Here is a 72,089-nt window from a genome sequence, read left to right as displayed (position 1 = left end):
ATACATATCTTTTGAATTTTTTTATCTACAATATTAATATATTCATATATTTCTTATTATCAACAATTCAATTAGAAAGATGATTAATTAGTGCATGCTTTTTAAACTTCTTTCTTCAATGAATAATTCCACAATTTAAATATTAGCATTAACATTAAAATTTAGATTTAATTGATTAATTGGAGCAATTACATTTTCTTTTAAAGAAAAATAGAATATTATATATTATACTTTATAAAGTACAATTTCTTTTGGTACCGAACACGGACTAATTATTATAATTATATTAGAATAATATAGAAAATTAAATTAAATCACAAATTTTAAAAAAAAAATGAATATTAGAAGAAGATAACTTGGTATAAATTATCTATTAAAAAATTACACACATATATATAAATAAAATAATTTTACGATAGAAACGTTGGTTTTGTTTCTATAATATAGTGACATTTTTTAACTCTTGATATAGATGACTTTTGGATGTACAAAATATGTTCTAATGTGTATGAAATTAATTATTTATAATATTAATGTTTGAAAATTCTGACACCGAAAACACAAAAAATTGAAAACTTCAAATATAAAAATATTAAAAAAATTAATGTTTATTTAATCATTGCATTGATATCCAATAGGAGCCATTAATAGTGGGTTTTCCATTGGGAAATTTAAGTTTCTATGCTTCAAATTACAGTCCAAAATTTTACTATTTTTATCAATTATTCAAGGTCGGCCCTAGGTTAAGACGGGCTAAGCCCGTGCCTAAAGCTCACTCATTTTAGGGACTCAAATAAAAAAAAATTTAAAATTTATATATCTTTTTAATAATTTTTAAAAATACCATTTATCTTTATAGTAAGGATTTAATTTTTATTTTTACCTATTGCCTATTTCAACTCAGGGCCGGCCATGTAATTATTCTAACTTACCAATCCTCTCTCTCTTTAATCCTCCTGTTTCTGTTATTGTCGAACCACCACCCCACCGATTCGCACACTCAAATCACAACACAACCAAATTTTGCTTGTAGGAGAAAACGTTATTACATGAAAAAAAAATTACTAATTTTAAATTTGACAAAAGCATGAAATATTCAACAAATGAGTTTTTATTATATACCTTCTTGTCATAAATCAATTGGTGAAAGCTGTTTTTTTTTGGGGGGGAGCTGCTAGTATAAGTGCTATTCCTCTTGCCTCAAATAATTTAAAGAAATGAAATGAGTGAACAACAATTAAAAAAAAATATCACATACAAACAGTAAATTCAAATATAATCAAAATATATTGATGTAAATAAAAATGAAAAGCAATATCAGATTAAATAAACAACAAAAAAAAAAATTGAAGGTAAAAGAAGTTAAGGAAGAGAGTGATATATATTATACATCAGAAAAAAAAAAGTTAAGGTGATGCAAACTTGATTAATGGTGGTGTAGTGTTCACTTGAAAATGACGTTCATTAGGAAAATGAGTGCGATGATTACCAAAAGCATCAAGTGTGAGATATGGTATATATATACACAAAAACAATATTCAGCCTATGTGAGAGTTTGAGAGACTCCTAAAATAAGGTTGAGACCATAGGTTAATTACTTCCTAATGTGCAAATTAACTATATATTAAACAACCATTTTAATATACGTTTAATATATATATATTACTTTTCCCTATATATGATTAATTATATATTAAAGTATTTATTAACGTTCCCTATGTATATGGGCTGTCAAAAATTAGTGAAAATGAATGCTGCTATTATTTATTTTATTACTACAACGTTTTCTTTTTCATTTTCTTAAAGACTTACCTCTATGAATTATTAATTTATTACGTTGGCTCTTTATCTCTAAACAAAAAATTAGGAAAATAGGAAAAGGTTAGTGATTAATGGTTAATATTTTATTTTAAATGATAAAATATTAGATGTGCAAAATATTAATATAAAATGAGTTATTATATGGAGAAGCATAAAAATTAATAAAGTACATTTTTTAACAATGAAACAAAATTATTAAAACTCACAAAATAGAACAAATAAAATTCTAAATAGTTAGACTTCCAAGGTTTAACAATAGGATTATATCACAAAATAACAAATTAATAAGGACAATAAAAATAGAAAAAATGACAAATCAGTTTAAATAAGGATAATAAACTCATAATAAATATTTATTTATTAATAAGAATAATAAATACTATTGTAACTTATTGTAACTTATTTTGATATCAATAACTTTTTTATCGAATAACTATAATCAAATCAGTTAATTTTTTTTTTATAAATAGAATTATTAAATTAAAAAAATAAACGTGAGTGAAAATTTTGAAAAATAGAGAAAATAGATAAGGTAGGAAGAGCAAAGATTAAACCGACACCTCGTTTGCCCTAACAATAACATTATAGATATATATAGATATAGACTAGGTACCATACCCGCTTTTCGCTCGGTTATTCTTTAAAATGTTGTTAAAATATAATACAAAAAAATTATTCATACAATTAAAATAATAATTTAAAATATTGTAATTACATGAGAACAACTCTGAATTCTCAAAAAAAAAAACTCCTTAAAGTAATTTCTATTTTTATTTTTAAAGAAAAATACTTGTTTTGATGTGAAAGAATAACTCTAAACATTAAAACATAACATACTCAAATACAATTATTCTCGATAAATAAGTAAATAGTCAAAATTAAGAAAGAGTTAAATCTTGATAATCTTTATTTATTCTTTCGACATTCACATTAGCTATACTTTGTTGTTAGTCTTTTCTTCGCTGATGAAGTGCATTCCCCCGCAAAGCATCATCTCTACATCGTAGTCATCCAAAAAAAAAAAAATATAATACCATCACCGAATCTCTTTTGATGTAAAGCTATTGTTTAACCCTCTATATTGCATTATCTTGTAACATATCTTTTGTGGTCCATTTTGCCACAAACTTATTTATCCTTATTAATTAACCAAAAAAAAAAAAAATACACACACACATACATTAAACAAATTATAAATCAAACAAAGATGATCAAAATAAATTCAAATAATCAAATCAAAATGAACCCAAATTCATATCACATTCAAAATATAAAAATATAATAAAAAAGGTTTTATCATATTCAAATCCTTGACTATTATCATTTTTTTCACAATAAATAATATGTCTTATATATATTGATGATTTCAAAATTCACTATTTCTTTGAGAAAAAAGCAATAAATGATCAAATATTTCTATTTATGTATAATGTATAATTAAAATAGATAAATACTTATAAATATCTAGTTAATAAACATTTTATAAAAAATAATAAAAATAGAAGAAAGTTACTTAATATAAGGTATTTTTTATATGTAACAAAACTTATTTATTTGAGAATATGATCAAACTTATAACGTTCAAGCTATTTTTTTTATATATAAAATATTAAATATTTTTTTCTCTAACTATTTGTTCAAAAAATATCATTAGGATTGGTAAGTCTTTCTTTCAAAAAAAAAAAGTACGTGTAAAAATATATGAATACATATAATGAGAAATAAGAAAAATTATAGTAAGTTTGTTCTTTTATTTTGTAATAGAAAACATGAAAAAGGAGTACAATATATGAGAGAGAAATTAAATGACTTGTATTAATTTTTTTATTTTTTATTATTGTTATTATTGTTATTTTTATTTTTTTGCAATCATAGCAACCATAATGAACTTTTCCATTTGTAGACATTACTTTTTTTTTTTGTTGAATTTTTATTTTGTGATAATCTTGTAAAATATCATTTAAAAACAACACCAATAGATTAAATAAATAAATAAAGACAATGTTTTCAACTACAATTGATACATATACTACTTAAATATTTTTTAATAACTTGTACTGTAAGAGAAAGAAAAATGTTCCATAAAATAAATAATAGCTAAATTATATATTCATATCTACAATAAATATAAAAAAGTGATTTTTTAACGCCAAAATTTATATGAATATAGAGAATAGTATTAGCAACCTATGGTGGTAGTCTTTTGGACTTTCAAATGAGCAATTACTAATATTAGTAATATTGATTATGGTTATACTATTGTATTATATAGCTTAAATTTTACATATGTCATAAATATGAGAAGGTGGAAGTGTTGGGTTTTATACTCTAAATAAAACTCATTTCAATATAATCAGATTTACTTATTAATAAAGATCAGATGTATCATTTAATGTTGCATGGTTCACATGATTTATTTCATGATTATTTACATAATGTATGAATTCTATTTAAGTCCAGGACATATGAATTTATTAATGATTATAGTGTTGTCAGCACAGTGGAATATAACCTTAATTATATGTCCAAAAATTTATTCCCTAATTTGTCAGAACACTGGATTTAGACTGACATGATACTCAGCGATAGGTATTCTTACACCTCGGATAAGTGTTATGTCCTTTCCAAGGCATTGGCAAAGTTTACCAGCATCGGATGTATGGAGTATACATCGGAAGGGACCGATATTGAACTTTGATTAGATTTGTTAAAATTTACCGTAATATCTATTCAATTCAATATCACATGTTGATCCTAGATCAAATGATCTTAATCCTGATATGTTTAGATTCGATCTCAAGAGTATTATACATGTTCTTTGATTTGTTAGTTAAGCCTACTTTTGGGTCAGGGTGATACGTACATTTTGGGAACATGATAGTATAATTGAGTGGGAGCGCTAACATAAATATGGAATCTATAGCTTCTATAGGAATTTAGAAGTGAAACGATGATATCCTTCGAGCTTGGCTAAACAAAGATAAATGGTGGAGATCTCATTTCACTTCACTGAAATATCATTTATACGGAGCTAAGTGTTTTAAGGATAAAATACATTGAAGGTGTAACGGTAACTGTTGGATTTTGTGCCCTAAATAAAACCCTTTACAAACTGATTAGTTATCAATATAAGAAATTTGAAGCGATTTATGTTTGCATGAATTTTACATGCTAATGGTTTAATATGTTTATTACATTTACACACAAAATCAGTTAAGTCCAGATCATATGTTTATTCACAATTACAGTACCGTCAACACAGTGGAATGTGATTGTGATCATATGAATCAAAAGACAAAGTCCCTGTTTCATCAGTATTTTGGATTTACACTAATGTGATAATCAGCGATGATGTGTACTTATACTTGGAGTAAGTGTTATGTTCTTTGCAGGACATTGGTAAAGTGTACTAGTTTCGAATGTATGGAGTATACATTGGCCTGGACTGATATTGTAACTTAGTTAAGATATTATAAACTTACCGTTATATCTTTCCAAGTCAATATCAGTAGTTGATCTTAAGATTAAAAGAATCTAAATCCTGATATGCTTAGGCTCAACTCGGGAGTGCTATTCATGTTCTTTGATTTATTAGTTAAGCCTACTTTTGGGTCAGGGTGATACGTATATTTTGGGAACATGATAGTATGATTGAGTGGGAGTGCTGAACATAAATATGGAATCTATAGTTTCTACTGGTGTATAGAAGTCAAGTGATGATTCCCTTCGAGCTTAGCTAAATAGAAGTAAATGGAGGAGCTCTTGTTTAAGTGACTAATTCTTAGATCACTAAACATCATTTACAGGTAGCTAAGTGTTTTAAGGGGCAAAATACATTGAGGGGTGAGAACGGTAAAATTATCCCATCTTGATGTAAATCATCTATATAGAGGATCTTTGATCACAATAAGATTATAACAATGGTTAAATGAGATAGCATATCTATATCGTGGAACATATAATATGCTCTATATAAGTCTGAGAGTGCAATTCTAAGTTCTAAGAGTGGATTCAACGAAGAATTAATAAGTAGGAATTTACTTAGTAAATTCGGTTCACTTATTGGAAGCTCAGCATATAGATCCATGGTCCCCATTCAAGTTGAGACTATACTCCTTGTAAGACTCAATAATTGATTTGTGATTAGTCAATTATAATTCTAAAGTTAAACTATGTCTTGTTGGAAATTATTTTACGAGGATCTTAGATCTACTCACAAGTATGTTGATTAACACCCTAAATATGAACTTTCTAAAACGATGAAATAAACACATATAAAGTTTAGTAAACCTTACATTGGGTGCAGCGGAATAATATGACTCCTTCCGTTCAGATATCTAGCCCTTGAATCCTTTCTATAGCAGAGCATTATCAATATTTGAACCTGGATCTCTTTCTCTGATTCTTTAGTGCTGGAAGTCTTTCTTCACGATCTTCCTCACTATGGTTGAGGTATCACTTGCTGTGTGTGGGCACTATTCTCACACTAAGAATTTCAAAATTCAAGAGGGAAGAGAAAGAAGAAGTGGCGGCTAAAGATAGGGAGAGAGAAAGGCTTGGGTTTTTTTCTGAATCAGAAGTGTAATTTTCCTGAAGCCTTCAATATCTATTTATAGCATTCCACTAGGGTTAGTTTTGAATTATTTGGCATTAAAATAATGAAAATATCAGTTTAAATTCCCTACAAAAGTGGCCGGCCATGCATAGTGGATTTGGGCCTCACTTTTTGAAATTTTGCAGTTTTATCTTTTCTGCATCTGATTTTCTCAAAAACGCTAATTTTCTAATTCAACCATTTAAATGCCAATTCTAACTATTTAATAACTATAAATAATTATTAAATAATATTGTCATTTATCATATTTATTAATTGAACCATACAAAGTATCATAACTAACAAATATGCCCCTAAAACTCTTTCTTCACAATTTCGCCCGTACTTAGTGAAAAATTCACAAATAGACATAGTCTAATTTGAAAATTATAATTGATTAATCAAAACCAATTACATGAGTCTTACAAGCAATATTATTTCAACTAGTGCGGGGACCATGGGTCTATATAACCGAGCTTCCAATAAGCAGATCAAGAATTTATTACTAAAATTCACTAACTTATTAATTCTTCGTTGAATCCACGCATAGAACTTAGAATTGCACTCTCAGTATATAGAATGCTCTATATGTTCCACCATATAGACACATCATTAGTTATCCATTGTTATAATCCTAATTTGATCAATGATCCTCTATATGAATGATCTACACTGTAAAGGGATTAGAATACCGTTACACCCTACAATGTATTTAATCCTTAAAACACTTAACCCCGTATAAATGATATTTCAGCTTATGTGAAATGAGATCTCCACCATTTATTTTCGTTTGGTCAAGCTCGAAGGAGATCATCCTTTACTTACTATTCTCCAGATAGAAGCTATAGATTCTATGTTTATGTTAGCGCTCCCAGTCAATTGCACTACCGTATTCCCAAAATGTACGTATTACCCTGAACTAAAAGTAGGCTTAACTAAAAAATCAAAGAACACGAATAGCCTCCTGAGATTGAGCCTAATCATAACAGGATTAAGATCATTTGATCTAAGATCAACTAGGCGATATTGACTTGAATAGACATTACGGTAAGTTTAATAAATCTAAGTCAAAGTTCAATATCGGTCCCTTCCGATGCATACTCCATGCATCCAACCTGAGCTTTACTTTAACCAATGTTCAGGAAAGAACATAGCACTTCTCCAAATGCAAGTAAACACTGTTGTAGATTAGCATATCAGTTAACCCTATGTCTGATAAATCAAGGAATCTTTATTCACATAGTCATGTTAACTTTCCAATGTGTTAACAACACAATAAACAGGATCAAGTATGTGAAAAGGGTTTCAGATGAATTCATACATTATGTACATATAATCATGAAATAAATCATGTGAACCATGCAACATTAAATGTTATTTATGATCCATATTAATAAGTAAATCTGATTATATTGAAATGAGTATTATTTAGGGAATAAAACCCAACAAACTCCCACTTGCACTAATATAAAACAAAAAGTACATTTCAAATAATCTCAACACCTTGATATACAAATCAAGTGTAGTAGTAGTAAACTCCTCGTAATAGGATCTGCAAGGTTGAATTAAACACAACGTTTTCTCCACCATCACTCTTCCTTTAATCACAAAATCATTGATAATGTGAAATTCCTCTCTATATGTCTACTCTCTTGGGATATTGGATTCTATACTTTTGGTAACTACTTTTGGTTAATAGGGAAATAACACTAGTAGTCTAGGCAATTTGGAATGGTGCCAAAAATTTATAGAACTTTCCTTAGATTGAATAAGTACCTTTCCTGTAACTTTAACATTCTGTCCCTTCCTGGTAGACCTAGAGACTTCAGATAGGTTTTTACACTTCTCCAAAATCACTATTCCACCCCCAGAGTAACCACCATCTTATCAGAAAGATTTTCTAGCACAAAGGCAAATTTCGAAATCTGATGTTGTGTAGTCTAAGAGTTTTAAAAACACTCTTATAGACTAACATATAGTTCCTCTTCTTAATCTTAGGATTTACTTGATTGTCTTCCAATGTTCTTCTCCTGGATTAATCTTATACCTACTCATTACTCCCACTCAACAGCAGGTGTCTGGTCTAAGGCATACAAAAGCATATCTAAGACCTCTCACTATTGATATAAGAAATTCTCTCATGGCTTTATCTTTTCTGGAATATTTGAGACTTTTCCTTAGATAAATAAAATCTATGCCTAAGAAGTTGTGAAGCTTCTATAGATTCCCATTAGAAAGAAAATGCTTCAGCATCTTACTAAAGTAAGTTGCTTGCATTAGAGTAAGTAATTACTAGGTATACCATAAGCCATAGGTTTAGATAAACTCAAACCTATAATACTAGGAACAGGAAGTTTTGTTAAGTCCATTGAATAGGCTTATAAACGAAAATTTCCTTTTTTGTCCTTGTAATAGAAAACTTTAGGTTATTCCATGTGAATGGATTAAACCATAGTTCTTTTGGCTTTCTTCTTAGTTTCTTATCTTGACAATCCATTACTTGTTTAAACTCACAATGGATTTTAATCACTAGTGTCTCCCAAGAAGGTGAGTTTCTAGAAACTCTCCCACTACGACAAGGTACCGTGAATTATGTCTAAGAAAACTCAATGGTATTAACCTCTTTGGTTGTGACAAGACAACAGAGGCAATGGGATCATCATATGTCATATAAGATGATAGAACACTTTTGGAATCAAGAAAAAATATCTCCTTTATTTGCTACTTTATTTTCAGACTTAGTTATTTTCTTAGAAAAGTAGTATTTGTTTGAACATACATTTTCTTATCTATTGACTATGGGATGGTCCACCCCTAATCACTTAGAATAGCTAACAAACCATGGTTAACTGTTCTAGCTTTTCTTAAGATTTTGATTAGGTCATCCATGAATCTAGTAATGATTTACTTTAAGTATACAACCATTACATCATTCTGAAATTGTATTACTATAGAAGGATTTAGGCAACGACTAGTAACTAATTATCAATATGCAAATCGAAATTTCTGGGGAGGTAAGTTTGGATATAATTCAAAATCAATTTAATGATCTTTGAACTGCATATCTACTAACTATTTCTCCACCCCTATCAGTTCACAAGATCTTTAACCACTTACGTTAATGGTTTTAACCATTGCTAGAAATTAATGAAATTTTTCAAACATTTCAAATTTCTTGGTAAAAGGTATTATCTAGAGTGATCGTTTTAAGAATACAACGGAAAACTCATATCCACCCCTGAATGTACATCCATCTGCGAATGAGATGAACTACTTTCAGTGGATATAGGCATATTAACTCTTTGCAGAGATTGATCTTGTCAAATCAACTATGATCAAGATACAAATGCCATAGATTAAAAAAAATGTGGTAGTGTCTTTGATGACTTAGGTTTAGTTACATCAAAGAATTCTTAGAATAGTGCAAGTGGATCCTGGTCACAGAATACCTAACTCATATTCCATACAGTTTGAATCCATTAATAGAAGATGGATATTAAACCCTTGTGAAGGTGTAACTGTATTGCATCCTGGAATTAGAAATATAAGAAAATTTCTGTTTGGAATCTAAAATTAAAGTCAAAGACTTAAATTTATACCAAATATAATGAGTAATTCTATCTTGGACCACCACTACTAATTTAACTCTAAGTCTGATTTGCCCATACAAGTAGGAGATTTCTAAGATTGAGGATTTATATCAATTGGGAATAGAATTTCGGGATTATAATCATATGCGTTGATAACTCTAAGATTTAGAGTTATTTTCATATCTTTAAGCTTGAATTTAATGTGAATTGTAGAGCAATTAATGTCTATACTATGTAATTGTGTTTAGTTTGTTGTGTCTTTGTAATAAATGGAAGTGTGTGTGTTAGTAAGTGTTAGATGGACTTATGTTGTTGTTTTTATGTGTTTTAAGCAGAAAAAATACAAGAATAGGTATTTGGAAATGTTTGGGACAAGGAGAAAAAGGAGCAAGAAAATGATTATTGCTGACTGGCATTGCTATAGCAATCATCGCGTAGCAATTTGTCAGCCCAGTAAGTTTATTTTGGCAGATAGTCCAGCTGGCTTTAATGAAAAGAAAAACGAGCTGAGGTGGCGGAATTTGGCTATTGACTCAACAAACATGTGGAAAATGAAGGACAAGTGGGTGATGATTGGGATTTCCAATTAGGGTAAACTTTGGTACCCTAATTGGGGGGCAAAAAGGAAAAGTGGAGGTAATAAAAAAGGAGGCTGGCTGCACTTGAATGGGAGTACGAAAAATCACAGAAAAAAGTTTCTAAGTACAGAGAAAGAAGAGAGTACAAAGAAAGAAGAAGAAGATTGAGAAGAAGGAGAAGAAGGCAACTATCAAAGAAAGGATTTGAGCTCACCACTCATCTCTCTTGCTCTCCACTTCGTTTTGTATCATTTTCTTCTCTTTAAGTTTCTCTTTAACTCCATGAACAATATATTTTCTGGTTTTGAGTTTTTAATTTCAGCTATGAACTAAAATCTTTGAGATTTGGGTGGTTATAAACCCTTGTATGGACTAGTGTTTTGATTTTGCAATGATGAAGTAATCTTGTCTTAGTTCAATTAGATGTGATGAAATGTTGATTGAATGTTAATTTTTGGCCATTTTTAACATTTACCAAGCTAGATCTTACTTGGAAAAGCAAGACCTAGTTGAACCCCTCTAATTGATGCATGATGTTTACCTTTTCTTTTAGGTATTAATTAGTAGTGAAATAGGAATATTTTGCTACCATGCATAACTAAAGATTTGATACTTTATTAGGCTATTTGTGATCTAAACTGATGTAGGAATGCATTGTGAGATTGTGAATGGTTTATTGCAAGTTTTGGAAAAAGCTTGCTGGTTTTTTTTGAAATCTGTTAACTTTGCCAGGATTGCTGAGTCATTGCTGGGTCATTGCTGTATCAACTGGGACATACAAGTGGAAATTAATCACCCAAGTCTATTTTCCTAATCTGAAATTACCACCATTTTAATCACTTTTAGTTTCTTATTCTTAGTTTATTTAGTTTAAAAAATTAGTTCTCAAGTTTAGATTCAAGGCTATAAATTTTTCTTATGAATTGATTTGTGATTTTATTTTATTTTTATTTGAAATTCTCGGAATTGCTCTTAGTTGATTTAGCATTATTTAGTAAAAAGTCCCTGTGGAGACGAACTTTGATTTACTTATCATTGTATTACTTGTTTGTGATTGTGTACACTTGCGCAATTATAAATCAATATATTTTCACAACAAGTTTTTGGCGCCGTTGCCGGGGACTTTAAGTTCTAAATTTTGTTTTATCAACTAATTGACATTCTAAGAATTTTTGTGCTTTTAATCTTGCTGGTTTGTCTTTGAAATCTCAGGTATCTATAGTGTATGAACCAACAAGAGGACTTTGAACTTGCTCCTATTGACCCCGAGATTGAACGCACATTCCGAAGAAGAAGAAGGGTTCAAAAGGCTAAGGGCCGAGACATCATGGCTGAAAATTTTGATGATGATGGGGTGGCTCCACAAATTGTTAATCCCATCATATTGGCAGATGATCGAGCAAGGGTACGAAAATCACAGCAGAAAATATCTAAGTACAGAGAAAAAAAAAAGAGTACAAAGAAGAGAAGAAGAAGATTGAGAAGAAGGAGAAGAAGGCAACTACCAAAGAAAGGATTTGAGCTCATCACTCATTTCTCTTGCTCTCCTCTTCATTTTGTATCATTTTCTTCTCTCTAATTTTCTCTTTAACTCCATGAACAATTTATTTTCTGGTTTGCTGTTTTTAATTTCAGCAATGAACTAAATTCTTTGAGATTTGGGTGGTTATGAACCCTTGTATGGACTAATGTTTTGATTTTGCAATGATGAAGTAATCTTGTCTTAGTTCAATTAGTTGTGATGAAATGTTGATTGAATGTTAATTTTTGGCCATTTTTAACATTTACCAAGCTAGATCTTACTTGGAAAAGCAAGACCTAGTTGAACCCCTCTAATTGATGCATGATGTTTACCTTTTCTTTTAGGTATTAATTAGTAGTGAAATAGGAATATTTTGCTACCATGCATAACTAAAGATTTGATACTTTATTAGGCTATTTGTGATCTAAACTGATGTAGGAATGCATTGTGAGATTGTGAATGGTTTATTGCAAGTTTTGGAAAAAGCTTGCTGGTTTTTTTTGAAATCTGTTAACTTTGCCAGGATTGCTGAGTCATTGCTGGGTCATGATATGATATGATATATAGACCATTCATCCAATGATATGTTATTAAGCTAATTCGAAATGAATAAGCTAAGAGGAATTAGGATAATTTTATTTATAAATAAGAATCCAACGATGCTTCGATTAGCGAGAGTCAAAGTAATCTTATTTATATATATAATCTTCTTGTTTATATCGTAAAAATACTAGTCTAAGGTGTCATCAATTGATGAACAGCTAGATGTCGCATATACAATATTTATCTTTCGAGATCTAACACTATTATGTATGTCTAATGGTGAAAATCCACTAGGGATTTATCTCATTAGATAAACAAACATGTTAGACCAACAATGAAGATTCGAAATTAAACTACAACTTAATAACAGAAAATAAGATGGCTCAATATAAATTCATACACAATTCATAAATTATTAAACATATAGCAAGTAGGAATGACAAGTGAAAATACTAAAACATACAATCCTAAATAATTTCCAAGGTTTCCAACAAACTGATACAGTGTCCCGGTAGGCGAGAGTCAAAGTATCATTCATTGAATAGAGTTGTCAGCTCATCTAAATTAGAAACCATTCTAGCAACCTTTTATTCGATCAAAATAAGAATCCAACGTTGTCCCGGTAGGCGAGAGTCAAGGTTATTCTCACTTTATGAGCTTCCAACATTGTTTCATGTTTTATAAGTTTATCTCTAAGTAGTCATCGTAGGGGAGAGTCTAATAGAGACGAAAACTTAAAAAACACTTATCAAATGAGATCTTACGGTATTAAATGCATTCAACGAATAACCATCCATAGGGGGATGAAGTCTAGCGTCTCGAGGTTATATTGAAAACATTTAACTATTGTAAGACCAACAATGGAGATCGAATGTCCTAATAATAATAAAGCTCATTATTTAAAAAGAGTTGTATTTTCATTGATACTTATTTTAATCTATTTATTTTAAATATATATTTATTTAATTAAAATTTCCAATTTAGAATGAAAAATTCTAAATATTAATTTGAATTTAATATTTATAAATTTTACTTAGATGGATATGAAAATAACATGAATTATTTCCATCTTAGTAATAATTTCCAATAAATATTTAAAAAAATATTCAATTTAAGTCGTTACAAAATTAATTTAAATTAATTTACAACTTAAATTTAATTTTTTATAAATATATATTGCATTTCGAAAAATTAAAGTATTTAAGAATACAATTTTTGAAAATGCATGTTAAAATAAAAAATAAATCCTGAAAAAATTATTCTAATTTAATGTTGGCCCAAAATTTATGAATAAAATTAATTTACAACAAAAATATAATTTTCCTATTGAATTAAATATATAAGAAAATTTTTAAATATTTAAGTATGATGATGAAAATCAACTTAAATATTAATTTTCTATTTTATTAAATACACTAGAAAAATACTTCAAGCAAAAATATCACCTATCTAGATTTTCCTTTGACTAATTAATTCAATTTCTATTAATATATTTTAATTCATTTATTTTAAATTAATCAATTAATGAAAAAATCATTGATTTAAGTTGGTCCAAAACTAAAATAAATAATTTACAACTTTAATCTATTTTTCAAATCAAATTCGAAATTTCAGCATTTAAGAAATGCAATTTCGAAATTTGATTAATAAAATAAAGAAAAAATATATTTTGAAAATTATTTAAATTTAGTTGAAAAATTAAATTTCAACTAAAAATAATTTTCTATTTAATTAAGTGTCATGAAAAAGAAATATTTAAGTATCATGATGAAAATCAACTTAGATATTTAATTTTCAAATTAATTAAATGTATTACATTCGAGAAATAAATAATTAAGTGTAGAGAAGGCTTAATTATTAATCTCTAGTTTAATACTAGGAAAAATATACTTAAAACAAATTGTACCAAAATTAATTATTTGAATAATTAATTTCACAATGTATAATATTTTCCTATTTAATATTAGAATTAATAAGTAGTCTAAAAATAACTATCTAGAAAATATCATATTTAACTAAGTATCTTTTCTACAAAATTTGAAAAAAATATCTAATTTAGGTTGTATTAGAAAAAATCTAGAACCTAAATATATTTCAAATTTAAATTTAATTAAATATATAAAATTAAGTTGTAACCACTTAATTTGAAAATATTCCATTTTAAGTTAATATTCGAAAAGATATTAACTTAAAAAATATCTAAAATATTCCATTTTAAGTTAATATTCGAAAAGATATTAACTTATAAAATATCTAAAAAATCTTAATAACCAATGCCTAAAATTCCTCAACTTAATTTTGAAAATTTAAATCCAAAAGATATTCAGATTCAAGCTGGTTAGTTATAGATAACTAAATGTCAACTTAAATAGGAATATTTAATGAAAAATTTAAATTAAGCTTCAGAAAGAATCTTGATGGTTATAATTCAATATTTAATTAAATACAAGAAAATACATATAGTTTAGCTTAGAATAAAAAATTCTTGAAACTATAATTTTCTTAAATTAATTTCAAAATAAATGAAATTAATTATGTTGCTAATCAATTTTATTAGGTTAAACTAGTTTAATTAACCTAGTACAGTTTCACAATTGGGGTGGTTCATGTGAGGGGGTGCTGGGTTCAGTATGTCGTACCCACTACTATGGCTCCCAACTCTCACACAAGGCCCAAAAGAGAGGAATTTAACCTTAAAATGAATAACTGTTATGAATTGAATAGGCCCAAAAACTAAATGGGCTAAATAAAATCTATCAAGAACTATGACATTTTATTTAGCAACAACAACCTATATGCATCTATAATGAAATTAAACACATAGGCTCACACAGGCACACTTTGGATGGGTCCTATCATGTTGCTAGGTCATACACAGATGAAAGAAGATTGTAAATATACCTGGTACAAATTATTTACTTGACCAAGGGAGCCATCAGATCATTAGATCTGGCAAAAAATTAACCATGACTATTTGCAATCAAGCAATAATAGGTTTTAAAAACTTACAAACATGCTAAAACACATACTCCTGCAACAAGATTAGTTGGATAGTTGGATGTAGGATTTATTTAATTTTAAATAAATAATTTCGAAAAAATAATTAATTAAATAAATAAAAATTTATTTTCGAAAATTTAAAAAAAAAATTGAAAAATTTCGAAATTAGAAAATTTAAAATATTTAAAATTAAACCTACAATTTTGAAAAATTAGGTTTCAACCAACCTAAATATCATTTCAAAATTTGCTAACTACTTTTAAAAATTTAATTTATTTTATAAATAAAAATTAAATAAATAATTAAATAAAAAATTAAAAAAAGATAAATGAATATCTTTTCAGATTTTAAATGTAATTTAAATAAATAAAATAACAAAATTTAAAAGTTAGCAAACTATCTTACATCTATTTAAAATTACATGATTATAGTTATCTTATTTTAAATTTAAATAAGGTCAAAATATTTAAAAAAAGATTTAATTTAAAATTTTAAAATCTGACCTTAAATTTAAAAATAAGATAGATAATTAAGCAAAAAAGATAGATACTTACTATTTTTAAATTCAAATTACACTAATATCATGAATTAAATTTTAAAAAAATATTAATAAATTTAATTATGATAATTAGAATTGAATTAGGAATAGTAAATGTATAAATATAGAACTACACAACAAGTCGGAAGTTAATTCCATGAAAAAGCATGAAAAAACGAAGAAAAACGAAAAAATTGCAAGTTGTACGGATGGGATGCTGTGCATACCCGTCCGCGCGCGTTCATGGGTGATTTGGGCGTGCAAACTCGACGCTGGTGGGATTTGCATGAAATCCGCGCGCGCATGAAGGTGGCTGCTCAACCCCGATTTTTTCGAAACTTCAAAAAATCATAACTAATTCAAATTAAATCCAAATTGAGTTTTGTAAAAAAGTAACTTGCTTAATTTTTTCCATACTATCCAATAAAAAAAATTCCAGAAACAGATATTCAATTATTTTTCACAAACATTCACAAACATCAATCAATCATCAAATAACACTCTATACAACATGATACCATCCAAAACATCAAATAATCGTTTTAAACTCCAAATTTCTTGTAATCAAATCAATTACCATGGCTCTGAGGCCAGTTGTTGGAAATTATTTTACCAGGATCTTAGATCTACTCACAAGTATGTTGATTAACACCCAAAATATAAACTTTCTAAAACGATAAAATAAACACATATAAAGTTTAGTAAACCTTACAATGGGTGCAGCAGAATAATATGACTCCTTCCGTTCAGATATCTAGCCCTTGAATCCTTTCTGTAGTAGAGCATTATCAATATCTGAACCTGGATCTCTTTCTCTGAATCTTTAGTGCTGAAAGTCTTTCTTCACGATCTTCCTCACTATGGTTGAGGTATCACTTGCTGTGTGTGGGCACTATTCTCACACTAAGAATTTCGAAATTCAAGAGGGAAGAGAAAGAAGAAGTGGCGGCTAAAGATAGGGAGAGAGAAAGGCTCAGGTTTTTTTGTGAATCAGAAGTGTAATTTTCCTGAAGCCTTCACTATCTATTTATAGCATTCCACTAGGGTTAGGTTTGAATTATTTGGCATTAAAATAATGAAAATATCAGTTTAAATTCCCTACAAAAGTGGCCGGCCCTATACAAGTGGATTTGGGCCTCACTTTTTGCAATTTTGCAGTTTTATCTTTTCTGCATCTGATTTTCTCAAAAACGCCAATGTTCTAATTCAACCATTTAAATGCCAATTCTAACTATTTAATAACTATAAATAATTATTAAATAATATTGTCATTTGTCATATTTATTAATTGAACCATACAAAGTATCATAATTAGCAAATATGCCCCTAAAACTCTTTCTTTACAATTTCGCCCTTACTTAGTGAAAAATTCACAAATAGACATAGTCTAACTTGAGAATTATAATTGATAAATCAAAACCAATTATATGAGTCTTACAAGCAATATTATCTCAACTAGTGCGGGGACCATGGGTCTATATAACCGAGCTTCCAATAAGCAGATCAAGAATTTATTACTAAAATTCACTAACTTATTAATTCTTCGTTAAACCCACGCATAGAACTTAGAATTGCACTCTCAGTATATAGAATGCTCTATATGTTCCACCATATAGACACATCATTAGTTATCCATTGTTATAATCCTAATTTGATCAATGATCCTCTACATGAATGATCTACACTGTAAAGGGATAAGATTACCGTTACACCCTACAATGTATTTAATCCTTAAAACACTTAACCCCGTATAAATGATATTTCAGCTTATATGAAATGAGATCTCCACCATTTATTTTCGTTTTGTCAAGCTCGAAGGAGATCATCCTTTACTTACTATTCGCCAGATAGAGGCTATAGATTCCATGTTTCTGTTAGCGCTCTCACTCAATTGGACTACCATGTTCCCAAAATGTACGTATCACCCTGACCTAAAAGTAGGCTTAACTAACAAATCAAAGAACACGAATAGCCTCTTGAGATTGAGCCTAATCATAACAAGATTAAGATCATTTGATCTAGGATCAACTAGGCGATATTGACTTGAATAGATATTACGGTAAGTTTAATAAATCTAAGTCAAAGTTCAATATCGGTCCCTTCCGATGCATACTCCATGCATCCAACTTGAGCTTTACTTTAACCAATGCTCTGGAAAGAACATAGCACTTCTCCAAATGCAAGTAAACTCTGTTTTAGATTATCATATCAGTAAAACCCTATGTCTGATAAATCTAGGAAACTTTATTCACATGGTCATGTTTACTTTCCAATGTATTGACAGCACAATAAACAGGATCAAGTATGTGAAAAGGGTTTCAGATGAGTTTTATTTAGGGCATAAAACCCAACTAACTCCCACTTGCACTAATATAAAACAAAATGTGCATTTCAAATAATCTCAACACCTTGTTATACAAATCAAGTGTAGTAGTAGTAAACTCCTTGTAATAGGATCTGAAAGGTTGAATTAACCAAAACCTTTCCTCCACTACTACTCTTCCTTAATCACAAAATTATTGATAATGTGAAATTCCTTTCTATATGTCTACTCTCTTGGATACTGGATTCTATACCTTTGGCAACTACTTCTTGGTTATTCAGGAAGTAACACTAGTAGTTTAGGCAATTTGGAATGGTGCCAAAGATGTATAGAACTTTCCTTAGACTGAATAAGTACCTTTCCTGCAACTTTAACATTTAGTCCCTTCCTCGTAGACCTAGAGACTTCAGATAGGTTTTTACACTTCTCCAAAATCACTATTCCACCCCCAGAGTAATCACCATCTTATCAGAAAGATTTTCTAGCACAAAGGCAAATTTCGAAACCTGATGAGGTGTAGTCTAAGAGTTTTAAACACACCCTTATAGACTAACATATAGTTCCTTTTCTTAATCTTAAGATTTACTTGATTGTCTTCCAATGTTCTTCTCCTGGATTAATCTGATACCTACTCATTACTCCCACTCAACAGCAGGTGTCTGGTCTAAGGCATACAAAAGCATATCTTAGACCTCTAACTGTTGATTTAAGAAATTCTTTCTTGGCTCTATCTTTTCTAGAATAGTTGAGACTTTTCCTTAGATAAATAATATCTATGTCTAAGAAGTTGTAAAGCTTCTATAGATTGCCATTAGAAAGAGAATGCTTCAGCATCTTACTAAAGTAAATTGCTTGCATTAGAGTAAGTAATTACCAGGTATACCATAAGCCATAGGTTTAGATAAACTCAAACCTATAATACTAGGAACAGGAAGTTTTGTTAAGTCCATTGAATAGACTTATAAACGAAAATTTCCTTTTATGTCCTTGTAATAGAAAACTTTAGGTTATTCCATGTGAATGGATTAAACCATAGTTCTATTGGCTTTTCTTCTTACTTTCTTATTTTGACAATCCATTACTTGTTTAAACTCACAATGGATTTTAATCACTAGTGTCTCCCAAGTCATAAGAAGGTGAGTTCCTAGAAACTCTCCCACTACGACAAGGTACCGTGAATTATGTCTAAGAAAACTAAATGGTATTTAACCTCTTTGGTTGTGACAAGACAACAGAGGCAGTGGGATCATCATATGTCAAATAAGATGATAGAACACTTTTGGAATCAAGAAATAAATTTCTCCTTTATTTGCTACTTTATTTTTCAGACTGAGTCATTATCTTAGAAAAGTAGTATTTGTTTGAACAAACACTTTCTTATCTATTGACTATGGGATGGTCCACCCCTAGTCACTTAGAATAGCTAACAAACCATGGTTAACAGTTCTAGCTTTTCTTAAGATTTTGATTAGGTCATCCATGAATCTAGTAATGATTTACATTAAGCACCTAACCATTACATCATTCTGAAATTGTATTACCATAGCAGGATTTAGGCCACGACTAGTAACTAATCATCAATATGCAACTCGAAATTTTTGGGGAGGTAAGTTTGGAAATAATTCAAAAATCAATTTAATGATCTTTGAACTACATATCAACTAACTATTTCTCAACCCCTATCAGTTCACAAGATCTTTAACCACTTACCTTAATGGTTTTAACCATTGTTAGAAATTAATGAATTTTTTCAAACATTTCAAATTTCTTGCTAAAAGGTATAATCTAGAGTTATCGTTTTAAGAATACAACGAAAAACTCATATCCACCCCTGAATGTACATCCATCTGCGAATGAGATGAACTACTTTCAGTGGATATAGGCATATTAACTCTTTGCAGAGATTGATCTTGTCAAATCCACTATGAACAAGATACAAAATGCCATAGATAAAAAAATATGGTAGTGTCTTTTGATGACTTAGGTTTAGTTACATCAAAGAATTAAATTAAATTGAAAATTTAAATATTTAAGTTGATTTTCATCATGATACTTAAATATTATTATTTACATGTTATTTAATTAAAATTGAAAATTATTTTAAGTTTTGAAATCTTATTTCATATAACTTAAATTTGAATAATTTTCAAAATATATTTTATTTTATTTTATTAATCTTTTTCAACAATTTCGAGATTGCATTTCTTAAATGTAGAAATTTCGAATTTTATTTGAAAAATAGATTAAAGTTGTAAATTATTTATTTTAATTTTGGACCAACTTAAATAAATGATTTTTTCATTTAATGATTAATTAAAATAAATGAAGTAAAATATATTTAATTAGAAAATAAATTAATTAGTCAATGAAAATCTAGATAAATATTATCTGTTTTTGCTTGAAGTATTTTTCTAGTGTATTTAATTAAATAGAAAATTAATATTTAAGTTGATTTTCATCATGACACTTAAATATTTTAAATTTTTCTTATATATTTAATTAAATAGGAAAATTATATTTTTTGTTGTAAATTAATTTTATTAATTAATTTTGGGCCAACATTAAATTAGAATAATTTTTCCAGAATTTATTTTTATTTTATTTTTTGCGAAAATAGTATTCTTAAATACTTCAATTTTTCGAAATGCAATTTATATTTATAGAAAATTAAATTTGAGTTGTAAATTAATTTAAATTAATTTTGTAACAACTTAAATTGAATATTTTTCTAAATATTTATTGGAAATTATTACTAAGATTGAAATAATTCATGTTATTTTCATATCCATCTAAGTAAAATTTATAAATATTAAATTAAAATTTATATTTAGAATTTTTCATTCTGAATTGGAAATTTTAATTAAATAAATATATATATTTAAAATAAATAGATTAAAATAAATATTAGAAGAAAATACACTTTAAATAATGAGCTTTATTATTAGGACATTCGATCTCCATTGTTGGTTTTACATAGCTTTCTTTTTAGTGAGTAATCCTCCCTAATGGAGGAACGTTCATTAGCAAGTTAGCACCGTTTAATCTCGAAAGATAAGTAGCTTTGTAAGTGTTTTATATCGTATGGATCACCCTAATGGTGGCGACTGTATTTGACTTACAAAATATGAAACAATGGTGGAAGCTCATAAGATAGAATAGCCTTGACTCTCGCCTAAACGGGACAACGCTGGATTCCAATCTTGATCGAATAAAAGGTTGCTAGAATGTTTAACATTTTAGATGAGCTGACAACTCTATTCAATGGATGGCAGCTTTGACTCTCGCCTAAATGGGACACTGATATCAGTTTGTTGAAGACCATGAAAATTATTTAGGATTGTATGTTTTAGTATTTTCACTTGTCATTCCTACTTGCTATATGTTTAATAATTTCTGTTTTGTGTATGAATTTATATTGAACCATGTTATTTTCTGTTATTAAATTGTAGTTTAATTTCGAATCTTCATTGTTGGTCTAACTTGGTTTGTTTTTCTAATGAGATAAATTCCTAATGGATTTTCACCATTAGACAAACATAATAGTGTTAGATCTCGAAACATAAATATTGTATATGCAACATCTAGCTGTTCATCAATTGATGACACCTTATACTAGTATTTTTACAATATGAAACAAGAAGATTGTATAAATAAGATTACTTTGACTCTCGCTAATCGAAGCATCGTTGGATTCTTATTTATAAACGAAATTATCCTAATTTCTCTTAGCTTATTCATTTCGAATTAGCTAATAACATATCATTAAATGAATGGTCTATATATCATTTCATGTCATTCTATTTTCTCTTAAGAAATTAAATGACGCATATGATTTTAATCCCGAAATTCTATTCCAAAATGATATAAGTCCTCAATCTTAGAAATCTCCTACTTGTATGGGTAAATCTGACTTAGAGTTAAAATTAGTAGTGCTTGTCCAAGAAAGAATTACGCATTATGTTTGGTATAAATTTAAGTATTTGACTTTAATTTTAGATTCCAAACAGAAATTTTCTTATATTTCTAATTCCAGGATACAATACAGTTACACTTTCACAAGTGTTTAATAACCATTTTCTATCAATGGATTCAAACTATATGGAATATGAGTTTAGTATTCTATGACCAAGATCCACTTGGACTATTCTAAGAACTTTTTAATGTAACTATACCTAAGTCATAAAAAGACTACAACCATATTTTTTTTAATTTATGGCATTTGTATCTTGTTCATAGTGGTTTTGACAAGATCATTCTCTGCAAAGAGTTAATATGCCTATATCCACTGAAAGTAAGTTCATCTCATTTGCAGATAGATGTACATTCAGCGGTGGATATGAGTTTTTCGTTGTATTCTTAAAATGATCACTATAGATTATACCTTATGCAAAGAAATTTGAAATTTTTAAAAAATTTCATGAATTTCTAGCAATGGTGAAAACCATTAAGGTAAGTGGTTAAAGATCTTGCGAACTGATAGGGGTGGAGAAATAGTTAGTAGATATGCAGTTCAAAGATCATTTAATTTGATCTTTGAATTATATCCAAACTTACCTCCCCAAAAATTTCGATTTGCATATTGATGATTAGTTACTAGTGGTTGCCTAAATCCTTCTATGGTAATACAATTTCAGAATGATGCAATGGTTGTATACTTAGTGTAAATCATTACTAGATTCATGTATGACCTAATCAAAATCTTAAGAAAAGCTAAAACTATTAACCATGGTTTGTTAGCTATTCTAAGTGATTAGGGGTGGACCATCCCATAGTCATTAGATAAGAAAGTCTTTGTTCAAACAAATACAACTTTTCTAAGAAAAATGACTAAGTCTGAAAATAAAGTAGAAAATAAAGGAGATATTTAATTCTTGATTCCAAAAGTGTTCTATCATCTTATTTGACATATGATGATCCCACTGCCTCTGTTGTCTTGTCACAACCAAAGAGGTTAATACCATTTAGTTTTCTTAGACATAATTCACGGTACCTTGTTGTAGTGGGAGAGTTTCTAGGAACTTACCTTCTCATGACTTGGGAGACACTAGTGGTTAATATCCATTGTGAGTTTAAACAAGTAATGGATTGTCAAGATAAGAAACTAAGAAGAAAGCCAATAGAACTATGGTTTAATCCATTTACATGGAATAACCTAAAGTTTTCTATTACAAGGACATAAAAAGAAATTTTCGTTTATAAGTCCATTCAATGGACTTAACAAAATTTCCTGTTCCTAGTGTTATAGGTTTAAGTTAATCCAAACCTATGGATTGTGGTATACCTGGTAATTACTTACTCTAATGCAAGCAACTTAATTTAGTAGGATGCTGAAGCATTTTTCTTTCTAACGGCAATCTATAGAAGCTTCACAACTTCTTAGACATAGATTTTATTTATCTAAGGAAAAGTCTCAACTATTGCAGAAAAGATAAAGTCATGAAAGAATTTCTTAAATCAACAGTGAGAGGTCTTAGATATGCTTTTGTATGCCTTAGACCAGACACCTGCTGTTGAGTGGGAGTAATGAGTACGTATCAGATTAATCCAGGAGAAGAACATTGGAAGACAATCAAGTAAATCTTAAGATTAAGAAGAGGAACTATATGTTAGTCTATAAGGGTGTGTTTAAAACTCTTAGACTACACCATATCAGATTTTAAAATTTGCCTTTGTGCTAGTAAATATTTCTGATAAGATGGTGGTTACTCTGGGGGTGGAATAGTGATTTTGGAGAAGTGTAAAAACCTATCTGAAGTCTCTAGGTCTACCAGAAAGGGACTGAATGTTAAAGCTCCGGGAAAGGTACTTATTCAGTCTAAGGAAAGTTCTATACATCTTTGGCACCATTCCAAATTGCCTTAAACTACTAGTTTTAATTTCTTGATTAACCAAAAGTAGTTGCCAAAGGTATAGAGTCCAGTATCCCAAGAGAGTAGACATATAGAGAGGAATTTCACATTATCAATGATTTTGTGATTAAAGGAAGAGTAATGGTGGAGAAAAGTTTGTGTTTAATTCAACCTTTCAGATCCTATTACGAGGAGTTTACTACTACTACACTTGATTTGTATATCAAGGTGTTGTGATTATTTGAAACACACTTTTTGTTTTATATTAGTGCAAGTGAGAGTTTGTTGGGTTTTATGCCCTAAATAAAACTCATTTCAATATAATCAGATTTACTTATTAATATAGATCAGAAATAACATTTAATGTTGCATGGTTCACATGATTTATTTCATGATTATATGTACATAATGTATAAATTCATCTGAAACTCTTTTCACATACTTGATCCTGTTTATTGTGCTGTCAACACATTGGAAAGTAAACATAACTATGGGAATAAAGTTTTCTAGATTTATCAGACATAGGGTTTTACTGATATGATAATCTACAACAGAGTTTACTTGCATTTGGAGAAGTGCTATGTTCTTTCCAGAATATTGGTTAAAGTAAAGCTCAGGTTGGATGCATGGAGTATGCATCGGAAGGGACCGATATTGAACTTTGACTTAGATTTATTAAACTTACCGTAATATCTATTTAAGTCAATATCGCCTAGTTGATCTTAGATCAAATGTTCTTAATCCTATTATGATTAGGCTCAATCTTGAAAGGCTATTCGTGTTCTTTGATTTGTTAGTTAAGCCTACTTTTAGGTCAGGGTGATACGTACATTTTGGGAATACGGTAGTGCAATTGAGTGGGAGCGCTATCATAAACATGGAATCTGTAGCTTCTATATGGTGAATAGTAAGCAAAGGATGATCTCCTTCGAGCTTGACGAAACGAACATAAATGGTGGAGTACTCATTTCACATAAGCTGAAATATCATTTATACGGGGTCAAGTGTTTTAAGGAATAAATACATTATAGGGTGTAACGGTAATTTAATCCCTTTACAGTGTAGATCATTCATATAGAGGATCAGTGATCAAATTAGGATTATAACAATGGATAACTAATGATGTGTCTATATGGTGGAACATATAGAGCATTCTATATAACTGAGAGTGCAATTCTAATTTTTATGCGTGGATTCAACGAAGAATTAATAAGTTAGTGAATTTTTGTAATAAATTCTTGATCTCCTTATTGGAAGCTCGGTTATATAGACCCATGGTCCCCGCACTAGTTGAGATAATATTGCTTGTAAGACTCATGTAATTAGTTTTGATTAATCAACTATAATTCTCAAATTAGACTATGTCTATTTGTGAATTTTTCACTAAGTAAGGGCGAAATTGTAAAGAAAGAGTTTTAGGGGCATATTTGTTAATTATGATACTTTGTATGGTTCAATTAATAAATATGATAAATGACAATATTATTTAATAATTATTTATAGTTATTAAATAGTTAGAATTGTCATTTAAATGGTTGAATTTGAAAATTAGCGTTTTTGAGAAAATCAGATGCAGAAAAGATAAAACTGCAAAATTGCAAAAAGTGAGGCCCAAATCCACTAAGCACGGCCAGCCACTTTTGTAGGCAATTTAAACTTATATTTTCATTATTTTAATGCCAAATAATTCAAACCTAACCCTAGTGGAATGCTATAAATAGATAGTGAAGGCTTCAGGAAAATTACACAAAATTTCTATAATGAGTTTAGGATTCGGTGACCAGGATCCACTTTGACTATTCTAAGAACTTTTTAATGTAACTATACCTAAGTCATAAAAAGACTACAACCATATTTTTTTTAATCTATGGCATTTGTATCTTGTTCATAGTGGTTTTGACAAGATCATTCTCTGCAAAGAGTTAATATACCTATATCCACTGAAAGTAAGTTCATCTCATTCGCAGATAGATGTACATTCAGCGGTGGATATGAGTTTTTCGTTGTATTCTTAAAACGATCACTATAGATTATACCTTATGCAAAGAAATTTGAAATGTTTGAAAAATTTCATGAATTTCTAGTAATGGTGAAAACCATTAAGGTAAGTGGTTAAAGATCTTGCGAACTTATAGGGGTGGAGAAATAGTTCGTAGATATGCAGTTCAAAGATCATTAATTTGATCTTTGAATTATATCCAAACTTACCTCCCCAGAAATTTCGATTTTCATATTGATGATTAGTTACTAGTCGTTGCCTAAATCCTTCTATGGTGATACAATTTCAGAATGATGCAATGGTTGTATACGTAGTGTAAATCATTACTAGATTCATGGATGACCTAATCAAAATCTTAAGAAAAGCTAGAACTATTAACCATGGTTTGTTAGCTATTCTAAGTGATTAGGGGTGGACCATCCCATAGTCATTAGATAAGAAAGTGTTTGTTCAAACAAATACAACTTTTCTAAGAAAAAAGACTAAGTCTGAAAATAAAGTAGAAAATAAAGGAGATATTTTTCTTGATTCCAAAAGTGTTCTATCATCTTATTTGACATATGATGATCCCACTGCCTCTGTTGTCTTGTCACAACCGAAGAGGTCAATACCATTAAGTTTTCTTAGACATAATTCACGTTACCTTGTCGTATTGGAAGACAATCAAGTAAATCTTAAGATTAAGAAGAGGAACTATATGTTAGTCTATAAGGGTGTGTTTAAAACTCTTAGACTACACCACATCAGATTTCAAAATTTGCCTTTGTGCTAGAAAATCTTTCTGATAAGATGGTGATGACTCTGGGGGTGGAATAGTGATTTTGGAGAAGTGTAAAAACCTATCTGAAGTCTCTAGGTCTACCAGGAAGGGACTGAATGTTAAAGTTGCAGGAAAGGTATTTATTCAGTCTAAGGAAAGTTCTACACATTTTTGGCACCATTCCAAATTTCCTAAACTACTAGTGTTATTTCCTTATTAACCAAAAGTAGTTGCCAAAAGTATAGAATCCTGTATTCCAAGAGAGTAGACATATAGAGAGGAATTTCACATTATCAAGTCAATATCGCCTAGTTGATCCTAGATCAAAGGATCTTAATCCTGTTATGATTAGGCTCAATCTCAAGAGGCTATTCGTGTTCTTTGATTTGTTAGTTAAGCCTACTTTTAGGTCAGGGTGATACGTACATTTTGGGAACACGGTAGTGCAATTGAGTGGGAGCGCTAACATAAACATGGAATCTACAGCTTCTATCTGGCAAATAGTAAGTAAAGGATGATCTCCTTTGAGCTTGACCAAGCGAAAATAAATGGTGGAGTACTCATTTCACATAAGCTGAAATATCATTTATACGGCGTTAAGTGTTTTAAGGATAAAATACATTATAGGGTGTAACGGTAATCTAATCCCTTTACAGTGTAGATCATTCATATAGAGGATCATTGATCAAATTAGGATTATAACAATGGATAACTAATGATGTGTCTATATTGTGGAACATATAGAGCATTCTATATACTGAGAGTGTAATTCTAAGTTCTATGCGTGGATTCAACGAAGAATTAATGAGTCAGTGAATTTAGGTTATAAATTCTTGATCTGCTTATTGAAAGCTCGGTTATATAGACCCATGGTCCCCCCACTAGTTGAGATAATATTCCTTGTAAGACTCATATAATTGGTTTTGATTAATCAAATATAATTCTCAAATTAGACTATGTCTATTTGTGAATTTTTCACTAAGTAAGGGCGAAATTGTTAAGAAAGAGTTTTAGGGGCATATTTGTTAATTATGATACTTTGTATGGTTCAATTAATAAATATGATAAATGACAATATTATTTAATAATTATTTATAGTTATTAAATAGTTAGAATTGGCATTTAAATGGTTGAATTAGAAAATTGGCATTTTTGAGAAGCAAAATTGCAAAAAGTGAGGCCCAAATCCACATTTCTAGGGCCCGCCACTTTTATAAGAATTATCCTCTGATATTTTCATTATTTTAATGCCAAATAACTCAAACCTAACCCTAGTGGAATGCTATAAATAGATAGTGAAGGCTTCCAGAAATTTACACTTAACTTTCTACTTTTTCCTTCAGAAAAAAACCTAAGCCTCTCTCTCTACCTTTGGCCGCCCACTCTCTCTCTCTCTTCTTCCTTAATATTTCGAAACACTTAGTGATTAGAGTAGTGCCCACACACAGCAAGTGATACCTCAATCATAGTGAGGAAGATCGTGAAGAAAGACTTTCAGCAAAAGGAGTTTCAGCATCAAAGATTCAGAGAAAGAGATCCAGGTTGAGATCTTGAGAATACTCTGCGACAGAAAGGATACAAGGGTTAGAGATCTGAACGGAAGGAGTCATTTAATTCCGCTACACCCAATGTAAGGTTTCCTAAACTTTATATGTGTTTATTTCATCGTTTTAGAAAGTTCATATTTAGGGTGTTAATCAACATACTTGTGAGTAGATCTAAGATCCTGGTAAAATAATTTCCAACATTAGTCTACTAGGGTGGTGCTTTAAATCCCATAGGCTATACCGACTCAGATTTCAAGGCATGTCTTGATGAGAGGAAATCTACATTTGGGATGGTGTTTACTCTTGTGGGTGGCGCAGTGGTTTGAAGAAGTGCTAAATAAACTGCGATTTCAGATTCTACCATGGAGGCGAAATACATAGCTGCTGCAGAGGCTGCCAAAGAACTTGTCTAGCTGAGAAAGTTCTTCACAGGTCTCAGAGTCGTGCCTGGAATGGAAAAACCTCTAGTTTTGCTTTGTAATAACACTGGAGCCATAGCCAACAGTAGGGAGCCTCGAAGCCACAAGAGAAGCAAGCATATAGAAAGGAAATATGACATCATCAGAGAATATGCGGCAAGAGGAGATGTACTGGTGGAAAAAGTGGACACAGAGGATAACTTAGCTGATCCATTCACCAAAGTCTTGGCAGGAACTGCATTTGAAAAGCACCGTCAGAGTTTAGGATTAATTGAGATGTACTTATTAGTTTTATATTAGTGCAAGTGGGAGTTTGTTGGGTTTTATGCCCTAAATAAAACTCCATTTCAATATAATCCGTATTATTCAATATCAATAAAGAAACAAAAGTATTTTTCATTCATTTGTGTATGTTTTGGTTCATATTTTCAATTACTTGTCTATTTGATTTATAAATTCATCCAAACCCTTTTCACATTTATGTTCTTGTTTATTGTGTCGTCAGCACAATGGAAAGTAATCAAGACTATGTGCTTAAAGATTCCTAGATTTATCAGAACACTGGGTTTTACTGATATGACAATCTACAACAGAGTTTACTTGCATCTTGGATAGATGCTATGTTCTTTCCAGAACATTGGTTAAAGTAAAGCTTGGGTTGGATGCGTGGAGTATGCATTGGACGGGACTGATATTGAACATTGATATAGATTTATTAAACTTACCATAATATCTATTCAATTCAATATCACCTAGTTGATCCTAGATCAAATGATCTTAATCCTGATATGATTAGGTTCAATCTCAAGAGTGTTATCTGTGTTCTTTGATTTGTTAGTTAAGCCTACTTTTGGGTCAGGGTGATACGTACATTTTGGGAACACGGTAGTGCAATTGAGTGGGAGCGCTAAACATAAATATAGAATTTATAGCTTCTATCTAGCGAATACAAAGTAAATGATGATTTCCTTCGAGCTTGGTTAAACAGAGATAAATGGTTGAGTACTCATTTCACTTCGCTCAAATATCATTTATATGGGGCTAAGTGTTTTAAGGATAAAATACATTGTAGGGTGTTAGAAAATGGACAAAAATAGGGTAAAAATAAACATGATGGTCGGCCACTTAATGAGCCCCACTCAAGTTTGGGTTTTGTCATTTTTCTCAACTATTTTATCTATTTTTCACAAATACCACTTTTTGCACTTTCAACCCTATAAATGCCAAAACTATTTATTTAATAATTAAAATAATTATCAAATAAAATTGTCATTTATAACATTTATTAATTAGACTCCATAAAGTCTCTTAATTAACATAAACCCCAAAACACTATTTCTTCACATTCAAACCATATCTTACTGAAAAATTCATAAACTAGACATAGTCTAATTTTAGAATTATAATTGATTAACTAAAATCAATTAACTGAGTCTTACCAGCAGTTTGTCTCAACTAGTATGGAGACCATGGGCCTATATAACCGAGCTTCAAATAAGCAGACCTAGAATTTACCAAGTAAATTAACTAACTTATTAATTCGTCATTGCATCCACCATAGAACTTGGAATTGCACTCTCAGTTACATAGAACGCTCTATATGTTCCACGATATATATACGCTGTTAATTATCCATTGTTATAATCCCAATAATCAATGATCATATATAGATGCTCTACATTGCATAGGGATAAAATTTTTGTTACACCCTTTCATTGTATTTTATCATTAAAACACTTGGCCACCTATAGATGATATTTTAGTGAACTAATATAATCACTAAAATGAGATCTCAATCATTTATCTCTATTCAGCCAAGCTCAAAGGAAATAATCGTTCCACTTCTAAATACCTATAAAAGCTATCAACTCCATATATATGATTAGCGTTCCCACTCAATTGTACTATCATGTTCCCAAAATGTACGTATCACCCTGACCAAAAAGTAGGCTTAACTAACAAATCAATGAACACGAATAACACTCTTGAGATCGAACCTAACCATGTTAGGATTAAGATCATTTGATCTAGGATCAACTAAGTGATATTGAATTGAATAGATATTACAGTAAATTTATCATATCTAATCCAAGTTCAATATCGGTCCCTTCCAATGTATACTCCATACATCCGATACTGGTAAACTTTGCCAATACCTTGGAAAGGACATAACACTTATCCAAGGTGTAAGTATACCTATCGCTGATTATCATGCCAGTCTAAATCCAGTGAACTGACAAATCAGGGAATTAAACATTTGAACATATAATCATGATTATATTCCACTGTGTTGACAAAACTATAATCAAGAACAAATGCATATGTTCGGACTTAATAGAATTTATACATTAAATACAATCATGAAATAAATCATGTGAACCATGCAACATAAAATGATTTCTGATCTTTATTAATGAGTTTTATTTAGGGCACAAAACCCAACAAAGAGGGTATGCCCTCACCTATCTACGGGCCTATAAATAACTCCATTTTTTATGTACAAGAGGAGGACAATTTTGGCTAAGGAAAACTCTGCTGAAATTCCTAGTGAGCTTTTCTTCTAAGAGAGACACAAAAGGAATACAGAGATTATCACTATAAACACTTGTAATATTCAAACATTTGCCAAAGAATGGTATACTATTAACTCGTGGACTAAGGATCATAAACGTCTGCCCCGCATAAAAAATCTATATTATTTACATTTTGTATTTGCTTAAGCTCTTATTAATCAGTTTTCAAAAATCTCGATAATAAAATTAAATTGACTCAACTAATTTGATCCAATCAAATGGATATATTGGATTGGATCGGTTTTAACCATTGAATGCATTAACTGGGTTGTCTATTGGAATGGATTGAAGCCATATCCAATTTGTTTTTGCCATTATTTAGGCTATATTCATTAAATAGAAAAAGATAAAAAATAAGCACAATTTTAAACTTATTTATATATAAAAAAATTCATAGTGCAACTTAATTTATGATCACATAATCAAAATATGATAATATAATATAAATCCAATCCAATCTATATAATAATATATACACATATATAATTTGAGATACATGTTCATTTATATATGATTATAATGGAATGATAATTGTATCAGTTTAGTTAGTTGTCTATTGCATCGGACCTCCCATCCTACAAATATTCTGATCCAATTATATGATTAAAATTTATATCTAATTAGATCTATTCTATATAAAGTGTGCCTATATAACTGAATTTCTTGGTTTATGAGAAATTTATGGGTGACTTTTTATTTATATTTAATAAAATAATAAAATATTATTTATATATAATAAAATAAAAATAAAACAAATCTCATCAATATTTAAACTGATATTTGATGCTAATTATTCGAGAGTCACAACCCTCTATCATAAAAAGGTACGTGCCGAGGCATTAATATAGCCATTAATATTGCCCAATAGGTACTAACCACACAAAAAATCGATTTTGGGTTTGTAATTTGTTTCTGATTTAATTTTTATATATATATGCAAAAATAACATAAATAGACTATATATATTTAATAAACACACATAATATTCACGTACTTAATTAATATATTAATTACTTGATATAAATTAATATCATTTATTTAATTAATTTATTCTTTTGGGAGCTATAAATCAAATAATTAAATTAAATCGGACAAATATATTATCATTTATGAAAAAATTAATTGTTCAATATGACAATGGGCATAGTTTTTTCTTTAAATTGTCTATAGCTAGCTACGTCTTTTTAATCTTTTTTCTTTTAAAAAAAATATATGATCAAACCATGGACTCTCTAAATTAATATAGGTAAGTTTTGATTATATATCTATTAATATTTTAACTGATATTATTTATCTTTTTATTAAAATTTCTTCAAATTAGAATTCTAAATTGCATTACTGAGAACAAAAAAAAAAAAAATTTTAAGCTTTCAGCTGTAATACATATAAAATGTATAAGATTTTTTCTAAACCTAAAATTTTTAATTTCATAATAATTAACAATCATTTATCTGTTTTTATTTTTTAAAAAATACTTGAGCTTACCAAAATCTATAAGAACAAAACCAATGAAGAAAATTTTAACAAAAAAAATGAACGAAGAAAAAAAGTGTCATAAACATTATTGAATAATGGCAATTGCAACCACAAGAATTTCAGCACAAAAAATTATACTTGACCCCTAGACAAGATTATCATGATCTTCCAATCCTAATAATATAAATAATGAACAACACATCATTAGTTATTCTAGGAGAATGATGCATGGTAATGTCAAAAAAATCATTAGATGATAATAATATTTCTCTAACAATGATACCCTAAGTAAGAACTAAGAAGTATTGTAGCGTTTTATTTTTAAGAGCATGAATAATATTAAGACAATTGGATTCCACAATCAAGCTCTTATTCTCCTATTAAAAAAAACACATTAATATACATGTAAATGATTCTTAGTTTTACAATAATAAATTATTAATAAACTCACAATTTCATCAAATTATAAAGCAGTAATTTCAATTAATTTTTAAAAATAATTTATAATTTTTTCAAAATATTGGTTATAATTATTATTTCCAATTTTATAAAAAATAAATATAATTTTTTTAAAAAAAATAATTATTAGAAACTTGTCATAAAAGGTTATTAGATTATTACCTTATTAATTTTTTTTTAGTGCCCATCTATGGGGTATTACCCATTTAGAAGTGTTCCATATATATAAAGTATTTTAACTAAAACATTTCACATTATAATTTGTGAAAAAGAGATTTTTTATCGACAACTTTTAAATAGATGTTATCTTCAATTGTCAATAATTTAGAGATTGATTTTTAATTTTCTTTTTTATTTCACACACATTTAAGTTGTGTTTTCTTTAGTATTTGAACATGAATTTTTAGTTTATTTTTGGATTATCTTAAGAACATATTACACTTAAATTATCAAGTTTTCTTAAACACTATAATATATTACATCCAGTATTTACTTTTAATTGTCAAAATTATAAATTATATTATTTAGATATACATAATAATAATCTCACCTAATAAGTAATAATATTTTTTCTTTAATTGTTAATTATATTTTTTAAATAAAGTAAAAAATACCTAACATAAAATTAGTATACGTGCTTCGCACGTAACTTTTTACTAGTCTAGTTATAATTGGATATCCAATTTAATTAATTGGATTAGTTGTAATTTGATGGATCAATTTTGATTGTTTGTGTTCATTTCTAAACAACCTTAATTATTATTATTATTATTATTATTATTATTATATTCTATGGTGATGGTAAGCTATGTCTTTCAAGTAGATATTTTTCGATTTTATACACAATTAGTTGCTTTTGTGTGTTATCAATCAGTCTTTTATTACCGGCTCCTAATAAATAATTAACGTCAATATCCAATAGTGGTTACTTAATAATTGCTCTCACCAAATTTGATAGCCAATTTCTTCCTTTAATGCTCGCAAAATTTCAATAAAGAAAACTCATTCGAAAAACCATCAAGGGATACAATGTCCGAACCAATACCAATCGATCCTTACCAAAGACTCCAGATTGTACAGAATGGCGACGGGACCATCACTCGATTATTCAAATTTCCAGATGCACCCACTTTACCCGATCCCACTATGTCCACCGCACCTATAGTTCTTTCCAAAGATATTGCCCTTGATCAATCAAAATCCACCTGGCTCAGAGTTTTCATACCCCGTGATGCACTGGATAATAAGCTACGATTGCCTCTTATAGTCTACTTCCATGGCGGTGGATTCATCCTATTCAGTGCAGCCTCAACTGTGACTCATAATTTCACATTCAACTTAGCCGCCGAAATCTTTGCCATTGTAGTTTCTGTGGAGTATCGTCTGGCTCCGGAGCACCGTCTGCCTGCAGCCTACGATGACGCCATGGACGCACTGTACTATATCAGAACCGCCGATGATGATTGGCTGAGAAACTACGCTGACTTGTCGAAATGCTTCATTATGGGGGGCAGTGCGGGAGGGACAATAGCTTACCATGCTGGGCTTCGGGCTGCAGCGGAGGCCCAACGTCTTCGGCCCATGAGGATCCGTGGGCTTATATTACATCAGCCATTTTTTGGTGGTGTCCAAAGATGCGACTCAGAATTGAGGCTGGTCAATGATTCTGTTCTTCCGCTTTGCGTTAGTGATTTAATGTGGGAGTTGGCTTTGCCTGAGGGAGTTGACCGTGATCATATGTATTCGAATCCGATGGTGAGTGATGGTTCAAAGTCGTTGGAGATTATCAAATCGCTGCAGTGGAAGGTGATGGTAGCGGGATGGGATGGGGACCCACTTTATGACCGTCAGATTGAATTTGTGAAAATGTTAGAGAAAATGAGTGTAAGTGTAGTAGGTTATTTTGGTGTTGGAGGACATCATGGGGTAGAGATGTTTGACTTGTCTAAGGCAAAGCTACTCATCTTGGCTATAAAAAGTTTCATATGTCCTTAGAGATGAATTTGAATTTGAGAGAAGATATTGATCTTTAGATTAAATAAAGCAGCGTTCATTGTCTATGGCTGTGTTGTATATGTGCTCCTAAATAATGATTATTGTGTTTTTCGTTTTTATGTCTAATGGAGAGCATGACCGTATTAATTTTGTGGATTATTGTTAATTAGTTCGTTTTGATAATTAGCATGTATTGTGCTAAGTTTCATTATGATTGGAAGTGATTTTACTATTAGAGATCACCAAACAATTGAGTGATTTTGCTATTTGGTTATGATAATTATATGAAAGAACAAATGAATCTAAGATAAGCGAATGGAATTAAAATTACAAGAACAATAACTTAGTTTAATAATTAAGGTTATTTATTTATTTAGTGGAGTTGGGAGGAGTGCCATAAGATTATAAGATTTGATTGTGGTATTTCTCAAAGTTTTATTTTTTTTTTAACAAGGGAATAACTTTATTCAAAAACCAAACAAAGGCAGTCCCACCCCACAAAGCACAACAGCAGTCCCGAACAAGGGAACTGCTCTCCAAAACCAACTACCCACACTCAATGATACATTCATTTAGCTTAGTTTGTGAATACCCAAACCCAATACTCTACATTTAATCACTTTCTTAATCTCCAAGCTAAGGCTAACAGCCGTGCTACATTTAAGCTCAAACAAATAAGTCTTTCGATTTTTCCAAATAAAATACAAAACAACATTACTAATGATCCTGTTGAAAAAACCTATTGCAATTAACCACAATATTTTTCTTCTTTGTATGTCAACAATGGGATACTTATCAAACACCACAACAAGCAATTATTAAATATCAACCAAAGCAACACAAGCAATATAAAATACACAAATCAAGAGTAAAAGTGAGACATCAAGATTTTTACGTGGAAACCCAATGCGGGAAAAACCACGTAAAAATATTGATGTCTCACTTTTACTCTTGATTTGTGTATTTTATATTGCTTGTGGTGCTTTGGTTGATATTTAATAATTGCTTGTTGTGGTGTTTGATAAGTATCCCATTTTTGACATACAAAGAGGGAAAATATTGTGGTTAATTGTAATAAGTTTTCCCAACAAGTGGTATCAGAGCCAAGGTTGATTGGTGTTGAATTCTTGTGTGTTGAAAAATGGATGAGTCGGATGGAATGATGAAATTGAACTTATCAAATTATTCTGCTTGGAAGCAATTGATGGAAGATTTGCTCTATTGTAAAGATTTGTAGAAACCTATTAAAGGTAGTGAGAAGCCGTCTAAGTTAGATGATGAGGAATGGGAAGTTCAACATAGAAAAGCCATTGCCTTTATTAGACGATGGATGGATGTAAATCTTCATGAGCACATCTCTAATGAAACAAGAGCTGATGTTGTTTGGAAAAAGCTAGAAAATCTCTTTACGAAGAGAACGGCTGGCAATAAGATTTCTCTACTTAGAAGACTGGTAAATTTGAAGTACAAGGATGGTGGTAGTTGTTGGAAATTATTTTACCAGGATCTTTGATCTACTCACAAGTATGTTGATTAACATCCTAAATATGAACATCTAAAAAGATTATAAAATAAACACATATAAAGTATGAGAAACCTTACATTGGGTGCAGCGGAATAAAATGTCTCCTTCCGTTCAGATCTCTAACCCTTGTATCCTTTCTGTCGCAGAGTATTATCAAGATCTGAACCTGGATCTCTTTCTCTCCTTTCTTTAGTGCTGAAACTCCTTCTTGTTGAATATCTTTCTTCAAGATGTTCCTCACTACAATTGAGGTATCACTTGCTGTGTGTGGGCACTACTCTATCACTAAGAGGTTCGAAATTATTCAAGGAAGAAGAAGAGTATGAAGGTGGCGGCTAGGGTTTAGAAAGAGAAGGCTCTGGTTTTTCTCTGAAGGAAATCAGAAGTAAAAGTGTAAATTTCCTGAAGCCTTCACTATCTACTTATAGCATTTCACATAGGGTTAGGTTTGAATTATTTAGCATTAAAATAATGAAAATATCAGATGATAAAGCCTATAAAAGTGGCCGGCCATGGCTATGTGGATTTGGGCCTCACTTTTTGCAATTTTTCAGTTTTATCATTTCTGCATCTCATTTTCTCAAAAATACCAATTTTCAAATTCAACCATTTAAATGTCAATTCTAACTATTTAATAACTATAAATAATTATTAAATAATATTGTCATTTATCATATTTATTAATTGAACCATACAAAGTATCATAATTAACTAATATGCCCTAAAACCTCTTTCTTTACAATTTCCCCCTGACTTAGTGAAAAATTCACAAATAGACATAGTCTAATTTGAGAATTATAATTGATTAATCAAAACCAATTAAATGAGTCTTACAAGTAATATTGTCTCAACTAGTGGGGGGACCATGGGTCTATATAACCGAGCTTCCAATAAGCAGATCAAGAATTTATAACCTAAATTCACTGACTTATTAATTCTTCGTTGAATCCACGCATAGAACTTAGAATTACACTCTCAGTATATAGAACGCTCTATATGTTCCACCATATAGACACGTCATTAGTTATCCATTGTTATAATCCTAATTTGATCAATGATCCTCTATATGAATTGTCTACACTGTAAAGGGATTAGATTACCGTAACACCCTACAATGTATTTTATCCTTAAAACACTTAACCTCGTATAAATGATATTTCAGCTACGTGAAATGAGTACTCCACTATTTATTTTCGTTTGGTCAAGCTCGAACGAGATCATCCTTTACTTACTATTCGCCAGATAGAAGCTATAGATTCCATGTTTATGTTAGCGCTCCCACTCAATTGCACTACCGTGTTCCCAAAATGTACGTATCACCCTGACCCAAAAGTAGGCTTAACTAACAAATCAAAGAACACGAATAAAACTCTTGAGATTGAGCCTAATCATAACAAGATTAAGATCATTTGATCTAGGATCAACTAGGCGATATTGACTTGAATAGATATTACGGTAAGTTTGATAAATCTAAGTCAAAGTTCAATATCGGTCCCTTCCGATGCATACTCCATGCACCCAACCTGAGCTTTACTTTAACCAATACTCTGGAAAGAACATAGCATTTCTCCAAATGCAAGTAAACTCTGTTGTTGATTATCATATCAGTAAAACCCTGTGTCTGATAAATCTAGGAATCTTTATTCACATAGTCATGTTTACTTTCCAATGTGTTGACAACACAATAAATAGGATCAAGTATGTGAAAAGGGTTTCAGATGAATTTATAAATCAAATAGACAAGCAATTGATAAGATGAACCAAAACATACACAAATGAATGAAAAATACTTCTGTTTCTTTATTGATGTTGAATAAAATGGATTACATTGAAATGGAGTTTTATTTAGGGCATAAAACCCAACAGTAGTATGGTTGAGCATACAAGTCAATTTCAGAGTCTTGCAAACCAGTTAGTTGCCATGAAGATGAATATGGATGATGAGATGCAAGCATCATTACTCCTCAATTCTTTACCTGACAGTTGGGAAACATTGGTGATAACGGTTTCTAATTCCACGCCAGAAGGGACTTTGACTATGGATTTGGTCAAAGATAGTTTGCTTAATGAAGAGGCCAGACGGAAAGCACAAGGTGAATCTTCTTCTTCCTCTGGGGTTCTTGTTACTGAAAAAGCATGACAGGCGGGGACGAAGTCAGACTAAAAATCAGCATGGTTCTAGAAGAAGATCCAAGTCTCAAAAAGATATCAAGTGTTATCATTGTAACAAGCCAGGTCACTTAATAAGGGATTGCAGAATATTGAAAAGAGAGCAGAATCAAGGAAAGAAAAATGAGAAAGTGACTAATACAGTTTCCACTGAAGGTGATGTTGTCATTGTATGTGATGATGGGTGTGTTAGTCTTGCTACCCAAGATTGTAGTTGGCTGATTGATTTTGGCGCTTCATTCCATGTTACTGCTCGTAGTGATTTCTTCACTTCTTACACTACTGGTGATTTTGGCACTGTCAGAATGGGAAACAATGGTGCATCAAAGATTGTGGGTATTGGAGATATTTGCTTGGAAACCAGTGTTGGTAGCAAATTGATTCTCAAAGATGTTAGGCATGTTCCAAACATTCGCCTTAACTTGATATCTACTGGAAGACTTGATGATGAGGGGTTCATAAACTGGTTTGGTGAAAGTAAATGGAAGCTCACCAATGGTTCTCTTGTAGTGGCAAGAGGAAAGAAACTCAATACTCTTTATGTCATGGAAGCTAAGCTACACAAAGGAGAGATTAATGCAGTTCAAAAAGATGCAAACATTGATCTTTGGCACTAGAGGCTCGGTCATATCAGCGAGAAAGGACTTCAAACTCTTGCTAGAAAGCAATTCTTACCGAATTTGCAAGGTATGCCTCTTAAAACTTATGATCATTGCTTAGCTGGAAAAACACATAGAGTTTCTTTTCGTACACGTCCACCATCTAGAAGATCTAATGTTATTGATCTGATTCACACTGATGTCTGTACTATGCAAACTAGAACTCTTGGAAGTGCTCTTTATTTTGTTACTTTTATTGATGACCATTCTAGAAAAGTTTGGGTTTTTGCTTTGAAATCTAAAGACCAGGTGCTCGATGCTTTCAAAGAACTTCATGCCAAGATTGAAAGAGAAACTGGAAGAAAGTTGAAGTGTGTTCGAGCCGATAATGGTGGTGAGTACAGAGGTCCATTTGAATACTATTGTAGACTCCATGGAATCAAGCTTGAGAAGTCAGTTCCAAAAACTCCTCAACATAATGGTGTGGCAGAAAGAATGAGCAGAATAATTGAAGAAAGGATTAGGTGTATGCTTTCCCATGCCAAGCTACCTAAGTTCTTTTGTGGGGAGGCTTTGAGAAATGCAGTTGATTTGATTAACCTTTCTCCTTCAGTTCCTCTGAACGGTGATGTACCTGAGAGAGTATGGAGAGGGAAAAATGTCTCATATGGTCATTTCAGAGTCTTTGGGTGCAGAGCATTTGTTCATATTCCTAAAGATGAGAGATCCAAGCTTGATGATAAGGCAAAACCATGTATTTTCTTGGGGTACGGTCATGAAGAGTTTGGGTACAGATTATGGGATCCAGTGAACAAGAAGATTATCAGAATCAGGGATGTGGTGTTTCTTAAAGATCAAATGTTTGAAGACAGTGACAAAGTTCAGAAGCAAAAGTTCCCTGCTAATGTTCCTGTGAGTACTAGCTCAGTTCCTTCACCCATAGTGCATGATGATCATGGGGGAGATGAACAGGAAAACCATGATGAACATGTTAATGAAGAAGCAGGTGAACAAGAAGATCGTGCTGAGAATATTGATTATGATGTTCATGAGGATGGTGAGCCAACTGAACAGGATCAAGAAGCACCTCCACCACCACTAGTTGAGACTCCAGTAAGAAGATCCACAATAGAGCGTAAACCAACTTCAAGACACAATCCTCATGAGTATGTAATGCTCACTGATGGGGGAGAGCCAGAAACTTACCAAGAAGCCCTTCTACATAAGCACAAGAATGAGTGGGATGGAGCCATGCAAGATGAGATGGGATCCCTGCATGAGAATCACACATATGACTTGGTGAAGTTGCCTAAAGGGAAGAAAGCTCTCAAGAACAAATGGGTTTACAGGCATAAGACAGAAAAAAATGGCTGACAACGGTACAAGGCACGATTGGTTGTGAAAGGGTTCAGTCAGAAGAAAGGTATTGACTTTGAAGAAATATTTTCTCCTGTTGTGAAAATGTCCTCTATTAGAGTTGTTCTTGGTTTAGCTGCTCGCTTGAATTTAGAAGTAGAACAACTTGATGTGAAGACTGCATTTCTTCATGGTGACTTGGAAGAAGAAATTTACATGGAGCAGCCAGAAGGTTTCAAAGTCAAGGGAAAAGAGAATCTTGTGTGCAAGCTTAGAAAAAGCTTATATGGACTCAAACAGGCACCTAGACATTGGTACAAGAAGTTTGATTCCTTCATGTCGAGCCATGGATATGCCAGAACTACTTCTGATCATTGTGTGTTTACAAAGAAGTTTTCTGATGATGATTTCATTATTCTCCTGGTGTATGTTAATGATATGTTGATTGTTGGCTATGATGTCAAAAACATTGAGAAGCTAAAGGAAGAGTTCAGCAAGTCTTTTGCTATGAAAGACTTAGGATCGGTGAAACAGATACTTGGAATGAGGATTTCTCGTGACAGGAAGAATGGGAAACTTTGGTTATCTCAAGAAGCTTATGTTGAAAAAGTTCTTGAAAGATTTAACATGAGCAAAGCTAAAGCAGTTAGTTCTCCACTTGCAGGCCATTTCAAGCTAAGCTCCAAACAATGTCCTACAGGTGAGAAGGATAAACAAGAAACGGCTTCAATACCTTACTCATCTGCAGTTGGCAGCTTGATGTATGCTATGGTTTGTACGAGGCCAGATATTGCTCATGCAGTTGGAGTTGTTAGCCGATTCCTTTCTAATCCTGGTAAGGATCATTGGGAAGCAGTGAAATGGATATTGAGATATCTACGAGGTACTTCCAGGTTGTGCTTATGCTTTGGTAGTGGTGAACCTATGCTTGATGGGTACACAGATACAGACATGGCTGGTGATTGTGATTCCAGGAAATCCACTTCAGGATTGTTAATGACATTTACAGGGGGAGCTGTTTCATGGAAATCGAGGTTACAGAAGTGTGTTGCTTTGTCTACTACAGAAGCTGAATACATAGCTGTAACTGAAGCTTGTAAAGAAGCTTTATGGATGAAAAAGTTCCTACAAGAGTTGGGCTTGCAGCAAGAAAGATACATTAATTGTCTACTGTGACAGTCAGAGTGCCATTCACCTCTCCAAGAATTCAACATTCCATTCAAGATCCAAGCATATTGATGTTAGATATTATTGGATTCGTGATGTGCTTGAGATGAAAGAATTGCACTTAGAAAAGGTGCATACCAGTGAGAATGGTTCTGATATGTTGACAAAGGCTTTGCCTAAAGAGAAGCTCAAAGCTTGTAGGCGAAGAGCGGGCTTAGTAGAGCCCACCAACTGAGGTGGAGGGGGAGATTTGTTGGGTCCGCCCCTTTATTGGTGGGCTGGACCAATAAGGGCTTAAGGCCCATTTTATTTGCTTCAATTAAAAGAAAAAAAAAAGGTGGGGGCAGCAAGCACATGAGTGCTTCGTGAGCAGCAAGAAAGAAAAAGAGAAAAGAAAGAAAAAGAGAGGGAAAGAAGAGAAAGGGAGCTAGAGAGAGAAAGGAGTTTTGCCATTTTGCATTGAAGATCAAGTAGTGGATTCTCATCCATTTTAGCTCAAATTTTGGGTGGTGAATCCTTGCAAGACGCTCTACCCATCTACCGGTTCCGATTTGGCGATTGTCCTCTCTAAGGTGCTCTTCTACAATACCCACTTTGTGAGGCCCAAACTTTTTTCTATTTGTGTATCCATCTTTTGAGATGATGATGAAAGTTGTATTTATCCAAGATTGTTTAATCTTGATGTTGTTGTGAGCCTCTAGTTTACTAGAGAAGAACTTTGTAATCCCATTATTAAACTTTGGTGATAGTGGATGATTTGAGCGGACTACGGTCCTGTGATTTTTCTCGCATTGGGTTTCCACGTAAAAATCTTGATGTCTCACTTTTACTCTTGATTTGTGTATTTTATATTGCTTGTGGTACTTTGGTTGATATTTAATAATTGCTTGTTGTGGTGTTTGATAAGTATCCCATTTTTGACATACAAAGATGAAAAATATTGTGGTTAATTGCAATAGGTTTTCCAAACAGATCCCTAGTTAGAAATTGTGAGTTAACAACTTGCCATTAAATGAATCTATGCTAAGTCACAATGAATTTATTTTAAACAATTCTAGCATAAGTAACTGTATTGGTTATAACAAGTGAATTGTAAAACTGTTTTGCTCTAAACTTACCTCTCTTTTCATGTTGGTTTAATGAGGCTTCGCTTACAACTTGTCTTAGTCTCAAAATCTTCTTGAAATACCACCCTATCTCTTGTTTTATAGGCAGGTTCCAAATGTTGGTATTTCTAAAAGTTAGTTACGTTAGTTTTCAAAAGTTTTTGCAAATATTTGTGATCATCTTGATTAAGCCCAACTCAACTCAGTGCCCATTAGGGCTATAATAGAGAGTTTTTATATAATTTTGTAGAAGATTCAAAATATAAATAGATACTCTGTCCAATAACTTTTGACCCAAAAAAATTATACCAATATAAGTAGAAGAATTCTGTGATAGATTTTGTTCATACTGTATAGGAATATATTTTTTTTAACTTTTCATTTATATGACTATTGAGTGTACATATTGTGTTGCATTAAATTAAATATTAATTTTTAAAAGTATTTAAAAAATTGAGATTATTTAATATAAAATATTGGGAAAGCAATTTTTTTTTTTCTAAATGGGAAGATAAAAAGTTATTAAACCATTCTATGGCAAAATTTATCGAGTTTCTATCATTATTATTATTTTTTATGTTTTATTGAAAGGACGTTACAAAGTGATTAATCTCTACATTCCCATCATCATTCTTAGGAGTTTTTTTTTATGTTTCTTTTTTTGTTCTTTCAAAGAAGGCTACTAATGAAAGTTCTTAATCTCCACATTTCATCAAATTTATTCTATTATTTGATATACCCTAAAGTCTATATAAATTTATTTTTTAATATGAATTATTGTATTTATTGGATTTTATACAAAAAATACAAATATAAAAATAGCCTTTAGAAAATGGTTTTTTATTTTGAAAAAATGCCCTCAACTAAAAAAATAAAAAGGTGAAAAAGTTATTATTCAGTTTGCTTAAAAATACTTGTTAAATTTAGTTTTTTTTTTTTTTTGGAAAAAAAATATTCTCAATTGAAAAATAAAAAAGTGAAAAAATAATTATTAAGTTTGTTTTAACAAAAATTGTTGAATTTAATTTATTTAACAAATAAAATAATGTAAAGACAAAACATGTATAAAAATATTACTATAGGCTAGGTTCCACTATGATTATTATGTTTCCTTGATTTTATCACCTTTAGATCAATAATCAAGGTATAAGAAAATGTCACCACCATAAGGACAAAACCAATTTTCATATCATAGACATGTCCATTCACGATCAAAAATCATACTTCTAGTCACAACAAAATTTACTAGAAGTAAAAAAGTTGTGACTAACTATAAATGATCATTCCTATATTGTGACTAAAAGGTCCGTGACTAAAGATATTAATCACAAAATTTACAATTTATTGTGGCTAAATATATTCAAGTAACATTTATTGTCACAATACTTGTCGAAACTAAAACTAAATCAGTGACAACTTGTATCTAAATAATATGTTTTAATCAAGTAACATTATGTTGTGAGTAAAAGTCACATTTATTCACAAAAGAATTATGTTATAACTAAAAAGTTATGACTAAAAGTAGTAGTTTTTTGTAGTGTTATAAGTAACGTTAAATATTCTTTCTAAATTATAACCAATAATAAAAGTAGAAATTACACTATATATGAGAAAATTTTAAGAGTTTACATTTTTATGGTATAAATAAATAAAGTTAAGGGGTTATCGATTTTTTTTTTATTTTTTACCTTTATATGAGTTTTTTTATGCCATATTTTTACATTAAAGAAAAATAGAAATCTCATATTTGTAAACAATAATAAGTTTTGCCAGAAAAGTTACCTGAAAAGTCGTCGGCGCCGGAGAAGTCACTGGAAAAACTATTGGCACTGGAAAAGTTGTCGGAAAAATCACCGTTGCCGAGAAAGTCACTGGAAAAATTGCCGAAAAAGTCATCGTCGTTGGAAAAGTCACTGTCGCAGGAAAAAGTTACTGAAAAAGTCACAAGAAGTAGATGTCTCAAATATAAACAAAAATAGAACCGGTTATAATTAAAATATAATTAGTTCTGTAACACAAAGAATAAAAACAAATAAAACAAAATAACTCAAGCTAATTATAATTAAATTATAACTGGTTATAACTAAAATAGAACAAGTTATATAACATAATGAATACAAACAACTAACCCATAATAATTCAAATCGATTACAATCAAAAAATAAAGTGGAAATCAGTTCCTAAAACACTGAAACATAAATTAAAAACAAAACTAGTTCTACAATAAAAAAACCTCATAACACATAATACCTCATAAAACCGATTATAATTTTTTTAAAAAAAAATAGAGATCAATTTCAAAAAATATTGAGGCATAAATATGAAAAGAACCAGTTCCATAACAAAATAAATAAACACAAATAATAACACACAATAACTCAAATATAATATAAAAAAATCGTTTAAATTTATCAACTAGTTAAAAATTTAACACAAAAACACTTGTTCCGTAAAGCAACTAAGATAAAAACTCACATTAAAAACCAGTTAAATAAAATAGCTTAAACAAAAATATTCATTCAACATGCTCTAACACACCAAATAATTACACTCATACCATATCTACCTCAAAAATACTCATTCATTATCTCTATATAACCGGTTCTATTTTAGTTATTTAGTTTGAGTTATTTTGTGTTATTTATTTTTATTAATTATAACATTGTTATAAAATTGGTTCATTATAACACTGTTATAGAACTAGTTCTATTTTAATTATAACCAGTTTAAGTTCTCTTGTGTTATTTATTTTTATTCACTATGTTACAGAAGCGGTTATATTTTAATTATAATCGGTGTGCGTTATTTTGTGTTATTTATTTTTATTCATTATGTTATAAAACTAGTTCTATTTTTAAATTATAGCTAGTTTCTGAGTTATTGTGTGTTATTTGTTTTTAGTCATTTTGTTGTGGAACCAAGTCTATTTTAATTTATGCCATCTCGTTTTTTATTTAAGGGATATTGGCAGCTAAACCACCCGAACTTTACAGTTTGTAACACTTAACCACAAAAACCGAATTTTTGGCGGCTAAACTACGTAAACCCTGGTTCTGTTTTGCTCTGCACACCTCCGTCCAACAATCACAGTTAAGTGCCACGGTGGACTGTCCACGTGTACATAGTTATACACGTGGCGAGTTTTAAAGTGGTCCACGTAATATTAGTTTTAAAAAATAATTATAAATATTTAAAAAAAATTAAGAAATTAATTTTTTTTTACTTTTTTTTTTCTTTTTCTTCTTCTTTCTTCTTCTTCTTCATTCGATACTCCAAACTCACCATGGACGGGGACAATACTGAGTTCAACGACTGGGAGGTGCTTCACAACTCCGACACCGCTGCACCCGACTCTAGTGACAACGCCCCTAGGCGGACCAGCCGATGGTGGACCTCCCAAGACCAATAACCTACTTGAGCTTTTTGGGGGTAATCTCAACTGCTCTATCTGCATGCAACTGCCGGAGAGACCTATTACGGTAGGCCTTTTCGTCTTTCTTCTTTTCCTAAACTGAAATGTTTCGAAAAGAAAAGAAAAGTCTAAGCATTCAATTTTTTCTCTTTTTTGGATTCCTTGAGATCATCAGTTACATGTTTGGGGCATAGTTTTTATTTTATTTTATAGTTTTATCGGAAACCCAAATGAAGGAAATGCTTGTGTTTGCTTTTTGATTTCTTCATTATGAGGATTCTGTAGAAAATTACTGCTTAGGGTTCTTTGGTGGGTGTTTTTTTTTTGTTTTTCATAGAAAGAGGGGTTGGTATTTCGTACAAACTTATGCGAAAAAGGAACTGGAATTTTTGGAAAATGCAAAAAGTCAAGTGAGTTTTGAAGGAATTATTGAGACGAGAGAGAGAGAAAGAGGGTGGGAGGGTTTCTACAGAAGAAGAAGAAGAAAGAAGAAAAAGAAAAAGAAAAAGTAAAAAAAAAAAATAATTTTATAATTTTTTTTAAATCAAAAAAAAGTAAAAAAGAAAAATAAAAAATTCTGATTTTTTAATTTTTTGTAAATATTTATAATTATTTTTTAAAACTAATATTATGCGAACCACTAAAAACTTGCCACGTGTAAAAGTGTGTACACGTGGACAGTCCACCGTGGCACTTAACTGTGATTTTTGGACGGAGGTGTACAGAGCAAAACAGAACCAGGGTTTAGGTAGTTTAGCCGCCAAAAATTCAGTTTTTGTGGTTAAGTGTTACAAACCGTAAAGTTCAAGTGGTTTAGCCGCCAATATTCCTTTATTTAATCAAATCAAAAAGTAATTCTTGAATTATTTATTTTAGAAACTAGTTTTTAATTTAGTTATTTCGAGAATTGATTGTTTATTTAGTTAATTTAAGGAACATGCATGTTTTTTACTGATTTGTTTTATTTAATTGGTTTTTGTGTGTGAGTTTCTATCTTAGTTGTTTTATTTAATTTGTATGTAAATGGGATCTTCTTCTTCTTCTCAAGTGACGGCAGGCGAAGAGACACGAACCTAGACAAATCTAGGTGGCTCGGACTCAGAAGATGAAGGCAACTGGTAAGAAATATGATAACTAAAGGGGTTTAAGTGTAGCATTGTGATTTTTCCTTTTTGAAGTTTTTTCGTCTCTTTGATTCTTTTTCTTAATTTATTTCTTGGCTAAAGTTTTTTTGATTTGGATTCGCAATGTTGAGGAATTGATTGGGAATTTAAAATATATATCTTAGTTGTTCGAGAGTTTTTTTCCTAGATTCAATTATTACTTAAACTAACTTACTTTTGGCTGATCTTGTGTTTCATAATGAATTGATTGGATTTGACATTATTTTATTCTAGATAATGAGTTATTGTAGTGGTTTTGATTTTGAATTTTTCATTTACATATGAGATTTAATGATGATAAAATTAGAGAGCTAAAGTGAAAATATGAGGAAAATTTAGAGGTTGTTTGGCTGTGTTTTCAGTTTTCATAACAAAAGAGAGAATAGAAATAATTTTTTTCATTTTAAAATTTAATAGTGTTTGGTACAAGTTTTTTAATCTATTTTTCGATTTTTCTTACTAAGAAAAAATTTGATATTCTACACCATACCATGACATGAACACACCCTATCCCGGACCTGACTCCGACCTGGACCTGGACCCCAGCCCAAACCTAGACTCAGCCCCAGATTCAGACCCCAGATCCGAACCCAACTCAGACCCAGACCTGGACACCGAACACTAGACCTCGACCCGGACCCCATACCTGGACCTGGACTCAGACCACAGACCCGAACTTGGACTCGAACCCCGACCAAGACCTGGACCCTGGATCTCGTACCCTAACCTTAGACCCAGACCTGAACTCAAACCCAGATCCCAAACTGGGGGCTAGGTCCAAGGACGTTAGCCAGGTCTAGGTCTAGGATCCGAGTCCTAGTCTGGGTCCGGGTCCAGGGTCAAGGTCTGGGTCTGAGTCTAGGTATAGGTTCGGGGTTCAAGATTTGGGCTCGGTCCAAGTTTGGGGCTAGGTCCGGGTTCTGGGTCAAGATTCGCGGTCTGGCTCCGGGTTGGGGTCCGAGATTCGGGTCGAGGATAGGGTCTGGGTTCGAGCCAAGGTCTAGGGTCTGGGATTCGAGTCGAGGTTAAGGGTCTGGGTCCGGGTCTAGGGTCCAGGATCCAAGTTTGGGTCCGGGTTCGGGTTTTGGGTTTGGGTCGAGATTCGTCCGAGTCTGGTGTCTGGGTCTGCGTCTACGTCCGGGTCAGAGTCTGAGATCCGGGTCTGGGTTCGGGGTTCGGGGTCCGAGGTCTGGGTCAAGGTCGGGGTCTGGGTTCAATTTCCGGTCTAAGGTCCGAGTATCTCAGCAAAAATATAAAATAGAATATGTTAAACAAAGAAATTGTTTTTGAATATTGAAAATAATATTTTGATGTTTTCTGTTTTCTAGTTTTTTAAAACTCAATTTTTAGAAACTGACCAAACGATTCTTATTAGTTTTTAAAAACTGGTATTTATTTTTTAAAATTGAAAACAGTTTTTAAATTATGAAACCAAACAAACCCTTAACCCTTAATTTAAAAGAAAGTACTTGAAAGATTCTTTTACTGATACAAGTACTACCACCGAAACCCATTCACTTATTCAGTGTGTGGAACGAAATTAATTGTTTGAGATAATAATTGTGTGATGCGAATAATTAATATAAATCCCAATTCTAATGAGTTTATTTAAACAAATACGTGAGCATGAATTAAGAGACGAAGCACAGAGACACTTCAATTCTAGTATGATAACCAGTCTTTCCTCTATAGTAGGACGTAATTCATAGATGATTAATTATAGTAATATTCTCAATAACGTACTTGTTTATTATCTGCTAAGATTTATTGACTTGCTTCTCGACGTCATATATTATTGAAAACTTTGTTTTGTTTTGAAATGCAAATGGCATGAATCTGTACTACTTAACCTAGTGTTATGATTCTCGTACTATCATAATAATACCCCAACCAGAAAGTGTAGTTAAGTTAATGAAGAACTTACGTATTTATAATCCAACATAATAATTAATAAAAAAAATTCGTCTTAATTAATTTATACGTGATTGATCGATTAGTAAAGTGCATACCAAGAACTTTTATCACATAAAAAATAATAATAAGAACTTAAAATATATATAATATATAACCGAAAGAGAAAGCTAACAATTTGACATGCATGAACTAACGCACATTTGCGCACCTCACAATACTTGTGGACAAAAGCAGAGCCAAACGGTACATACAACATAAATGTAGATATAGCTCCTATGGCTATAACACATATTTTACTAATTAGAACATGTCACTATAATTCATGCATGTGTAGTAGAACAAGACCATTATTATAATATACTCTTTTTAAATAATAAGTTCAAAAGCTTCACTTTCAGGTATGATAGTCTCTCTTCATCCATCGACATGCACATATAGACTTAGGTCATTTTCGTGCACTCAAACCCTATCGTTTTAAGGAAAATAACAACAAACTGAGAAATAAAATAATAAAATCACCCATTTCGAAGTCAGGCAAACCTGTTTAAATTCTTTCTCATCTTACGTGGTAAACGCCAACCCAATCCAGTTGAATCATAAATTAGTTTTTATCAGAATCTTAGCACGTATATAGATGTAGAGCTATATTATACATTTAAAAAATCCTTCTCTATTTTCAAATTATTTTAATATTTAAAAATTATATATCAAGTGATGAAAGATTTGGGAAGTGGCATGAATATACGAGTTGTTCGTCGTCTTGTTCGACTAAGATAAATAATATATCGATATCAATGCCCTGTACACATCACAATATAGTGTGATACTAAGGACAAGAAAATGGAAGAACATAAGATTTTTTTTTTATTTTTATTAAATAAATCTGTGTGTTTAGACATCCTGGCACGTAATTATTATCAATAAGCTTTCTCAAGTAAATTATAAGTTCTTAATTATTTAAATATTAATCCCAACTCTGTCTGATCATGCAATTTGTCGTGTTATGGTTCGAATAGAAATCAAAGCCAGCTTGAAATATTTAACGCGAAGCTAATATGTTATAATTATTACAATCTTATTTTATTTTCCCCTATCATTATTAACATTTCAATAATCAATTAATAGGTAGATACTATATGATCCCATTAATTGTTATATTTAAATCTTCTTACTACAGCTGAAAAGTAATTGTTATATTTTTGTCCTTAGCTAGCAAAATGAAAATCACGCAAAGGACAGAAACGTAATTTAATTTAATAGCAGCAATCAAACACATATAAATAAATAACGGTAGACTAGAAATAGACCTCTAACAGATAGAGCTATAGAGCTAGCAAAACAACAAAATTTTGATGTGTGATTGGACTAATTTAATAGTGGTTGCTTAAGCAATATTAATTTAAATTATTAACGAGAGCAAACAATTTCTAATGTAGCTTTCTTTGTTTGGCCGATGTGCGTTAATAAATAAATTATATAATAGAATTAAGTTTACTCACTTTGATCACCTGTTCTATACAATTTTATTTCTGCTCAAACCCTGTTATTAATTAAATAGATAAATTATATAAACACCCCTCTATAGTAAAAAGTCTCTATCTAAATAATATTTCAATAACTTTTTGGAGGAATGCAACAATCTACTCTGTTTGGAAAAATTGAAAAAAAGTTTATTGGGATAATATGTTGTTTCTCCTATTCATGTAAGTGTGCATAGAGTAAAACATGATGTATACAATAGAATTTTGTTGTTTCTGCAGTCCAAAGTGAGCTTAAGAGGAGTTGGTTTAGGCAGCTCTCTTTTATTAACTGTAATTGCTCCCTAATTTGCTTAAAAAGTGCCAGGTTTTGTAAATTCTTTGGTTGATTGAGTGAAGCTCTAATTTACCAAAGGAAAAATGTCTTAATAACTTTATGCTTATGTTTGAAAGTTTGAATTTGACAGGGGAAAAGAAAATGATAAGGATAATGTAGTAAAAAAATTAAAAAAAAAAATAGAAAAACTAAAATTTTCATATTGGACGAGGAAAGAAAAATTGCATGGAAGAAAATTTGATTTAACAAAATAATCCATACTAAATATTTAAATTGATTATTTTTCACACGTTAATTTTTAATTTTTTTTTTAATTTTCATGTAATAGAAGAATTTTAAAAATTTATTAACATATACCTGAACCTGAAGAATTTTTTATTTTTTTACAGATTTCGGTAAACAACTCAATGTTCTTTTTTAATTTTTTTTTATAGTTTATTTATACATGTCATGATGTTAGTTTCTTGATTATTGTTTGTTGAGTTTTATATAGTTTAGTTATAGTTGATTAATAGTTGCTGTGATGTTGAATTTTCGTTATTTTATAACTATTTTTTTACTTTTTGTTGGGCAAATCGTATTTGTATAATTTTGAAACTTTAAAATCTTACTTTTATAAATAAGAACTTTAGATTGTAAAATTATAAATAAAACATATTTTATTTTATATAAAAAAATCCTATTTTTTTGTATATTTGTTTAATCTTTTTCCTTCTTTTCTTAAAATTTAACTTTCAAACAAAGGTGTTCATTAGACCATATCTTGATCCAATTATATATTGGGTGTTATAGATTTTGTCATCTAATCTGATTAAATTAATTTCAGTCATTCAATCGATCCAGCATCTATTTAGTTATTAGATTCGATCGATTATATCCATTAGATGTATTTCATGTATATTTATTTATTTAATTTGAGTTCATCCAATATTTTAAACCTAGTATTTTTTTTGATCAGATTGAATTGGATCTATTTAATATTTTAGATTCAGTATGTATTGGATTGGAATAGATCCATCTAATCTCAAAAAAGAGAGTAAAATTTTAATGTTAATTTTAATACATGTATATACACTATTTAAAATCTAATTACTCAAAGTAAATAAAAATATTAATTGGTTCGATTAGATGTTGAATGTATTTAATTTCTGGATACCCCATGGAACATCTAATCCAATCCAATTAGATTCTCTAAAATAACATCTAATCCGATCAGATAACAATTAGACATCTATAACAGCTCAGTGAGCTAGAACAACAAGAAGAAGAAAACAGAGAAAAACAGAATGAAAAATATCAATTGGATTGAATGAATCAATGAATACAGTCACCAATGTTTGTTACTTATACTCAGTAACAAAGAAGCAAATAATGCAGCAACAATCAACAACCAAATGACAGCTGGATTAACAAATGACAGCTGGACAAAACCAAAATATCCTAACTAACTCAAAACTAACTCTGAAACTCCCCCTCAAGATGGAGCAAATATGTTCTTCAATCCCATCTTGTCTTTAAAGTTGTTGAATTGGTTAGGAAAAAGTGGTTTAGTTAGAATATCTGCCACTTGATCTCTTGTGGAAACATGAACTGTCTTTATCACACCTTGTTGCACCTTTTCTCGAACTAGATGACAGTCAATCTCTATATGCTTTGTTCTCTCGTGAAAAACTGGATTTGCTGCAATATGTTGGGCTGACTTGTTATCACAATAGAGTAAGGCAGGTCCTACATGTTCAATCTGTAGCTCTTTGAGGATAGAAAGCAACCAAACCACTTCACAAGTGGTATTGGCCAGGGCTCTGTATTCTGCCTCAGCAGAGGACCTTGAGACCGTGTGTTGTTTCTTGCTTTTCCAAGAGATGATGGACGTTCCAACAAAAATGCAAAAGCCAGTTGTTGACCTTCTTGTATCTGGACAAGCTGCCCAATCTGAATCAGTATAAGCATGTAACTTCACTTCAGAATTGGTAGCAAAGAAAATTCCTTGTCCAGGAGTCCCTTTAACATATTGAAGAACTCTTTGTGCTGCATGTAGATGAGTGACTCTAGGTGTGCACAAAAACTGGCTTAGCTTGTTTACTGAGTAGGAAATATCAGGCCTTGTGATGGTCAAATATTGTAGCTTTCCCACTATTCTTCTATATAACGTTGGATCGGCCAACTTCTCTTTCTCATCAAGCCCAAGTTTGAGATTTGCTTCCATTGGTGTACTCACTGGCTTGGAACCTAGATAACCTAGGTCTTCCAACAATTGAAGTGCATAAGGTCTTTGTGAAACAAAAATCCCTTTCTCAGACCTAGCAACCTCAAGTCCTAGGAAATATCTCAAATTTCCTAAGTCTTTTAGCTGAAATCTTGTATGTAATCTTGCTTTGAGTGCTTCAAGTTCCACGAGATTGTTGCTAGCAAGAATTACATCATCAACATAAACCAATAGAAATATGAAATTTCCATTGAAATGTTTGATGAACAAGGAGTGATCAGTAGCTGAATGGTGAAATCCTTCATCATGCAAAGCACTAGAAAACTTGGCAAACCATTGTCTTGAAGCTTGCTTCAGTCCATACAATGATTTTTGCAGTTTACAGACAACATTTGGTGGCAACTCCCCCTTAGGTCTATACCCTTGAGGTATAGACATATACACATCTTTATGGAGGTCACCATGTAGAAAGGCATTGTTTACATCTAATTGATGTAAATGCCATCCATGAATGGCAGCAAGAGAGAGAACTAACTTCACAGTAACAAGCTTAGTCACCGGGGCAAAAGTATCTAGTCAATCCCTTCTTGTTGGTTGTAGCCCTTAGCTACCAACCGAGCTTTAAACCTTTCTACACTCCCATCTGCATTGAGTTTGATTTTATAAACCCATTTAGAACCAATGACATGGTGTCCTTCGGGTAGAGAGACAATAATCCATGTATGATTCTTCTCTAGAGCCTCTATCTCAGTGTCCATAGCATTATCCCAAACCGGGATTCCATGAGCTTGGTGGAAGAATTCAGGTTCAGAGTGACTCAAAATGGCCAGAACAGCAGCTCGAAATGCTGAAGACAGCTTGTTGTAACCAATAACCTGAGATAAAGGGTGAGTGGTGACAAAAGAGACTTTAGCAATCTTAGATAAATTGGTAGAAGCAAGATAACAATGATATTCATTCAAGTAAGATGGTTTGTTGACTGCTCTTCATGATCTGGTATGCGAAATATCATTAGGAGAAAAATCTGGTGTAGCATTTAGATCAGAAATTACAGTTGGCTCAACAAATTCAGGTTGAGACAACTCACCTGAGGCTGGAACAGAAGAATTCGAGTGTTCTGCAGCAGCTGGTGTAAATTCTGGTGTAAGAACAGATGAAAATTCTGCCAGATTTTGTGCATTGTGTGGTGAATGAGAAAAAAAATTCTCATAGGCAGGGGGGATACCTCCAGTGGAAACAAATGGAAAAATATGCTCATAAAAATAAACATCTCGAGAAATAAAAATGAGATTTTTGTTTAAGTCAAGCAACTTGTAACCTTTGACACCTGGAGGATATCCTAAAAAAATGCAAGGGGCTGATCTAGGTGAGAATTTTGACCTAGATTGGCTCAAAGTACAAGCATAAGCTAGACACCCAAAAGCTTTCAAATGATCATAAGATGGCTCTTTAGAATGAAGAATAGCATATGGTGTCTTATTTTTGAGATTAGGTGTAGGTGTTCTATTGATTAGATAGGCTGCAGTAGCCACACATTCTCCCCAATACACCAAAGGAATGTAGGATTGAAAAAGTAAAGCCCTAGCCACATTGAGTAAATGCTGGTGCTTTCTCTCAACAACAGAGTTTTGTTGAGGTCTTTGCACACAAGAATGATAATGCATGATCCCAAGTTTATTGAACAATTCTCTAAACTGTAACTCTTTTGCATTATCAGACCTCATACCCTTAATGGTCTTACCAAACTGATTTTGAATAAGAGTAATGAATTGAGGGATAGCATGCTGAGCATCAGATTTTTGTTTGATGAGTTTGATCCATGTATATCTGGAACAATCATCAACAATGGTAATGAAATACTTATACCCTTCAATGGTACAAGTATTATAAGGGCCCCAAATGTCTACATGAATGAGATCAAAACACTTTTCAGCAATGTTATGATTTGAAATGAAAGGAAGTTTCCTTTGTTTGGCATAATGACAAATAGAGCAATGAAATAAAGAATTGGAATCAACATGAAATTTCAAAGCTTTATTCAATGGATGAGTTTTTACACAAGAAGGATGGCCCAATCTATAGTGCCAAACAGTGTCATTAGACATTTTAGAATCTGAAAAAGATGCAGAAACAGAAGCAAGAATTTTATTACAGCTTTGATCACAATTCAAGTAGTAAAGATTGTCAAGTTTTCTACCCATCCCAATCACCTTGGTCTTGGTAGTGTCCTGAATGATACAATCATCATCAGAAAACAAGAAAGTGCAATTAGTTGTGGCTGTTAATGAATTGACAGACAACAAATTACACTTAAAGGTAGGCACATATAGGACATTTTCAAGAATAAGTTCATGACTCAATTGAATTGTTCCTATGCAAGAAATCTCAGCATGCAATCCATTAGGCATCAAGACAGTTTTTAATCTGGTATTAACAGTAGTGTTTTTGAACAAATGAATATCATAACACACATGATGTGTTGCACCTGTGTCAATGATCCAATAAGAGCTAGGAGTAGAGATATTCATACCAGAAAAGTGTGAAACAACAAGCTGTTCTTCAGAGGCACTTTGAGTGCTGTTCTCGGTGGCCTTTTGAGCAAGAATGGCCATCAACTTCTGGCATTGCACACTTGACAAACTAGAGATCAAATCTCTCTCCATTGAAGGCTCCTCGGTCTTCCCTTCATCAGCTCCAGAAAAATTCACTCCTGCTGGTTTTCCAGCATTCCCTTTAGCATCACGATTAGGGAATTTTCCATGATATTTATGACCAGGTGGATATCCGTTTAGCTTGTAGCATCTTTCAATCGAATGGCCATTCATTCCATAGTGAGTACAATTGTAGTTAGATCTAAACGGCTGAATAGCACCAGCAAACTGTCCATTGTTTCCTGAAGCTCCTTTATCTGAATCAGTGGTGTTGCTGGAACCATTAGTCATATTTCTCTGTCTTTCTTCTTGTATAACAGCAGCATAAGCCTTGTTAACACTTGGAAGAGGATTACGCATTAAAATCTGAGACCTAACCAGACTGTAGGAATCATTTAGACCAACCAAAAATTCTAGCAATCTGTCCTCTTCGTGATATTCTTGTATTATCTTCATTGCGCCACAAGAACAAACAGGTGGTGGACGCAATTCTCTTATCTGATCCCAAAGCGATTTCAAGCGAGTGTAGTATGTCGTAACAGTATTAGATCCCTGTGTAAGACTTTGCATCATCTTCTTAGCTTCAAAAATCCGAGGTGCGTTCTTCTCGTTAAATCGTTCATGCAACTCAGCCCAAATTTCTGCTGCATTGTCGTGGTACATAATACTGTCTGCTATCTCATCCGAGATGGCGTGCAAGATCCATGAAATTACAGTGCTATTGCACCGACACCAGCTATCGTAATCATCATCATCTTCATCAGGCTGTGGCAATCTGCCATTAACAAATTTAACTTTGTTCCTAGCAACCAAAGCAATCAACATAGATCTTCTCCAAGTACTATAATTCTCACTGCCTTTGAGAATTTTAGGAACAAGAACCGCACCTGGATTATCTCCGTTTGAAAGGAAGTAGGGATTCGACAAATCATTAGCAGTTGTGGATCTCGAATTTTCTCCAAGAACTGAGAACGTATTCGAGTTGAGAGAATTATCTTCAACCTCACGATTCGCACGAGTATGGACTCCATTGCCCCGACCTTGAGCTCCACCTCCTCGAACCATTTTCACAAGGCGATTAGACACAGATCAAAGAAAGAACAAGATGAAGAACAGCAGGATTACAGAGACCTGCTCTGATACCATAACAGCTCAGTGAGCTAGAACAAGAAGAAGAAGAAAACAGAGAAAAACAGAATGAAAAATATCAATTGGATTGAATGAATCAATGAATACAGTCACCAATGTTTGTTACTTATACTCAGTAACAAAGAAGCAAATAATGCAGCAACAATCAACAACCAAATGACAGCTGGATTAACAAATGACAGCTGGACAAAACCAAAATATCCTAACTAACTCAAAACTAACTCTGAAAATCTAATATATTTGGCGGTCGATTGTTACTAGATTGAATCGATTTATGCACATTTATATGATTTCATGATCTTTTAATCCAAGGGTTCTAATATAAATAGTTTTAGTTGAAAGGGTATACACTGCAATAAATTAAGTTAAATGTAAGGATTGGATAAAAAATTCCAATTTATTATAAACATTTTCCATTATCTTTCCTGATGTTTCGTTGTTTATCGTCCCTCATAAGTAATTTTGAATGAGTGTGATTTTAATATTTGTTTTTTAAATATCAAATTTAATAATTAATGACAGCATTACCAATAAAAACAAACAACATTTGTCGATTTGCTGCTAAAAATATATAATGGAAAAGTTTTCTTTTTGCATCGGTAGTAGTACTGAAGCACTAGACAAAAACACTCATGTGTTTTGGTTTCATTCTCGCAGTAAATCTTCCCATGATTGAAGTCACTCAGTTACCTCAGTTACTGGACAGAACTAAGCCGAAGAATAATTTAACCTTTTCTTTTCAGTAACAAATTAAAATAATTTTTTTTATTATTTTTGAAAAAAGAAAACAAGTTATAGAGATATGATCTGCCAAAACTCAATTATATATGTCCCTACAATTATATTGTTCTTTTTAATATAGTTATAGCTAGAGAAATTTACTGTAAAAGCCTTTATGCAGTGCTTTGGTGTAGTTAATGCTTCACCGTTAATAATGAAAATCTGTTAATTAATATCTAGAAATTCGCAGCGAAATTATTACACCCTGCTACTTAATAATAATATTTGTTTGAAAATGATGTAAGCTTAATACTTTTATCTATGATACATGATATAAACTATGATCTTTTATTTATAGAAAAACTAAAACTAAGGGGCGATGGTTTAATTCCACCACAAGCTCTATCTTGAATTAAGTTATTACTAAATTATATATATACATGTGTCGTTTGAAGAAATTCTCTTCAGTTATATGTATACTAGGTTGATATTACGTCTAATGTACGTATCATTTGCTTTTTTTAATTAAGTTTGATTAGGTGATATTAAGTGTAATACATTTATGTTTAACTTATTTTAATTAATTAATATAATTTTTTTAAAATATTTACATCTTTGATAATTTTTTAGTTATTGCGGTTACATTAGTGTGCCATTTAGATGTGATTATACACATATTTATTATATATGTACAACAAAACTCAAGTGAGATATCTTATGAATCGTTATGTATCCAATTGAGTAGAATTGTCTAATATAAAATTATTTTAAGTACTTTAAATTTAAATTTCTTAATATAAAATACGAAATTTGTGGCATTAATACCTATTTTCTTTGACTTGTTGCTAATAAACACCCGAATCTTTAAATTTGCAGTAAAAATACCTAAAGCCCAATTTCTATTTTTATGTAGGTTCATCTATTAATAATTTTGTTAATTAATTCTAAAAGAGCACATGTCATTCTCTATCTAGAATGGAGGGAGAGAGTATTAAAAGAAATTGTTAGTTTTATTTTTTTAATTTTAAATTTAATTTTCTAAATTTATATAATTAGTTGTTTATTTAAATATATTTTAATAATTTTTCAAAATTAGACCGTAGAGAAAATGACACATGTCATTTTAGGAGTAATTAACACAAATATCTATATAATTTTTACCTACATAATTTATATCTTTAAATATATATGTAATATTGTAAAATAAATAAAGAATATCCTGTTAAGTAATAGGATATTCTGTTAAAGTTAACCAAGAATTTTATTACATAGCGAATATATAATAGGATATTCTGTAAAAGTTAACATAGAAAACTAAAAAATATCGTTAAACCAAAAATTGTGTTACATAGCCACATTTTATATAAAATAGATATATAAATATTATATAATCTAGAAAATTCATACATAACACTATTTAAAGATCAGGTACTCTTTTATGTGTGTATATAAATTTATATTATCATTAGAGAATTAAATGGAAGTAGTGGAAAAATAAAAAGAAAATAAGTAACACTCTCTAATATACGATAATAAATGAAACAAAAATAAAAGAAATAATTAATTGATACTTAGTCCATTTATAAGTTCTGGCAATTTTGGAGATGTTGTTTTGTAGAAATGAGAGACTCAAAACTCTTCATTGTCAAGTGTGTTGGAAATGAGAAATGCAATTGTAAATTCAATTCTTCTGACTTCATAGATCATTGTATACGTGAACACCTAGACGAACGGTCGAAACGACATCAGATTCGGACAAGCAGAACCCAGCGTACCAAGCCATTTGTTGACTTGGGCAGTAGATCCTTTCAATAGAGCTCCCGAGATTTTATTTTTGATACTTTCAAGGCTTCTTAACTTGAAGACAGGGTCTCCTCCCCCATTTTTGATCATGTCGGATTCAATGGTCGCATCGAATTTGATATTTGAGAAATTAATAACGGCAACGTCCTAGGTTGATTGTCAACCTGTTTGGGCCCTATTTTTAGGGACTCGGGTTTGTGGTTCAAAGCTATTTTCACAATATATTTACATCAGATGGTATTGATACATAAGCAGTAATGTAGGTTATTTACAAGGTTCCCTGTACAATTTCGTCTCAGGTTAATCAAGCACTCACTCGACCTTACACAACTACAGATGTTTTTGAAGCACTAACTTCCATGATATCTGATGGTAGTCCAGGACTTGACGGCATGTCAATTATGCTCTACTCGAACTACTGCATATTGTTGCTGATCTAGTTACCAAAATGGTTCTCAGAGTTCTTAATGGCGGGGGAGATCCTTCAAGCTTCGACCAAATAGTGATTATCTTCAATCGTAAGGTAAAAAGCCAAGCTCAATGACTCAATTGAGACCAATCAGCAATTGTAACGTGCTTTACAAATTGGTTTCTAAATTAACTGTTCTTTGGTTGAAGCAATTTCTTGGTCTGGCTATCTCTGATTCCCAAAGTGCATTTCTACCTTCTCCACTTATAACAGATAATGTGTTAGCGGCTTTTGAATTACTACATTCTCTAAAGCACTTAAAGAGTGGAAAGGAAGGTTATGCTGCCATGAAGCTTGATATGAGTAAGGGATTTGATAGAGTCTAATGGCATTTTTGAAAAAGTATGATGTTATCAATGGGGTTTGATGCTTCTGTGGTGGATCTTATTCTACACTGTATTCAAAGTGTTTCCTATTCTTTTTTGATAAAAGGCACTGTCAAAGGAAAAGTTATTCCAAGCAGCGGGATTCGACAAGGGGATCCTCTTTTGCCATATTTATTCATCATATTTGTTGAAGGTCTTTCTAGACTTTTTCAAGCAGAAGAAATAAGTGGTTTAAAGGTTTCATGAGGCACTCTGTCAGTTTCTCATTTATTTTTCACAGATGATAGTTTGGTCCTCTGCTGTGCTAATTCACGTTCAGCCACTGCCTTCGAAAACTCATTGGATTGCTACTGTCGCGCTTCAGGACAAAAATTGAATGTTGAAAAATTTGTGTGGTCAATCTGTTGGGTTTTATGCCCTAAATAAAACTCATTTCATATATAATCAGATTTACTTATTAATAAAGATCAGAAATAACATTTTATGTTGCATGGTTCACATGATTTATTTCATGATTATATGTATATAATGTATGAATTCTTTTTAAGTCCAGAACATATGAATTTGTTGAAGATTATAGTGTTGTCAGCACAGTGGAATATAATCTTAAGTATATGTTCAAAAGTTTATTCCCTGATTTGTCAGAACACTGGATTTAGACTGACATGGTATAATCAGCGATAGGTATTCTTACACCTTGGAAAAGTGTTATGTCCTTTCCAGGACATTGGCAAAGTTTACCAGTATCGGATGTATGGAGTATACATCGGAAGGGACCGATATTGAACTTTGATTAGATATATTAAAACTTACCATAATATCTATTCAATTCAATATCACCTGTTGATCCTAGATCAAATGATCTTAATCCTGATATGGTTAGGTTTAATCTCAAGAGTGTTATTCGTGTTCTTTGATTTGTTAGTTAAGCCTACTTTTGGGTCAGGGTGATACGTACATTTTGGGAACACGGTAGTGTTGGAAATTATTTTACCAGGATCTTAGATCTACTCACAAGTATGTTTATTAACATCCTAAATAAGAACTTTCTAAAACGATAAATTAAACACATATAAAGTTTAAGAAACCTTACATTGGGTGCAATGAAATATAATGACTCCTTCCGTTCAAATATCTAGCCCTTGATTCCTTTCTGTAGCAGAGCATTATCAATATCTGAACCTGGATCTCTTTCTCTGAATCTTTGATGCTGAAACCTCCTTCTTGCTGAAAGTCTTTCTTCACGATCTTCCTCACTATGATTGAGGTATCACTTGCTGTGTGTGGGCACTACTCATACACTAAGGATTTCGAAATTCAAGAGGAAGAGAGAGAGAGTGGGTTCGGCCAAAGATAGGGAGAGAGAAGGCTCATGTTTTTCTCTGAAGGAAAAATAGAAAATTTAAGTGTAATTTTCCTGAAGCCTTCACTATCTATTTATAGCATTCTACTAGGGTTAGGTTTGAATTATTTGGCATTAAAATAATAAAAATATCAGAGGGAAAACCCTACAAAAGTGGCCGGCCCTATACATGTGGATTTGGGCCTCACTTTTTGCAATTTTGCAGTTTTATCTTTTCTGCATCTGATTTTCTCAAAAATACCAATTTTCTAATTCAACCATTTAAATGCCAATTCTAACTATTTAATAACTACAAATAATTATTAAATAATATTATCATTTATCATATTTATTAATTGAACCATACAAAGTATCATAATTAACAAATATGCCCCTATAAACTCTTTCTTTACAATTTCGCCCTTACTTAGTGAAAAATTCACAAATAGACATAGTCTAATTTGAGAATTATAATTAATTAATCAAAACCAATTATATGAGTCTTACAAGCAATATTATCTCAACTAGTGGGGGGACCATGGGTCTATATAACCGAGCTTCCAATAAGTAGATCAAGAATTTAGCACTAAAATTCACTAACTTATTAATTCTTCGTTGAATCCACGCATAGAACTTAGAATTGCACTCTCAGTATATAGAATGCTCTATATGTTCCACCATATAGACAGATCATTAGTTATCCATTGTTATAATCCTAATGTGATCAATGATCCTCTATATGAATGATCTACATTGTAAAGGGATTAGATTATCGTTACACCCTACAATGTATTTTATCCTTAAAACACTTGACCCCGTATAAATGATATTTCAGCTTATGTGAAATGAGTACTCCACCATTTATGTTCGTTTGGTCAAGCTCGAAGGAGATCATCCTTTGCTTACTATTCGCCAGATAGAAGCTATAGATTCCATGTTTATGATAGCGCTCCCACTCAATTGCACTACCGTGTTCCCAAAATGTACGTATCACCCTGACCTAAAAGTAGGCTTAACTAACAAATCAAAGAACACGAATAGCCTTTCAAGATTGAGCCTAATCATAACAGGATTAAGAACATTTGATCTAGGATCAACTAGGCGATATTGACTTGAATAGATATTACGGTAAGTTTAATAAATCTAAGTCAAAGTTCAATATCAGTCCCTTCCGATCCATACTCCATGCATCCAACCTGAGCTTTACTTTAACCAATGCTCTGGAAAGAACATAGCACTTCTCCAAATGCAAGTAAACTCTGTTGTAGATTATCATATCAGTAAAACCCTATGTCTGATAAATCTAGGAAACTTTATTCACATAGTCATGTTTACTCTCCAATGTGTTGACGGCACAATAAACAGGATCAAGTATGTGAAAAGGGTTTCCGATGAATTCATACATTATGTACATATAATCATGAAATAAATCATGTGAACCATGCAACATTAAATGTTATTTCTGATCTATATTAATAAGTAAATCTGATTATATTGAAATGAGTTTTATTTAGGGCATAAAACCCAACAGGTAGTGCAATTGAGTGGGAGCGCTAAAATAAATATGGAATCTATAGCTTCTATCTGGCGAATATAAAGTAAAGGATGATTTCCTTCGAGCTTAACCAAACGAAAATAAATGGTGGAGATCTCATTTCACTTAGCTGAAATATCATTTATACAGGGTTAAGTGTTTTAAGGATAAAATACTACGGTAATTTAATCCCTTTACAGTGTAAATCATCTATATAGAGGATCATTGATCACATTAGGGTTATAACAATGGATAACTAATGACATGTCTATATCGTGGAACATATAGAGCGTTCTATATGACTGAGAGTGCAATTCCAAGTTCTAAGTGTGGATTCAATGAGGAATTAATAAGTTAGGGAATTTACTTGGTAGATTCGGTTCAACTTATTGGAAGCTCGTTTATATAGACCCATGGTCCCCATACTAGTTGAGACCATACTGCTTGTAAGACTCAGTTAATTGATTTTAATTAATCAATTATAATTTTAAAAGTTAGACTATGTCTACTTTATGAATTTTCACTAAGCAAGGGTGAAATTGTAAAGAAAAGAGATTCTAGGTTTAATTATTAATTAAGAGACTTTGTATGTCTAAATAATAATTATATTAAATGACAATATTATTTGATAATCTATTTCAGTTATTAAATAATTAGTTTTGGCATTTAAATAGTTAAATTGGAAAATTGGCCTTTTTGAGAAAATGGAAATGAAAAATAACAAAATGGGAAAGTTGCAAAGTGAGGCCCAATATCCCTTGTTTGGCCGCCCACTATGCATAGCAATTATCATTTATAGTTTTCATTATTTTAATGCCATACAATTCTAACCTAAACTTAGAGGAAATTCTATAAATAGAAAGTGTTGGCTACAGGAAACACACAACTTCACACATTGTTTCCTTCAGAGAAAAGCCACACGCCACTTTCTCTCTCTTTTCTTCTATTCTTTTTCGAAACCCATGAGTGAATGAGTAGTGCCCACACACATCAAGTGGTATCTCAATCATAGTATGTAAGACTATGGAAAATCTGCATCAAAGAAGGAGAAAAGAAGATCCAGATTCAGATCTTGATTATGCTCTGCTACAGAAAGGAATCAAGGGCTAGAGATCTGAATGGAAGGAGTCATAATATTCTGCTGCACCCACTGTAAGGTTCTCTAAACTTTATTTGTTTTTATTTTCATTGTTTTAGAATTAATATTGGGGTGTTAATCAAACATACTTGTTAGTAAATCTAGATCTTGGTAAAATAATTTCCAACAACTGGCACTAGAGCCATGGTAATAATTTACTTTCATGTAATCTGAATTAAAACAATGTGTTATATGTTTTTGTGTTGATTTAGATGGTTTCATGTTGGTTTATGTGCTTATGTGATGAATGTATGTGTTATACGAAATTTTTCCATGAAAAATATTTTTTTTCTGTTTTCGAAAATATTTTATTTGGAATCCTTGTGAAAAATTGAGCAATTTTCGTTAACTGATTAATTAAAATCAATTAACTGAGTCTTACAAGCAGTATGGCCTCAACTAGTATGGGGACCATGGGTCTATATAACCGAGCTTCCAATAAGTCGAACCGAATTTACCAAGTAAATTCCCTAACTTATTAATTCCTCATTGAATCCACACTTAGAACTTGGAATTGCACTCTCAGTCATATAGAAACGCTCTATATGTTCCACGATACAGACACGTCATTAGTTATCCATTGTTATAACCCTAATGTGATCAATGATCCTCTATATAGATGATTTACACTGTAAAGGGATTAAATTACCGTAACACCCTACAATGTATTTTATCCTTAAAACACTTAACCCTGTATAAATGATATTTCACCTAAGTGAAATGAGATCTCCACCATTTATCTTCGTTTGGTTAAGCTCGAAGGAAATCATCCTTTACTTCTATTTGCCAAATAGAAGCTATAGATTCCATATTTATGTTAGCGCTCCCCCACTCAATTGCACTACCGTGTTCCCAAAATGTACGTATTGCCCAGACTAAAGATTAGGCTTAACTAACAAATCAAAGAACACGAATAATACTCTTGAAATTGAGCCTAACCATATCAGGATTTCGATCATGTGATCTAGGATCAACTTATGATATTGAATTGATTAGATGTTTACGGTAAGTTTCAAAATCTAATTCAAAGTTCAATATCGGTCCATTCCAATGCATACTCCATGCATCCGATACTGGTAAACTTTGCCAATGTCCTGGAAAGGACATAACACTTTTCCAAGGTGTAAGAATACCTATCGCTGATTATACCATGTCAGTCTAAATCCAGTGTTCTGACAAATCAGGGAATCTACTTTTGAACATATAATAAAGATTATATTCCACTATGCTGACAACACTATAATCTTTAACCAACCCATATGTTCTGGACTTAAAAAGAATTCATGCATTATATACATATAATCATGAAATAAATCATGTGAACCATGCAACATAAAATGTTATTTCTGATCTTTATTAATAAGTAAATCTGATTATATGAAATGAATTTTATTTAGGGCATAAAACCCAACAAACTCCCACTTGCACTAATATAAAACAAAAAGTGCATTTCAAATAATCACTAACACCATGATATACCAATCAAGTGTAATAGTAGTATACTCCTCGTAATAGGATCTGATAGGTTGAATTAAACACAACCTCTTCTCCACTATTACTCTTCCTTAATCACAAAATCTTTGATAATGTGAAATTCCTCTCCATATGTATACTCTTTTGGGATACTGGATTCTATACTTTTGGGCAACTACTCTTTCGTTATTCAGGAAGTAACCCTAGTAGTTAAGGCAAGTTGGAACACTGCCACAAATGTATAGAACTTTCCTTAGACTGAATAAGTATCTTTCCTGCAACTTTTAACATTCAGTCTCTGTCTGGTAGACCAAGAGATTTCAGATAGGTTTTTACACTTCTCCAAAATCGCTACTCCACCCCCAAAGTAATCACCATCTCATCAGCAGACTTTCTAGCACACAGGCAAGTCTCAAAATCTGATGTGGTGTAGTCTAAGAGTTTCAAAACCACCCTTATTGACTAACATATAGTTCCTCTTCTTAATCTTAAAATTTACTTGATTGTCTTCCAATGTTCCTCTCCTGGATTAATCTGATACTTACTCATTACTCCCACTCAACAGCAGGTGTCTGGTCTAAGGCATACTAAAACATATCTGAGACCTCTCACTGTTGATTTAAGAAATTCTTTCATGGCTTTATCTTCTCTGGAATAGTTGAGACTTTTCCTTAGATAAATAAAATCTATGTCTAAGAAGTTGTGAAGCTTCTATAGATTTCCATTGGAAAGAAAATGCATCAGCATCTCATGATTGCATTAGAGTAAGTAATTTTCAGGTATACCACAAGCCATAGGTTTAGATAAACTCAAACCTACAATACTAGGAACAGGAAGTTTTGTTAAGTCCATTGAATAGACTTATGAACGAAAATTTCCTTTCATGTCCTTGTAATAGAAAACTTAAGGTTACTCCATGTGAATGGATCAAACCATAGTTCTCTTGGCTTTCTTCTTAGTTTCTTATCTTGACAATCCATTACTTGTTTAAACTCACAATGGATTTTAATCACTAGTGTCTTCCGAGTTATAAGAAGGTGAGTTCCTAGAAACTCTCCCACTACAACAAGGTACCGTGAACTATGTCAAAGAAAACTAAATGTTATAGACCTCTTCAGTTGTGTTAAGACAACAGAGGCAGTGGGATCATCTTGTAAAATAAGATGATAGAACACTTTTGGAATCAAGAAAAAATATCTCCTTTATTTGCTACTTTATTTTCAGACTTAGTCATTTTCTTAGAAAAGTAGTATTTTTTTAAACAAACACTTTCTTATCTAATGACTATGGGATGCCCCATCCCTAATCACTTAGAATAGCTAACAAACATGCAAACCAGGGTTAGCAGTTCTAGCTTTTCTTAAGATTTCGATTAGGTCATCCATGAATCTAGTAATGATTTACATTAAGTATACAACCATTGCATCATTCTGAAATTTCCATATAAGGATTTAGGCAACGACTAGTAACTAATCATCAATATGCAACTCGAATTTCTGAGGAGGTAAGTTTGGATATTATTCAAAATCAAATTAATAATCTTTGAACTGCATATCTATAACTTTTTCTCCACCCCTATCAGTTCGCAAGATCTTTAACCACTTACCATTCACCATTGCTAGAAATTCATGAAATTTTTCAAACATTTCAAATTTCTTTTGCATAAGGTAAAATCTAGAGTGATCGTTTTAAGAATACAACGAAAACTCATATCCACCCCTGAATGTTCATCCATCTGCAAATGAGATGTACTTTTCTTTCAGTGGATATAGGCATATTAACTCTTTGCAGAGAATGATCTTGTCAAAACCACAATAAACAAGATACAAATGCCATAGATTTACAAAATATGTGGTTGTATCTTTTGATGACTTAAGTTTAATTACAACAAAGAATTCTTAGAATAGTGCAAGTGGATTCTGGTCACAGAATACTAAACTCATACAGTTTAAATCCATTGAAAGAAAATGGTTATTAAACACTTGTGAAAGTGTAACTGTATAATTAGTAATTCTTTCTTGGACCACCACTACTAATCTAACTCTATGATTTGCCTATACAAGTAGGAGATATCTAAGATTGAGGATTTATATCATTTAGGGATAGAATTCTGGGAATATAATCATATGCGTCATCTAATTTCTAGAAAATAATTTAGAGAAAATAAGACTTTATATGATTTATAGACCATTCATCCAATCATATGTCATTAAGCTAATTCGAAATGAATAAGCTAAGAGGAATTAGGATAATTTCGTTTTAAATAAGAATCCAACGATGCTCCGATTAGCGAGAGTCAAAGTAATCTTATTTATACAATCTTCTTGTTTCATATTGTAAAACACTAGTCTGAGGTGTCATCAATTGATGAACAGCTAGATGTTGCATATACAATATTTATCTTTCGAGATCTAACACTACTATGTTAGTCTAATGGTGAAAATCCATTAGACCAACAATGAAGATTCGAAATTAAACTACAATTTAATAACAGAAAATAATATGGTTCAATACAAATTCATACACAATTCAGAAATTATGAAGCACATAGCAAGTAGGAATGACAAGTGAAAATACTAAAACATACAATCCCAAATAATTTCCAAGGTTTTCAACAAACTGATATCAGTGTCCCGTTTAGGCGAGAGTCAAAGCTATCATTCATTGAATAGAGTTGTCAGCTCATCTAAAATGTCAAACATTCTAGCAACCTTTTATTCGATCAAGATTTGAATCCGCGTTGTCCCGTTTAGGCGAGAGTCAAGGCTATTCTATCTTATGAGCTTCCACCATTGTTTCATATTCTTGCAAGTCTTATATAGTCGCCACCATTAGGGTGGTCATAAACTATATAAAAAACTTACAAGATTACTTATCATTCGAGATTAAACGGTGCTAACTTGCTAATGAACGTTCCTCCATTAGGGAGGATTACTCACTAAAGCAATAGCTATGTAAAACCAACAATGGAGATCGAATATCCTTACAATAATAAAGCTCATTATTTAATGAAGGGTTGTATTTTCTTCTAATATTTATTTTAATCCATTTATTTTAAATATATATTTATTTAATTAAAATTTCCAATTTAGAATGAAAAATTCCAAATATAAATTTTAATTTAATATTTATAAATTATACTTAGATAGATAAATAACGTGAATTATTTCCATCTTAGTAATAATTTCCATAAATATTTAGAAAATTATTCAATTTAAGTTGTTTCAAAATTAATTTAAATTAATTTACAACTCAAATTTAATTTTCTATAAATATATATTGCATTTTCGAAAATGCTTTAAAATAAAATAAATAAATCCTGGAAAATTTCCTTAATTTTATGTTGGCCCAAAATTAATAAAAATTAATTTTCAACAAAAAATATAATTTTCCTATTTAATTAAATATCTAAGAAAAATTTCAAATATTTAAGTATCATGATTAAAAAAAATCAACTTAATTATTAATTTTCTATTTAATTAAATATCACTAGAAAAATATTTCAAGCAAAACAGATAATATCTATCTAGACTTTCATAGACTAATTAATCCAATTTCTAATTATAATATATTTTAGTTCATTTATTTTAATTAACCATCAAATGAAAAAGTCACTGATTTAAGTTGGTCCAAAATTAAATAAATAATTTTCAACTTTAATCTATTTTTCAAATAAAATTCGAAATTTCTACATTAAAGAAATGTAATTTCGAAATTTTGGGAAATGATTAATAAAATAAAATAAAATATATTTTGAAAATTATTCAAACTTAAGTTATTCTGAAATAAAATTCCAAACTTAAAATAATTTTAAACTTTAATTAAATAACATGAAAATAACAATATTAAAGTATCATGATGAAAATCAACTTAGATATTGAAATTTTCAATTTAATTAAATGTATTAAATTCAAGAAATAAATAATTAAGTAAATAGGAAACTTAATTATTAATTCTAGTTTAATACTAGGAAAATATTCTAAACTTAGATTGTACCAAAATTAATTATGAGACAATTAATTTCACAATCAATGATATTTTCCTATTTAATATTAGAAATAATAACTAGTATTAGAAATAACTGTCTAGAATATATCATTGACTAAGTGTTTTTCTAAAATTAACTTTAAAATATTACAATGAAAAATAAATTTCATATATTTTAAAAGTTAATTATGTTGCTAATTCAATTTTAATTAGGTTAGACTAATATAATTAACCTAATACAATTATTTAAATAAGGCAAATGGGCCTTCACAATTGGGGTAGTTCATGTGAGGGGGAGCTGGGTTCAGTATGTCGTACCCACTTCTATGGCCCCCAACTCTCACACAAGGCCCAAAAGAGAGGAATTTAACCTTAAAATAAACAATTGTTATTCATTGAATAAGTCCAAATCTAATTGGACCTAAATAAATTTCCTTATGTCAAAATTTATTTTAGCAACCTAGTCCATTTACTTAGTAAAAACTTAAATGGGCTCCCTATATGCATCTAAGCCCAAAAGCAAACATATAGGCTCACACAGGTCAAATGATTTGGATGGACCCTATCATGTTACTAGGTTTACACAGATGAAAGAAGTACAAAATTTACCTGTTACAAATTATTTATAAGATCTATCGTCAATTGGACTATGATTAAAATCAAATCATTGGATCATGATCTGTCAACAAGTTAATCATAGCAATTTAGATCAGATAAATAATAGGTTTGTTAAAAAGTTTTGAATAAACAATATAAACAAACAAACATTGTCCATGTAACAGATGTGAATCAAGATATTAATATAATTAAATTATTATTCTTAAACTAACCAAATAAAGGAAACTAATTTTAAAATATCTAGGTTTATTTGAATCAAAATTAAATTAAATATCTAATAAGATCAATGATTTGAAAGGAAATAATCTTCAATATCACTTTCAGATCTTATAATTTAATAAAATTGAAGTAATAAAATAAACCAATTTTAAAATAGATTTGGTTAGATAATTATTATTTTAGGAATAAAATGATAAATGAATAATAATTACCATAATTATATGTCAAAATATCTCAAATTAAGCAATATTAAAATCTCTACAAAAATATCTATGTTATTTAAATATTTAAGATATGATTTATAAATTTCTAATAAGGAAAAAAATGAAATATATAGAAAAAATATCATTTTTATACTTATAATTTATAAATAATTAAATATTTAACAAAATAACAAATTTTTGAATTTGAAAACATTATGGTAAGTATATCTATAAAAATATCTATGTTAATTTCAAATTTATTAATTATTTAATTTGTCATATAAGATAATTTTAATATAATATTTTAAATAAAAAGACAAAGTTATCTTTTAATTTAAAATATCTTAAATATCAAAATATCTAATCTTATAATTAAATAATAAATAAATATTAAAGAAGTTAACAAATTTTTAAATCTGACCATAATAGGAAATATTTA

At 30.9% G+C, this 72,089-nt stretch overlaps 2 protein-coding genes across 2 annotated transcripts; one reads left to right on the top strand and one right to left on the bottom strand.

Moving 5' to 3' along the window:
- The first annotated feature begins 34,491 nt into the window (after window positions 1-34,491).
- On the top strand, window positions 34,492-35,735 carry LOC133037831 (carboxylesterase 1-like). The gene has a single exon (XM_061115473.1). The coding sequence runs from the start codon at window positions 34,621-34,623 to the stop codon at window positions 35,584-35,586; it is 966 nt and encodes a 321-aa protein (XP_060971456.1). The 5' UTR covers window positions 34,492-34,620; the 3' UTR covers window positions 35,587-35,735.
- A 17,551-nt stretch (window positions 35,736-53,286) lies between these two features.
- Window positions 53,287-54,456, bottom strand: LOC133038187 (uncharacterized mitochondrial protein AtMg00810-like). The gene has a single exon (XM_061116271.1). The coding sequence runs from the start codon at window positions 54,454-54,456 to the stop codon at window positions 53,287-53,289; it is 1,170 nt and encodes a 389-aa protein (XP_060972254.1).
- Between the last annotated feature and the right edge of the window lie 17,633 nt (window positions 54,457-72,089).

The sequence above is a fragment of the Cannabis sativa genome, chromosome 5 (genome assembly GCF_029168945.1).
Source record: "Cannabis sativa cultivar Pink pepper isolate KNU-18-1 chromosome 5, ASM2916894v1, whole genome shotgun sequence".
In the NCBI taxonomy this organism is placed as follows: domain Eukaryota; kingdom Viridiplantae; phylum Streptophyta; class Magnoliopsida; order Rosales; family Cannabaceae; genus Cannabis; species Cannabis sativa.
This window is presented reverse-complemented; position numbering and strand designations above follow the sequence as displayed.

Excerpts from the sequence above, each read along its gene's own strand:
- LOC133037831 (XM_061115473.1), top strand. The coding sequence starts at position 34,621 with ATGTCCGAACCAATACCAATCGATCCTTACCAAAGACTCCAGATTGTA.
- LOC133038187 (XM_061116271.1), bottom strand. The coding sequence starts at position 54,456 with ATGTCTATACCTCAAGGGTATAGACCTAAGGGGGAGTTGCCACCAAAT.